Consider the following 72,089-nt stretch of genomic DNA (forward strand, 5'->3'; position numbering starts at 1 on the left):
ATAGCGCTATATATTATATCCAGGTACATGGATTCTACTGAATGCTGACTAGTTTGAATACAGCACGTTATTTTTATGCTCATTTGCAGAAATCTTTCCCAAACACTTGATTTAATACTTTTCCTTTTGAATGTATATTGGTCTATTGGGAATATAATTAGATTCATTTTTCAGGATTGTGTTACTTAAGCAGGTTAAGAATTTTTAGTTTTCTCTGTAATACTAAGTCTCAAGTCTTAAGATGGGCAACTTTAAAGCATTCCATCACGGTTTTAGCAAAAACACAAAATTTTGAGGAATAATCATGCCATAGTCATCATAATTGTTTAAATTCCTAGCTCATGCTGTTAATGCACAAAATTCTACAAGACGCTAAACTGAAGACAAAGTTGCCTAAGAGCAATTTTAAGTGAAGTCTTTTAATGAGGGACACTGCAACACAACTTTAAATAAACTCACAAAACCCTGAAGTGCAATAAATGCTTTTTATTGTATGCTCATTTCAATGAGTAACATTTAGAAATAATAATCCCACGTAACAGTGACAATCTTATTTTACAGCGTATACATCATTTACAATCACATGACACAATTTTAGATTTCCAAATTTAATATTCTGAAGTTAAGAAAGATAAAAAAAAATATTCTCAAGGAACTGATTCTTATCTGGTGCAAAAACAGAAAGGTGAACATTATTTAAAACACAAAGCCACAATATAGCATGAAGTAAAATTACATTTTAATTATGTTTAACAGCTGAGTGTAAACATGAAGCAACTAAAACTTAAAAGTACACATCATATGCATTACATTTATGAACAGGATTTTCATTAAATTTCCCTAAACCTGCTTTTTATTTTAAGCGCCATGTTGATTTGCAGCATGCTAACATAAAGCATTGTTAAAGGGATGCATATTTTAAATTTATACACTGTAAACTGAATATCCACCTCCAAGCTCTATTGGCAGCATAGTGTTTTGTTAAATACCGCATAAATACTGCCTCATATTGAAAATGCATGTTAATAATATGGTATATAGATTTTAAAAATCAAAATTTTCAATAATGGCGTAAAATTGCACCTTTAAACATTAGAGCAAGTAAGACTAGAACAATCATACTTGCTATGACTGTCCTAAAGAAAGCCTCTAAACATAATATTTAAGAAAACTGTGTTCTCTCAATTTAATCTTTAGATCATTAAGAAATATAGTGCTAACTTTGCAACATTACTGTTGCATCCATTTTAGAAAGCCACGTTTGACTCAAATATACTTCTGTCATATATGCCACACTTAACAACAATCAACTTGAACATCAAAAAAAGGGGAACTTTAATCTTTAGACTTCAGTACAGAATGCTATATTTTAAACATCCTATCCTGTGTTAAAATCTTAGCAGCTCTGAAATTCTTTTAAATAGTATTGAATTAATCTAACCTGTTTTCCAGTGAAATTTCTATTGATGAATACACAAAACTTTTGCCATTTCTGGAATTCAATTTCCAGGTACCATATAAAGGCTCAATGACTAAGTGACTAATGGATGACTGCATTTTATTTTCCCCACTCCATTTCTAAAACGGCATAAAAGTGACACTTGCTTGAGATAGCAAAGCATTGCTAAACTCCTCAATTAGATATGATCTTTTCAGAAACATCTGTCTCTAGTATGATCAGCCAAATAAAGTGGTTGCCTTTGCTCTTCCCCTCTGTAGCTGAATTATGATTATAATACTATTAAATAGAAAATAAGGTTTTCTGCAACCATTCTATGGTGCTCCTTAAATTCTTTAACTAATTTCAAAGGGCTATGAGATCCCCTCTCAATTCAAATATCTTAACATCTTTAATAAAAAGAATGTAAATTTACGATTTAATATCAAGCTTTGTAACCAGGTGAAACAGTTCATGAAATTATCTTCCCATGTAGCATGTCATATTTTCTAAATAGCTTCTTTCTTTATATTGATCTTATTACATAAGAGCCTCCTTGTGGTGCCTCATAATATGCTGATTTTTTTCTGATGGTCTTCGGAATCCCTTCTTGCAGAATTCACACCTGTGTGGATAGTCTTTTGTATGTATTGATATCACATGTCGTTTAAAGCCAGATGCATCTGTAGTGCTGTATTCACAATACTCACATTGGTAAATCTTCCTTCCAGTGTGAGTCTTCATATGCTTTTTGAGCTCATTTTGTTGTCTGAACCCTCTTTTGCACCTTTTACACTTCAATGACTGATCCTTAGTATGAACTGAAAGGATATGACCACTAAGAATAAATGGATCTGATGTTTTAAAGTCACAGTGCCTACACTGATGAATCTTCCTACCCTTATGGATATCACTATGCTTTTTGAGCTCAGAAGGACGATGGAAACCTTTATCACAGACCTCACATTTGTGAGGAAAATCCTTAGTGTGGACAGATATGATGTGCCGCTTAAGGTCACTTGAGTTGGTGCTCTTATGGTCACAATGAGGACACTGGTGTGTCTTATGTCCTTGAAACAAATCCAGATGGCGTTGAAGTTCCCTCTCATCACCAAATGCTTGGGGACAATGCTCACATTTATATGGCAAATTGTTACCATGCTTAGACTTAATGTGAGTTTTCAAATTTGATTGATCTGCACACCTGAAGACACAATACTGACATTGATATGGCTTCTCACCAGTATGGGTTCTCATATGCTTCTTGAGTTCAGAAGGATGTCGAAAGCCCTTCCCACACTCAACACAAACATGAGGAAAGTTCTTGCTGTGAACAGCCAGTAAATGTCGGTTTAACAGTCCTTGTTCTGCAGTTTCATAGTCGCAGTATTTGCACTTGTGCATCTTCGGCTCCTTGTCTCTTAATATAAGTTTATTTGAACTCAATGGACTAGCCTCTCTGTACCTTCGTGTGTATTCCGTAAATTCATGGGTTTTGTCAACTTTGTTTATAAGCTTATGGCTTTCTAAGTGGTTATGGAAACTCACTTTCTTGTTAGTTGTAAAGTCACAATCTGTACACTGATATTTTTTTCTCATCAAATGATCAGGATGATTCTTCATGTGTCTTTTCAAGAATCCCCTGGATTTAAACTTTTTTGTGCAAATATGGCAAGGGTATACCGTCAGGGGCTGTCCATCAGGGCCTATTATAACAGCTAGATTAAAAAAAAAACCAAACAAACAGTGAATTTGTGAAATTTGGCCAGACTGTTTTAAACAGTTTTACCACAAAGGCAGCAAAATTAGCTGACATTCACAATGTGAGAACTATACTAGTAGACTAAAATCCCGTAAGATAAAATGCACATTGAAAGCAATTTATAATAAAGTAGCTCGCTAAAAAGTAATGAACAGCACTCTACTATAGACTATTCACCTGCCAAAATGCTATATCACATGCTCTTTGTAAACTAGAAATAGGCACCCTTTATTGTTAAACCAACCTGAAAATTCTCTTTAAAAACATCATTTGGGTAAAAAGCAAACAAGCACAGTTTTATTAAGTACCAATAGAACATTTAAAAAAACCCAACTATTTAGATCAAACACAAGTAGGTACATGGGAGTAGGACTAACTACACTACAAACAACTGGCATATTCTTGGGTTACAAAAAATACTACTGCATTTCAAGTAATTATAATATTCATCGAGTAATGTATTAGTATTTTACCTGTTTGCCACTGCCTCATTTCTCCCCTTCTCCTCTTCTTAGCTTTTTGTTTAAGTACTTTATTTGTATTAATGTTATCACAAATTTGAAGGTATTGTGCTGCTGTACTACTTCTGTTTTCTAAGGTTGAGTCCAAAGTATTTCCTGGAAAAAAAAATCGATACACCATTAAACTTACATATATTTATACTTTTTTGGTTTTGGTTAGATGAATTAGAGAAGACATGGCATTCAGTTGCCATTGCAGTACTAAATTTCACAAAGTACACCCATCTTCTCCTTCTCTCTCTTTTATACTCTTACACACATATGTGTATATGCAAATACTTTAAATACGATACCATGTGAAAGTAACTTTAAAATATCCCAATTTATTCATCCTAAAGGAACAAACTGATAAGGTGAATGAAACATAAGAAACTGAATTTTATGACCCTAAACAAAATCTTGACATCAGATCAATTTCTCATTGATGAAGGCTGATGAAATTAAAGAGATTTAGCAAAGAAATTTACACATGTCAATTATCCAGTACAATCATGGTAACTGTAATACATGACAAACAACAGATTTCTTGTATTTATGCTTTAGAATAGTTTACTTAATGTAAAAAGTATTAAGATTGATTTTTTTAAGTGTTAAGATAAATGTGGCAGGAAATCTACTGCAATTTCAGTGGAATCAGTGTATATGGAATAAAGTACTTAATAAAATCTCAGTTCTCACAGTCTCTCGTGTTATGCAATTTAGTTTAAAAATGTAGCCCTAAGAAACTGTTTAGCTTAAATGCTATGATATATATGCCTCTCATTAATTCCCCTGAAATCTACAGTTAGAGAGTCAAATACCTCCTAAAGATAGAAACAAAATAGACACTTTATCATAAGAAAAAGTCTCCTTGTGTAAGAAAATAAAAAGAACTATCAACCATGGAATAAATAACACTATATGAAGTGTATTAAAACTAAAAAAAAAATTTACACTGACACATGAGCTTTATGTAACAACTATATAAATCTACTGGTTGCCATAGAAATTAAAAAAAAAGAGTTCCATCCCAAGGAAGACATTAACGAGTGGTTGATATCATGGGCAACTTTTACTTTCATGTCAGAATAATTTCTATTTTATAATTTTTTCCATAGTAACTTTTTTATGGCCCATGTAGTAAGTGGCCTGATATATGTATCTTGAGGTAAATCTATTTTTTTTAATTTTTATTTTTTGGCCATGCCGTGTGGCAAATGGGATCTTAGTTCCCCAACCAGGGATCAAGCCTGTGCCCCCTGCAGTGGAAGGGCAGAGTCTTAACCACTGGACCACCAGGGAAATCCCGAGGTAAATCTAAAATGAACTGCATTCACAGAATAACACACGCTATGTCTCTATATAATTTAATCAGTTTCCCAAAGAGGTAAACTCTTCTAACTAACTAGATATGACCAGGCAAGTAAGAGTCTAACAAATGGGTCTGTACACACAAACTAAGAACTCTGTATCTACCAAGCAGTACACAAAACCAGCTACTTAACTTACATCTCACATATAATGCTCTCTCACCTGATGACTGACAATCTTCATACCTTCGAGAAACTCTTCTTTCATCTCCTTAAAAAAAAAAGAATAATTAAAAACTGATAGACTGAGTATAATGATTACTAGTAGATCACATCTTAATCTACAAAATCTTACTTTGATCACCGTTCCTTGGATTAAACTTTTTTTTTGTTGTTGAGTTCTTCCACTCCCATAGATTAGATAATATCACACACTGAAAATAAGGGCTGCTGTCAGCATCCTTCAAACTACTAACATCTAGGACAACCTTACTTTTCAAATAAAACCTGGGTAGATATTTCTGCAGAATACCCTCAAAATTGAAGATGCTCAATAAATGACTGTTGAATGAATGAAACTTTGGAAAAACCAAGTAAAGATAAATTAATGCATTTGAACAACAAAATTTTTCAAAGTAAAGAGTATACCTGGACCATCTTGTAAATTAAGTAAGAATGAGATAAAATAGATAGGGAAAAAATAACTTGATAAATTTACCTTTCATTATGTACTTCCTAGAAGAGCACACCTGGATTTCTGTTCCTTTTCAAAACCCCAATATCTTATTATTTGTGGTGTTAAAACATAAAATAAGTTTTTCCAAAAGGGGAAGGATCAATTTTCAAAGGATATTCCTATTTTAGGAAAATAAAACTTTTTATGGCACTCACTTATACATGTAGGATTTAAAATAAATCCTACTGAAAAACAAAATGCATTAAGCAAGGTTCATTGTAAATAACACAAGATATGTGGTACAAAAATTATGTAAGTAACTAGAGATGAATCAGTCCACAGCAAAACATTTTATAGTATTAGCCAACTCATGGGGGGAATTAGCACAGCATATTTAATGACCTAAAGACTGATCAAATAGATATGTTATGTACTTATCAGGTGAAAAAATGCCAGTGTCCTACCATATGTCGCAGCCCAGACAACAGGGACAATTGTTTTATTAACATCAGAGTCCTCAAGCTGAGTCTCAGGGAGAGAAGTTCCTTCCTCTTCCCCTACAATGACTTCCATGTAAACTTCATCTGCTATTTCAGCGCAACCTAAATTTTAGAAATAATTGCTTGTTTATAACCCCAAGTATTTAATAGATGGGTAAAAATTTCCAAACGATTATCTTTCAACTTTCAAGATTTCAATTTGGTTAATTTAAAAATTACATTAGGCACTTCGCAGGCTGGTGCCACTAGGAGACAGTAATTTATCAAAGTTCTTATCCTCCTCTGAAAACCTAGTCCTACGAAAATGACTTTTAGATTATATGAAATGTGCGCTTGAAATATATTGACTGATTTCACAGTCCATTGGGCATTAGGAATTCATAAGAAGAGCTGTATTGCATAATTCTGCCTGATAGTTCCTCAGAACTCAGAAGGCGTTTCCCATAGAATCAGTACTAGAAAGTGGTCCATGCTATTCCACATGTAAATTAAACGCAGTACTGTACATGCAATGAAAAATTGTCAAAAATACTAGTAATTGAAAAATAATTAACAATGAAAGTAAAACCATAATGTATGGTTATAATATAAAATGCTGGTGGCTCAAGGCTATGTGGACACCCATTAAGAGGCAGGATTTTCAGAGACCCTACTGAAGACAAAAGCATTAAGTGAGACATTTAAAAAAACATAGTATTAGTGTAAAAGAATTTAAACCTAGAAGGTCAGTAGGTATATTTTATGTGGAATAATCCATTTGGATTTAACATGTTAAGTAGAAAATTGGCTTGAATTTACTCTTTTCATTTGATTCACATACTGGGATTTTCTACTATTTTTTTTTTCTTTTTTTTGGCCGCACCGCGAGATGCGGCATGCGGAACTTCCCCAACCAGGGCTCGAACCCACGCCCCCTGCAGTGGACGCATGGAGTCTTAACCACTGGACCACTAGGGAAGTCCCTACTCACTACTGAAAAACGTGGGAAAAAAGTATCTCTCTTCTCCTAGGTTTCCCTTCTTTCAATTAACCAGAAGGAAACATTGGTCTAAGTTTTGCACATCCCTATGGAATTCTGGCATCAGCTAACCTAACCTTCAGTCTCCTGACCAATGAGTAAAAAAGAAAAGAAAGAATCTAGAGACCAAATAGAAATTAATTATTTTTCTCTCTAACCAAATCCTCTAGACACATTTGTTTTGACATTTTCAGCTGTGGTATATTATTCATGTTTGTTTGGGATTGGAATTCAGCTCCCTATGACTTCTAGGGGAGGAAATCTGAGGAGTGGGGATCATAGTGCAGTATAGGTAAAGCTAACTATTGTCAAGGTAATGCACTGAAGTAGAGGCTCTTGCTCTTCTAGGGCAAAGCAGTTTTTGTCTCAGCATGGCAAGAAGACAGAAAAAGCCTGAGGGAAGGGCTGCATTCCTACACTGAGGTGAGGAGAAAGTAGGAAGAAAGTAAAACGTCTTCATAAGGAAATGTGTACCATGGCAGGAAAGGAAATGTGAGGAGCTTTTTACACCCTGTGGTACTCAGCCGCAAGAAACCTTAAACAGCAACTACTTGGAGACCAGCAACGGCATAATAAGTAAAAATCCTGGTGGCTTGACTTGGAAGAATACTTACTCAGCTATTCTCTCAGTGGCAGAAGGAAAACAACCAGCTAGCCCTTCTACTGCTAAATTCAGAGAAAGGTCAACAGTGCTCACTGCCATGTACAAAGATCACTGACAGCAGAGTTAGGCAGACATGAGTTCAAATCCTATCTTCCTCGTTTAATACTGGAATGACCTTGGGCAACTGCTTAATTTCCTTGAGCACTTTCTCCTTCCATAAAACAGGGCTAATACCACCTACCTCAGAGATGAATTATGAGAATTAAATGAGATAATATATATGCAACATATTCAATAACACACACAAAGTAGATTCTCAGTAATTCCCTATATATTTGTAGGCTCTCCTAAAGTCAGGAACCATATTTTGCTGATATCTGTATCCCTAGTATCTCAGACACAGTATTTTATGTTTGCTCACTTGAACAATACATGCATGCACGGATAGTCAAAAGACGCTTTTCCTTTAAATTAATTATAGCAAAGGTTCAGACTTATTTTATTGAACTTTGTTCCTATGTAGTGCTTGAATATGAGATTTTTTTTTAAGAATGCATGATGACTACTGATATGTCACTACAGTGCCTTTTTTTCTTACTGATATCATCTTCTTGAGAAGAATCTTTAACTGCCATGTAAACCATCTTCTCCCGCTGCATTCGGCTCTGGTCAAGCACTCCAGCTACAGAATGCCCATTGGTGTACTCACTCTCTGTGACAATTTCCGTTCCACCTTAAAAGTTAAAACATGTATCAAAATCAGTAAGTATCAGGGAATAATTCCCTAAATTAATAAGAAGGATACATAAAAATATTTTCCTTTAGAAAAATATTCCCCCTCAAGTATTCCAACATAAATTTCTAAGTGTGAAGAGAATTTTCTTATAAATTGCACTTTAAATTTTCAGTCATCACTAAGAAATAACAACAAATGTTAACACTTACATTACACTTGTATATGCCAAGCACTATTTAAGTTTTTTACATGTATTTACCCATTTAAGCCTCACAATAGTATTATAAGGTAGTTACTACCATTATGGCCATTTTATGGATGAGGAAACTGAGGCAGAAGAAGGTTAAGTAATTCACCAAAGGTCACTCAGCTAAATGGAAGAACTAGGATTAAAATCCAAAGCACCCTGCCTCTAGCCTTCCCTTAAATACTCATAATTTCTTACTCTAAACCAAATCCCCTCCACTCATATATTTTGAAATTTCAACTGGAATCTTCTACTCAAGTTTAAAAATATTTAAGATGACTTATTCTCTATCCCTGTTTTATATTTATGTATAATTTTTAAATATTCCATCCCCAAAGAAACCTTTTATAAGACTTGCACTTTGAAGGCAATATTAGAACTTAATCTCCAGAAAAGAGAAGTTCTAATTTCTAACCATTATAGCAATAAATTAAAATTATTATTTGTACCTATTTCAACGTCATCTTCAGCCTCAGCTTTAAATATATACACTTTTATTACTTCTGAACCAAATCCATCTTCTTTAACATCTTCTTGTGAACCATCACTACTGATTTTTAATGGTGTGTTCCCCATATGCTCTAATTTTTCCCCAACATCATCCACTGTAAAATATAAACGGGAAACTGTTTCAGTCAAAAAGTACCATTGACATTTAGTGGGTGTTAAGTATTAGTGCAATATGAAATAATGTGTTAACCACCTACCCACTATATTCAATTAATGACCTATTATGCAACCATTAAAAGTGGTATATTTCATGAAAAAAGTATACAAGACAGATATACTACATGGTCATAATTATATAAAAGACATAATCACAGATTTCAATTTATGTATATGAAATACTCTTAACCATACAGCTTTAATTAAAGTGGTTTGGGAAGATTAAATAATCTTCCATTATGTTCAACATTTTAAGCTAAATCCTAACACCAAAATTAATAACAAAAATTAGAACATAAAATATATAGTACTCATGAAATAAGCTGACAAACAATTCCCAAATTAAATAGCAGTATATCTAAAACCAATTAACATATGAAATCTAGTATTTAAAAAAAGAGAAAACAGAAAACACCTGATTTTATAAAAAGGGCTTTTCAGAAATCATAAAAATAAAATCTTAGTAAATACTTTTAACTCCTGTTGAGTCAATGGAAGGCTACTTAAAATCAGAAATTTTGTATACTTCCAGGTTTACCATTGTATGATTTGCTTCAAATCATATATAAAATAAAGCAACAATGATTACTTACATTTTAAGTAGATTTAAAAATTTGATTCTTTAAGAATATCATTTAGTTTCAAGTGAATACTGTGCATAAACTATGCAATGAATACATTATATTCATAAAGTTTGCTCTTTGGACATAAATATTAAACAATATACTCCCCCAAAGATTATATGCCTACCATTTTTTATTTCAATGCTTGTCCTGTCCCCATAAAAACTGAAATGTAACCCTAACTGAAAATCTGCTCCTCCCTACTATATGTATCATAGTATCATATATGAAACAAAATCATGAAGCCTTGACTATAGCTAAACAACTCCAGAGCTACTGAAAACAGAATAAAGTGACATTAAAAAGTTTTTTAACTCAGTACTCTTAAAATAGGAATTTCAGTAAGATCTAAGTGGGTCAAAGTCTAGATTTTCTCTACCTCAGTTTCAAATTTGATACATGCAAATTCAAAAATATTCCTTTGGCCTTTCAAAATGGTGAAAACACATTTCAGAAATTCTTCTTACAATGTAAAACTACTTTAACTTTGTGATTAAATATAAATGATTCCACACTATTTAAGAATTCAAATAGTTTATTGTCTATGAAAGAGAGTACCTAAATGATCAAAATAAACAGAAAAAAAATTTTCATTCCATCATAAACCCTAATTTTGTTAGTACTTTTTTGGCAAATATTTTTTTCACATTGGGACAGATTAAAATGAAAGAAAAAAAGATGAGGAGGAATCTGATATTACTGATTTTTAACAGCCTCTCTTTTAAAATACGTTGAATAAAACAATGAGATCATTAAAAAAATTAAGAGGCAAGTTAAGTCTTCAGAAAAAAAGTACTTTCTCATTCTTGGAAATAAAGATATAGGATATAAAACACTCAAAAAGTGTCCAAAATATGAATTTCTTAGGTTGGACTAACAGTAAATTAATGAAAAAAAAATACTGTCATCTGATAAATACTACTTTATTACACTTCAATGGTTTAAAGTAATCAGAGTTCCTCCTGGGATAAACTGAATTAAAACTGTAATTCACAAAACTAAAGCTCATGAAATGAAATAGACATTTGTTTGGTCATTTCTCAAAAGTTTTGTACCATAATTTTTGCTTTAAGTATTGAAATTACTGGTGCTATTCTGATTCCACTTATACCTTTCCTCGAGGTCCACAGTTTAATGTATCCATTATTTTCTACTTAATTAGATTCCTCAGAATGAACAATTTTGAAATGTATTGAGTAATTAAACTTGATCTGTATTTTAAGTTCATAGAAGATGATAAAGTTATTAAATATGTTAGTGTACAGTTTTAAGAGATAAACCATCAACTTCACCAAGATTTATTCTATATCCTTTGTTATAGAAAGTACAAAGTTAACAAAGATTTAACAGGCAATCAACAGATTTTAGAAATAGATCCTCAAAGACTCTTCTTTACACAGATAATACTCAAAATACCCAAAATTCAAGCTTAACCTTTTGTTATAAGGCTTAAAACATTCAAGTCCCACGGTGTTGTTTCCCAACACACATGACATCCTAGCCAGTAATAAGTGGGTAATATTATATACAACGCAGAATTCTACTGGTGCTAAATATAACATTAAAACAGTAAGGTGCAGGGGGTAGGATGAATTGGGAGATTGGGATTGACATATATACACTACTATGTATAAAATAGATAACTAATGAGAACCTACTGTATAGCACAGGGAACTCTACTCAGTGCTCTGTGGTGACCTAAATGGGAAGGAAATCTAAAAAAGAGGGGATATAGGTATACATATAACTGATTCACTCTACTGTATAACAGAAACTAACACAACATTGTAAAGCAACTATACTCCAATAAAAATTTTTAAAAATCCCCAAAAAACAGTAAGGTGCATTATTTGCCCACCCTACAAAGTTTGCTATCATTCAATATTCTTCTATAGCCCATTGGTACAATTTGATTAAAATTTCATTTTAGCAAAATCTACAGTATAATATTCCTTTTAGAAACTAAGTAGGCGTTTTACCGTACCCCTTTCATGTTACATCTACCAAAATTATATGGTGAATATGACATCAGTATAGACTACAGCTGACCCTTGAACAATGCAGGGCTTAGGGGCACTGACTCTTCACATAGTCGAAAATCCATGTATACCTTTACAGTTGCCCCTCTGTATCCATAGTTCCACATCTGCGGACTGAATTAACCTCAGATTATGTAATACTGTATTATATATTTATTGAAAAATATCTTCGTATTAGTGGACCCACACAGTTCAAACCTGTGTTGTTCAAGGGTCAACTCTATATTGATGTACCACAGGGATGGGGTGAGGCAATGTGTAATGGATCCGTATTATGCAATGATGAAACAAACAAAAATTAGTAATATTTAAATTACAAAGGTGTTCCACTCCCAGGTGTATATATCCAAGACATCTGAAAACCTATGTGCACAAAAACTTGTACATGAATGTTCAGAGCAGCATTATTCAAAACAGCCAAAAAGTGGAAACAACCTAAATGTCCATCGACTGATGAACTGATAAATAAACTGTATATTCATATAATGAAATATTACTCATTAATAAAAAGGAATGAAGGACTGATGCATGCTACAACATGGATGATCCTTGAAAGCATTATACTAAGAGAAAAAAGCCAGACACAAAAGGCCATATATTATATGATTCCATTTACATGAAATGTTGACAACCGGCAAATCTATAGAGAAAGAATTTGGATTAGTGGTTGCCTGAGGGGTGAGTGGAGTGTCAGGTTTGATTGCTCAAGGGTATGGGGGTTTCTTTTGGGGGGAAGAAAAAATTCTAGAATTGAGTATGGTGATGGTGATACAATTCTGTGAATATATGAAAAACCACTGAATTGCACACCTTTAATGAGTGAATTGTATGGCATGTGAATTATATCTCAACAAAGATATTATACTAAAAAAAATACAAAGGTATTAACTTTTCTCTTTTACCCCTGAAATTGGTGAAGTTTCATGGCCTTTCCCATAATGACCCTACCAATATATTTTGCTTTATACAAAATTATTTTCCTGGAAGAAATAAAAATTGATTTTATAGGTAAAAAAATAATTTGAATGCATTATATAGGTTCATTAGTTAAAGGAACCTCCCTTCCCTGGTGAAGCTTTTCATAAAGAAAATCATCACCCATAAATGTTTTGAGGGTGTTAGGTATTTTTAAAGAAAAGCACACCTGGGATAATTTTAGACAGATACAATTATCCTATATTAATTTCCAAGTTACTTAGCACAGGTGGAAGAGCCTAACCAACTGCTAAGATAAAGAAATTGTGACATTTGGTCTGAAAGTGGAAAAAACTCAGATGCACCTCAGAGACTGAGAGAAGACAAACTCCCTACCACAAAAACTCAGCTGCTGATAAGATTTCCTTACAGGAATAGTTAGGGATTTAGGAACAAGATAACAGTCCGTTTTAAGTCCTCAATTTTATCCCTTGAGTAGTTTGAAGATATCTTGGAAAAAAAAAAAAACAGAGGACTTTTAAAATTACCATTGAGACATTTCAAGGCAATTTATTTTCTAACTCCTGAAAGATTCAATGGTCAACAGAAACCAAGAGGTAAAAAAATGAATTAAAGATTAAGCGATGAAGAAAAAAAAAGGAAAAACTAAATAAAATAAAATAAATGAAAATGGTTAAAAAGAGTAACTAGTCCCAATTTGAATATTCTAACCATTATAAAAAGTTAGGGAACTGGGTGGCAAGAGAATGAATGATATAAAAATATTTAATTTTTGTATATTATATTTTCTAAAATAAAAAAAATTATTTAAGTTTTAAAGGGATTTTTTTCTATAAAAGAATGTCTTCAAATTTTATAAAGAATAGACCCACTTCTTCCTCATGCTCCATCAATAACTTATCATGAGATTTTTATTATTGTTGCTGTTCAGGCAAACTTACCACTTAAAATGAGAATAAGATATTTCTATCTTCCTCATTCAGATAGAATGTCTTAAGGACATCGTAAAGCAGTCTGAAATAAATATTTTAAAGTATTTTTGCATAGACTATACAGACACATATAAAGACAACAGAAAACAAACACAGGCAGAACTGTAGGACACAATCTGAGTTGATTATTTACTTTTCAAGTATTTAATTCAAAAAAACTAATCACACATTTCTTAACATACTATGCTTAAACTCTTAAGCAAAACTGGACAACTCCAGTACCTGTCATATTAAAAAGAAAGCAGTGGTTGCATGAAATAAACTTCCCATTTTGAAATATATATATTTACCATTAAAATATTGTGTCACTTAATGTACTTTTTGAACCTTCCAAATCTGTGTTTTTGTTCTAAGATATTAATAAATTGCATTATTTTACTCCATGGGTATAATTTTTCATAAATTAAAAACATGAACAAATTCAAAAAAGCATCTCAACAACACAGCTTTGAAAAAAAAATATTTTTCAAAAAGATCAATCCCATGACTTTTATTGAATAGATCCCCATCCCAGAAAACCTGTCCGTGTTATACATAAATCAGTTTCTACCAAGTAATTATGGACTTTAAGTTTCACTTACAAGATATCATTAAGTAGTCTTCAGAAGTGCTCTTGACATCATCATCATCATCTTCATCATCATCATCATCATCATCATCTTCAGTTTTAATAGTAACTGTAGAACCAGGAACACTGCCAGCTGCTTGAATCACAGTTTCTGTATCTGAATTAGTTACAAGAACCTCCTCTGATACCATTGTGGGAGAGTCAACTCCTGAAACACAATCTTGGACCACATGTTCTAAGTGTCCATCAGGACCAGTAACAAGGTCAGCCACAAAAACCTGCTCAGGAACTCTAACAGTTTCTGTAATTAGCTCAGATGTCAAGATGTGATCACCATCATCTTCCTCTAAATCTTCTTCAATAGCAACATCAGCCTCAAGTACAGCTTCAGGAACAATTACACCTTCTGTTACTACATCAGTCTCGGTGATGATATCAGGCCCATGGACAACTTCAGCTGCGAGGCCATGATCAAGAGTTATCCCATCATCTGTGACAACATCAGAAACTAATACAGCCTCAGGAACTGAAACAACAATATGGTCTCCATCGATATGTGCAGTACCAGCCATTCCAGCGACTACAATACAAACAATTATCCAAAAAAAGTAATTTTATTAATTAAAAGTACTGTATGTATATATCAGATGACATAAAATAGTTTTAAAATATGAAACAGTTCTGGGCAAACTATCATTTTAAAGAACCACTGACAGGGCCTCCCTGGTGGCGCAAGTGGTTGAGAGTCCGCCTGCCGATGCAGGGGATACGGGTTCGTGCCCCGGTCTGGGAGGATCCCATATGCCGCGGAGCGGCTGGGCCCGTGAGCCATGGCCGCTGAGCCTGCGCGTCCGGAGCCTGCGCGTCCGGAGCCTGTGCTCCGCGACAGGGGAGGCCACAACAGTGAGAGGCCCGCATACCGCAAAAAAAAAAAAAAAAAAAAAAAAAAAAAAGAACCACTGACAATTTAACTGTAATAAAAATGATCACCAACCAGAAACTGGGGTGGAGGTGGGTGAAAACGATGTTAGTAAAATCTAAATTAAGACCTTAAAATTAATGTATTTTATTTTCAAGTAAAAAAAAAGCTACAATGAGATATCACTACACACCAATTAGAATAACTAAAATAAAAAAACAATAACACCACAGGTTGGTGAGGATGCAGAGAAACTGGATCTTTCATACGTGATGGCAGCAGCCACTCTGGAAAATAATTTGCCCAGTTTCTTATAAAAAACATGCACTTACCAATACAACCTAACAGTTGTACTCTGTGGCATTTCTCCCACAGATATTAAAATATGTTTACACAAAAAGCTGTACATAAATATCCATAACAGTGCATAGTAGCTGTTATTCCTAGTAGCAAAAATCAAAAACAAAAATACAACAACTCAAATGTCCTTTAGCAGGTAAATGGTTGGTTAAGCCAACTCTGGCACATCCTTACTATGGAATATTACTCAGCAATAAAGAAAGGGACAAATTATTGTTACATTCAACAAGCTGAATCAACTGCTAGAAAATTATGCTGCATGAAAAAAGTCAATTACCAAAGGTTACTGTACTGTATAATGTATAAATGGAATCTTTTATATAACATTCTCAAAATTCTAAAACTATAGAGCTGGAGAACAGATTAGCAGTTGCCAAGGGTGGGTGTGTGTGTGACTATTTTGGCTTAGCATATATATGGTGATGGAACCATTCTGTATCTTCATTGTGGTGGTGTCTACATAAATCTATATATGAAATAAAACTGCATAGAACTATATACACTCTCACACACACAAATGGTGAAAACTGAATGAGATCTATAGTCCCATTAACAGTAATGTACCAATGTTAATTTCCTGCTTTTGATACTGTACTACAGTTATTATAAAGATGTCACCATTGGAGGAAGATGAGTAAAGGCTATACAGGACCCTATATACTATTTTTTCTACTTCCTGTGAGTCTAGCATTTCAAAAGATTAAAATTAAAATAAAAAGGACACACAAACATAAAAGGCTGCTAATATGTTAAATTGAGTTAATAAAATATGACAAGCTTAATACATTAGAAAATATGTATTATAGACATAAAAGTCCCTGAACTTCTTTATTTTACAAGAATTACTATATTCAAAAATGGAAAGCATCCTTTAACATCTGATTTGAGGAGAAAAAAAACTCATTTTTGACAAAGATTTGGTTCATTTAAAAAACATATATACAAACTCTAAATTGCATTAAATTCTACATTAGTAAATCTTCAGGGATAAAGTTTTAAATAACGTTTTTCTTGAGCAGCACGGTAAACACCAACTCCTACCCCCCCTTGTAAATACTGTAAGAGTGTAAAATTCCTTCATGAGTAATTCTGTTACATTCTCTCTGAGGTGGTATAGTAAACAAATTAACAGAGTTTGTGGGCCAGTTACAACAAAATTACCTACATGAAATAATCCAGTACAAAGCCTTTTCTACATAATGATCACTTTCTATACAGTAATACCTGAAAGAGTACCATTTGTTATACACTGTTCACTATTATTAACCAATTCATTATGGAAGTTTGTTAGCAAGTTAGGATGGAGACCAGTAAACACTACTAATACCCTAACACATCAAAAAATAAGGTGAGAAGGGAAAAGCTGCCTTTCAGGATTCTCTTCCTTTCAACCCTTCTGTAGCCTTCTCACTATTCTCAAACCCTCACCTAAACCACCATATTACCCAAAAGGACACTGCCTCAACCTTGAAAATCTGGTAGACAAAGGGAGTATGTATAGAACAAGTACTTTCTATTCACTTATTAGTCCACTGGCCATTTTTGGAGACAGGGAGAAGGTGAGGGTTCAAATTTAGTATTCAACCAGACTGGAAATGTGGTTTTTAGCAGGGAAAAATTAAATGTTAACTCTATAAAATTCACAGTATTGCAATTCTATGTATATGAACAATGAAATTAGTATTTTATAAAATCTTTTCATAAGTTAGACTTAAAATATGGGAAATCCCATTTATTTTATTTGCTGGAGAGTAGTTTGGTTCCTGAGAGTAGACACTAGGGAAGGATGGAAGGATAGAATAATGCTAGTGTTGGTTTGGGTTCAGATTAACCTGTTTGGGAGGATTCTAAGAAGAAGGAATAAGTGTTTTTCAGTTTACCTAGTCTTAACTCTAGCAGGAACTTACAGGTCAAAATAAATCAGATCTAAACCAAAAAAATCCAAACATCCTTGTTTGCTCTGAACTAAATAATTTAAGGATCTTAGACCAAGAATTGATGGGTTCCTCACAGGGTACTGGCAGATTACTCAGACCAAGATCCAAGATGTCTTTTATTAAATTTTGTTCTTTCCTCTTATCAACTCATCTGTTAGATTTCACTGAATTTCTGAACAAAGTCACTTATTTTAGCTATACTCTAGCTATATTTATTCAGTACTATGCACCAAGCAACCTAATACTTTTATATATATTATATCATTTAAGCCTCAGAACTGTGTAATAAGGTGAGTGTTATTATCCCCATTTTAAATATGAACAAACTACGGTTTAGAGAGATTAAATAACCTAGCCCAGACAGGAATAAAGACGCAGACCTACTAGAGAATGGACTTGAGGATATGGGGAGGGGGAAGGGTAAGCTGTGACAAAGTGAGAGAGTGGCATGGACATATATACACTACCAAACTTAAAATAGATAGCTAGTGGGAAGCAGCCACATATCACAGACAGGGAGATCAGCTCCGTGCTTTGTGCCTACCTAGAGGGGTGGGATAGGGAGGGTGGGAGTGAGGGAGGCGCAAGAGGGAAGAGATATAGAGGTATATGTATATGTATAACTGATTCACTTTGTTATAAAGCAGAAACTAACACACCATTGTAAAGCAATTATACTCCAATAAAGATGTTAAAAAATAATAAATAAATAAATAAATAAATAAATAACCTGGCCCAAGGTTCAAGCTGAGAACTGAACTCATTGTTTTACTCCAGACTGGCTTTTTTTTTTAAACTTGCCTAAATGCGGAGAATAGAAGTTACTTATTCTAGAGACTATTTTTTAAGGAATTTATAGGGCTAATCAAGTGAGTGACTACTAAAGGAAGAGTTTGAAAGAGAAAGAATAAGAAGACCTACCATAGAGTCACTCATTTAAAATTTAAGGCATTTAGTAAGCAGCATTAAAGGGCATTAGACTTTATCTCACTAGGTAGCAAATTATAAATGATATGAAGACATTTTAAAACGTGTGAAATCAATTAGATAACCAGATAACAGTAAGAAACAAGTCATTATTTCAAGCATTTCCCTTTTCACTAAAGTTATTTAATTTAAATGTGAATACCTGGACTTTCACCAGAAGGACAGCATAAAATTTGGTATTTGTTGGGTCCGTCTTGGGCCACCATCTAAGGTTTTTTGCTACTTAAGTCCCAAAGCAATATGGACTTTTTTCAGCAATAAAATCTTGAACAAAAGTTAAATTCAATGGCACAGATTCCAAGGGCAACTATTACACTGAGACACGCACAAGTTATTACGTAAAGCATACTATTGTAAAATTTAAACTCTAAAGTATCCTTCAAAAGAAACTGGTCCAATAAATTTCTGAATTAAATTAATAGTTCAGATTCTTTTTTTTTTACATCTTTATTGGAGTATAATTACTTTACAATGGTGTGTTAGTTTCTGCTTTATAACAAAGTGAATCAGTTATACACATACATATGTTTCCATACCTCTTCCCTCTTGCATCGCCTTCCCTCCCACACTCCCTATCCCACCCCTCTAGGTGGTCACAAAGCACTGAGCTGATCTCCCTGTGCTATGTGGCTGCTTCCCACTAGCTATCTATCTTACGTTTGGTAGTGTATATATGTCCATGCCACTCTCTCACTTTGTCACAGCTTACCCTTCCCCCTCCCCATATCCTCAAGACCATTCTCTAGTAGGTCTGTGTCTTTATTCCCGTCTTACCCCTAAGTCCTTCATGACATTTTTTTTCTTAGATTCCATACATATGTGTTAGCATATGGTATTTGTCTTTCTCTTTCTGACTTACTTCACTCTGTATGACAGACTCTAGGTCCATCCACCTCGTTACAAATAGCTCAATTTCGTTTCTTTTTATGGCTGAGTAATATTCCATTGTATATATTTGCCACATCATCTTTATACATTCATCTGATGATGGACACTTAGGTTGTTTCCATCTCCTGGCTATTGTAAATAGAGCTGCAATGAACATTTTGGTACATGACTCTTTTTGAATTATGGTTTTCTCAGGGTATATGCCCAGTAGTGGGATTGCTGGGTCATATGGTAGTTCTATTTGTAGTTTTTGAAGGAACCTCCATACTGTTCTCCATAGTGGCTGTACCAATTCACATTCCCACCAGCAGTGCAAGAGTGTTCCCTTTTCTCCACACCCTGTCCAGCATTTATTGTCTCTAAATTCTTAATATAGTAGCCATTTCATACTAACCAAAAACCTTACGGAATTTAGAGATCCTGAACCACACAGTGTGTTTACTTGACTAGCTCTACCTATGTATGCTAAATTCTTATATTTCACAAGTATAATTAATTTATGGCGTTGCAGATATCTCTGTTTTGATGTTAGCAAAAATTTAAAGAGAATGTATCTAATTTCTAATCAATTTTTAGAATTTGGAAAGCTTAGTATTAGATATAATAAGGGATTAATTAAACCTCAAGACATTGAGGTGGAAGAGCAGAAAGAAAGGTAAGAGGAACACCAAGCAAATATTCACCAATAGACATTTGGGGAATGACAGCACCAATCAGACAGCACCAATCAGACATTTTTTTTCACTCTTTGAAACGAATTATGTTTTACTTGCTAATGGGCAACTTCTTCAGGAGTGAGGGGGGTTCTGGCACTTTACCAGACGCTATAGGGTAGGTAATATTTTGTATTAAATGGAGAAAATACTGCCTTTCTTCCATTTAAAAATATCTTATTTTAAAAAATTAAAGTTGAAATTTCAACCAAAACTTAATTTATCACACTGAATTTCAAGTGTTCTAGAATTTGAAAAACTATCTCTAGCAAAGAATTCACAAAATTCTTTGTGAAATCTCTTATGCTTCAGCCTTTTGTCCTTCTTCTAGAGTTTATTCCTATACTTTTTTTTCACATAAAATCACTTCTAAGTCATCCATAATCAACACAACTCACTTCTGACTCTTTCAGCAGAATAAATCCATAATTCCTTTCTATTTCATCAACTACACAGTCATCTCGATTCCCACCATATTAAATTTTAATCTATGCATTGCACCTTTACAATCAGACAGAAATGTCAAGGAATCAGAGAACTGGGGAGGACATTAAATGTTTTCTAGTCCAACCCCTTCATAAAAGTGAAATATGTGATTTGCCCATTTACACAAATAATTTAATAGGACTGCTAAGACTAGAATCTAGTTCTTCTGGCTGTCATTACTGTGGGCTTTACAACAGGAGACAAAATAACATATTCAACCATATTATCTGAAAACAGTAGGAGCATTTTCTTAATTGAGTAAAGTATCACATGTTGTAACCCCCCTTTCCTAATTTCTTCTTTAACAATTCCACAGTATCTCATGTTTCTGTTTACTTTTTGTCCCAATTTACCATTTATCTTTTCTACTCTCACTCTGATCTTTTCTTTGATTCTTACCACCCTATCCCCGCCTCTTACACTTCAGATACCTCTCTCTTCTATCATTCAGACTAAACCTGTCCAAATTCAGTTTCTTTTTGACTGTCAAGCAAGTCTTATCATCTTCATCAAAATGACTACTGTTAAGAGGCTACTGAAAAACTTGGCTACAAAAGTAGGGATTTTTTTTCAAAAAAAAAAAGAAAAAGGTAATGCTATTATTAACAACTTTCTGAGGATATGGCATCAGAATATAATTAATCACCTAGTGCAAGATATTCCTCTATCATATATAAGCATCTAACTAACTTCTTTGAAATGACTGAAGTGCTTCCTTTTCCAGCTTTATTAAATATGCAACTGAAAATGTATTTTATATTTTAATATTTCCTACACATGAGAACTGATGCAGGTATTTATGCAAACTGAGTTTTTCATTCCCAATGACATATTACTGCTATATTCCAAGTTTCCTTACCTCAACCTTCCCACAAAATTATAAGAATGATTTTATCTAGAGTACTGACACATAGCTTTACTTTAAGAAAATAAGCTCTACAAATGTATTTTCCTGGCAAAAGAACAAGTTTTCATTGTAATTTCTCCTCTTCCCCAATACAGTTTTGATATTTAGTATATTCTGACTCTTAAAAAAGAAAGAAAAAATATAACAAAGAAAATGCTTTACCAAAATCCTGCATAATCATGGTATGTGCCATTCTAGGGTCTGATGTGTGCAATCCAAGACTTCCACCACCTGAATCCATACTTAGCACAGTTCATTCACAAATCTCTGTAAAATAAATGGTTTTTAAAATAGTTTAAATACATTTAGGCCAAAGTCAGTTGCTTTGAGAAAATAATGCAATTGAAAATGTGCCTCTCAACCAGGTGTGCAAATCTCATTACAAAGGAAAACAAAACAAACAAACAAAAACCTTGATTAGATGCTTTATGTGACAACCATAAATAAAAGAAGGATCAAATGGAAGTAAACCAAAGATAATGGAGAATAAGCACAGTAAGGGTAATGAGCCATAGGGAAGTGAAAGAAGCAAGCAAAAGAACAAAATTGTAGCACTGAGTTTCCACTTAAAATATAGGTTATTAAATAAGAAGAAAAAAGAGAACAAGATGACAACAGACAATAGTTGGGATATTTATACATTACTAGAGGACTCAGGTGTCTAGTATTAGTGAATTTCATCCAGTGGCTCTCATCCATTTCTTCCAGACCCAGCTCAGCTCTGCAGCGTAGTTCTGCAGATAAACGTGTGTTTCACCTCTGGCTCCCGGGGTTCTACTTATAATGTAAAATGTTCTATCCCAGTTTCCCTGGAGTTCTTTGAGCCAGTAAGGACGTCTGGCCTTATTCTACTATATTCTCTTGTCTCACAGTTTTGAGGACTCATGAAACATGACTGCTTCCTAAATATAGTGGAGATAAGATCAATCACATACATACATTTAGTAAATTGGTTCTTTCAGAATATCTTTTACTTGTAATTGTATGACTAATTTTTTTCATTAATGATTAATAAAGTCACCCTAGCCTCATGCTAGTTTTGAAAGCAAGGGCTCAACCTATTTCATTTCAAATGACTTATCCTATATTTAAGATCACCAGATCGTATGGAACCTAAAGTCAGGTTATGCAACTCAACGTATTTCTTACAACTACATGTATACTTCACTTTCAAACATAAGATTCTAAGTAAATCAACCAAAAAGTCTGTCAATTTTATAAAACATTTCCTCATTTTTAGTTAGGAATGTTTAATAAATTGGGCTATACCACACAAAAGATGAGGATGCATCATTAAGTTTTAGAAACTTTTAGAAAGCTGCCATGTAAGACAACTTAATCTATCCTTAAGTACCAGAAATCACTAAGATTTTTTCCCTTGTCTCAAAATTTGATAGGTGTAAAAGAGGCAGGAAAGTCTCACAGAGTAATCTTTATTAACATTTGAGTCATGTATATCAAAATCTTACAGCAGTAGGTTAATTTTCTGTATATTAAAATGATTCAAACAAAATTACTTCATGTGTGAGCAAAATTACAAATTTTTAGAAACTCTTATCTATATTTCGCTATCTTTTTTCAAATATCACATTATTTTCTGCCTTCAAAATGAAGTCAAGAGGGGCCAAGAGAGTTCACAATAAGTTACCCGGGGCTTCAGAGAGATAAATTAAAATGCCATAAGGACTTATTTTTAACATTTAAAACAGTGTACTATTTCAAATTTAATTAGAGTAATTGCTTTCTTTATCACATAACTAATAGAACAATTACAGATGTCTTTAAAATGTTTTAAACACTTAATTTTGTTTAATTATTAAAGATAAAACATTAAGTAATTTGTTAATCACCTTAATATGAGTATCCTGAAGAAACTGTTGATATTCTTACATATTGTAAAATAAAATCTGCAGCACTTTCTTTTTGTTATTCTTCCTTCTGAACTATGTTACTTTCTTTGGAAAAACGTTCTTTTTACCTATTGTAAAAATACATTCATAATTAGATATTTTAAAACATTTTAAACCAAATCTCTTACACAACTTAAGACTTTTTCTTTACACTTTAATGCGCAGGGTGAGATTAGGAAGGGTTCATATGCTCAAAACTGCTAATCTAAAAAGCAACCGAAGGAATTGCAACAGAAACAACTACCTAAAATGACATAAGCAACGTTGTTTCACTTAGAATTCGACCACTTGATTAAACCAAAATCTTCCCTAAAGCATATTTTAATAATCACTAGCAATACCTCATTTTGGAAAGTGAAAGAGAACCAACCAAGGGCAAGCGTTACCCTTGCCAAATTCATACAGAAAAATCTGCACTAGTGCTCAATGAAGTGTAAAAATTTTAACACACAGTGCAACTATTACGGGAAGTATCACACTGTAAGAATACCAAATAAATAAATTGGAGCACCTTTTTCCCATATAGGAAGTTTCAATAAGATCAATAATGAATGAGGTATGAGAACAGCAGTGAGTTAACGATTCAACAACAAATAGGTAGCTAGGCTTCTCAGTCTTCTCAAGAGTGTATCTCCCACCCTTATTGAATGGAGGTAACCACCAAGTACTCTTCAAGTAAACATCTTTCCATAAATATGTGGGGAGCAGAAATCACAAAACAAAAATCAAAACAAGACAACCCCCACACACACATTTTACTCTCATTCGTCTCCTCTTCTCCTCTAAACATAGTTCACTCAGGACCTAGCTTCTCAATAATGTAAATAGGGTGAAGAACAGGAGAGAAATCCTAAGGCGGCAGAGCAAGAGAATGTGAAAGTAGTATTAGCAGAGATAGGAGACAAAGGAGCCCTGGCAAGTAGCAGTATTGCAGCTTTGGACGCAACCCTCTTCCCGCAGAAGTCTCCCTTTCCCATGATCATGCCAAGTTTCAATCATTTTGAGCAGAATGCACACATGTGCCCTCCCATATATTACCCATCTGCCTGGATCTTCAACCAAACAAGAGAACCTTTGCAGTGGAAAGTCAAGAGAGCGAAGAGACAAGAATACCCTTTCCCCTCCTCCCGCACTTGGTGCAGCGGTCGCCACCGCTGCTACCCACGCCGTGCTGCCCAACCCCTCATCCTCCTCCTGCTACCTCTGCCCCGCTACACGGGAGACGGCGGCTGGGAACCAAAATGGTGGTGTTTTAACGGAGGCGACAGTTGCCGCACACCGCCCCCCACCCCCACCCCAGGCTCTGACGGCTCCCTAGCCCCTAAAATGCCCGATTCAGTGCCACCTTCTCGCAAACGCCGCCATCCCTCGCGCGTTCCAAGGTTACCATCCGCGGCAGGCGGGGGGCGGGGGCGAAGTAGGGGCAGTGCAACCTAGAGGAATATTGCGGGGGGGGGGTCGCCGAGAGAAAATGCCAGGGGGCCGCCGCATTCTTCACTTCACTGTTTTGTTTTCCGCCATTTTCCCGTCACCCTAAGCCACCGACGGCCTCCACGACGGCTCTCGCCCCCGGGGGCTCTGGCCTTGGGGATGAACGTATCGGCTGAGGGGGAAGTAATTCTCTCAATTCCTCCAGCCACCCGCTGCTGCTGAGGAGAAACACTGTCTGTCCGAGGGGGAGGGAACGCTTAGGGACTAGACGCCACTTCCATTGTTCCCTTCGTCCTACACTACACGCTGGGTGGGAGCCTCTCCTCAACTCACTCTAACGACACTGAGCGCAGCGGACCCGAGTCCCTCTACTTTCTCCTCAGGAGTCTCCTTACCTGCAGCCGCCACCGCCAGTTGGCTTCTGACCGCGCTCCGGATTTCTGCGGGGGGCGGCAGCTGTGGATCCGTAAGCTCCTCACATTCGGGTTTCCGAGGTTCCGCAGCTCGAGCCAATCACAAGCTACTCTGCGTCTGGGAGGCGCGCCGCCTAGTCCTCCTTTATATCGCGGCTGACTTGCTGAGGTTGCATTACGTCACGCTCCCCTTGCTGCAGGGTAGGGGGCCGAGGGGGAGCGCGCACGCGCGCGCGGTCGATCCAGAAGCCCGCGCTGGGTTTCTGCCTGGAGACCCCGCGGAATTGCAAGCCGGGGCTGTGTTACTGGCCGAGACCCAGTGCGCAAGCCTCGATCTTGGCGCGACCCTGAGGAGTTTCCGTGGGAAGATTTTCTGTTTTCCAGGTTTCTCAAAGGAGAGGAAGAGGGGGAGGGGGAGAATTAATATCTGAATGGCCACTCACTGAACCTCTCATAGATGTTGGATGCTGTTAAGAAAAAATCGGCCCTACCCTCGAGGATTTGACCAATTAGGCTGACCAGAGTGATAAGAGGTTTACCTCCCCCAAATGAAACCCTTGTGTGTTTTGCAGTTTCCCTCCTTCATTTCTTTTATATTTCCTAATGGTAGACATTTCGATGAAGAAAGTAAAGTGAAGAAAAGCATAGAAGGGAAAGGTGGACAAAGGACCTAAACGAAGTGAATATTAAATATCTTGAATGTGTCACTTTCAGCTTGTGTCTGGACAAAATGGGAGAACAGTGAGAAATTCAGTGGTGAAGGGTGGGGAAAAGAGTGATGCAATGTGACTAAAAGGTTGCATTTGCAAAGGACCTTATGTTCTGGAAATTTAGCTTTAGTACTATGAACATTTGGAATGAATAGCAGAGTTTAAGGAGGGAAAGGGTACGATCCTTAAAAAAAAGAAAAAGAAAAAGTAACATTACCTTTGCCTAAATAATTTGAATATTTTACAAATAAAACGTTATTTTTCTCCATCAGCTAGATAATTTCTCCATGTCTGTATAACCTAATATACCACTAAAGGTTTTGAGAAAAGTAAAAGAGACACAGTGTGAAAGCCCTGGCACAGTATCTGGCTTATAGAAGACCGGGAGTCTGCAAACTGTCTACGTACAGAGCCAAGTAGTAAATATTTTAGGCTTTGAGGGCTATAGGGTCTCTGTCACAACTATTCAATCTGCAGCTGTGGCCCCAGTGCAGACATAAACAGTATGTACACAAATGAGCATGGCTGTGCTCCGTAGAACTTTATTTATGGACACTGACATTTGAATTTTGTCATTTTAAAGTGTCTTGAAAAATTATTTTTCTTTGAATGTTTAAAAACTATTTAAAATGTAAAAAACATTCTTAGTCTCAGGCCATTAAAAATACAGGCAGCCATCCAGATTTGGCCTGTGCACCATAGTTTGCTGACCCCTGTAGGTATTATTTGTTTACACTTTTATTTTCCCTCCTAGATGAAGAAAGGTATTTTTATGAGTATATTCCCATCCATGCTGTTTTTCTACATTGGATACCCTGGCAAATACTATTTGAAAGGTCTTCTCCCAGTGACAATTCCAATAGGAGACATGGAAAAATCTGAGAAAGATGTGGGGTTTCTACATTAAAAACTTTTGTGAACAGTACATTGTGGTAGATAATTTTTAAAACATGAAGATCATCCTTGCTCTCCTCTCTTTCTCCAAACATCTCTTCCATCAAAATGTCCTGAGACTTCTACTTCTTTAATATCTGTGGAATTCATCCAATTTTTTCCATTCCTAATATCATTACCCTGTTTGGGTTCACATCCCTTCTTACCTGGATTACTGCAACACCTTCCTAACTTGTTCATCTATCTGGTCCATTTGCCATCAAATCCTGAAATAAAAAATCACCAGATCAGAAAAATATCTCAAATCAAGCTTCCTGACTTCAATTTCATTTCAGTTGAGGCCCTCAGCAAATAGGTCTGTGCAATAGCCTCCTAACTCATTTCTCGGCTACAAGTCTCTCTTTACTCCACTTGATATCTTTTACTGTGTAGAGTCTACACCACCACAAAGATCACGTTGCATAACAAAACAAACAAAACTGATATCTCATTCCCCTGCTTAAACATTACTGTCAACTCCCACTGGAAGTCAAGGATGATATTCAGGAAAGGAGAGAAGGAGACTTGTAGGACTCCCAGCTGGACAACCATGTGGAACGATCCAACATACATCTTTTAGATATTTGGTCAATATTTATTTGAAGGGTAAATTAAATACTATGTTAAGGATGGCTGTTTGTGCTATTATTTTAAATAGTAAGTGTTGCTTTTATAGTCATGCTTCAGCGGTTTGCAGTTTCACATTAGCCCCAAGACCAATATTAGTTAGGTGCTATAAACTCTTTGTAGTTTGTAGTTGCTTTGTTTTGTAGCTTGCTCACTTCACTCCCTCTACTTCTCTTGGTAGTCTTGGCTAACTAATAGTGTTTTGTTATGGTACATTTAGAAGCCACATGTTGCTGTCTCTCCTTCCTCATGTACTTCCAAAGTCACAGTTTGTCATCAGATACATTACCTTTAACTTCAACCTGTTCTCTGAAAACTCTTAGACTTCTTTCTTTAATCAGCACCTGGCCGTCTCCCAAGGAAATAATCTAAAATAAATTAACATAAGCATATTCAGAATCATCAGGAAGACTGCTTTGTAACTGAACACTGTCATACATTATCAACACTCACATTTATTTTTGTATTTACAAGCACATCAACACCAGAGAGTACCACTTAAATTATTTTGGGTTGATACGAAATGAAGGAGTCAGACTTTGTAAATTGTATGGTCCGGTCATATACCAGGTGTGCTGTACATAGTACAATTTCTTGGTAGCTGGAATAAAGTGGTGGGGCAAGTGAGTCATCCCATAGTATACAATAAGATAAGCTATGTTCAATATTCTATTGTGGAGCCACATTCATGTTATGAAATGTAATTTACTTTCAGCAAAACAATATATTGCATAGCATTAATGCTGTTAATTTATTAGTTTTGTTGTTTATTGCTTTGGTTTTCTAATTGTATAAGCACCGTAAGCCTACGATATTTATTTATACATAGCTCTACAGTGATTTATGTTTAAGTAATATTATAATAAAGCTAGCTTAAATCAACATTGACTACAAATATTTTTCCTTTAGTCTATGATAAAAATATACAAAATGATGCACAAGAAGTTCTCTAAATACTATTCCACAGAAAAAGTATGAGGACTTACTGGGGGTAATAGCTAATTCTAGGTTTGAGATAGGAAATAAACAAGATGAAATTGTGTTATATTGTGTCAATGAGCAAGACAACCATCAAAGACAGTGGGATCATGTCAAAAGTACACAAGAGCAAGAGGGGCTGGAAAAAGTTGCTGCTGAAGGCGGCCTGGCTTTAGGAAGACCAGCTTTAACTACATGTTGAAAATTTTATCTCATAAAACAAAAACCTAGGTCGGAGGGATCTAAGGGCAGACTCTGGGAGGGCAAAAGCAAAGAGTACATTCCAGAAATTCTGATGCCAGGGTCCTTGTCCCCAAGGTAAACCACAGCGACCCCCTGCCTCTGCAGGAGACCCTCCAACACTAGCAGCTGTGTGGCTGACAAAGTCTTGGTGCTCTGGCCAGGTGTCAGGCCTGTGCCTCTGAGGTGGGAGAACCGAGTTCAGGACACTGGTCCACCAGAGACCTCCAGGTTCCACATAATATCAAATGGGGAGCTTTCCAAGAGACCTCCATCTCAACACTAAGACCCAGCTCCACTCAGTGACCAGCAAGCTACAGTGCTGGACACCTTATGCCAAACAACTAACAAGACAGGAACACAACTTCACTCATTAGCAGAGAGGCTGCCTAAAATCATAATAAGGTGACAGACACCCCATACCACAGGATGTGGTCCTGCCCACCAGAAACACAAGATCCAACCTCATCTCCCAAAACACAGGCACTAGTCCCATCTACCAGAAAGCCTACACAACCCACTGAACAAACCTTAGCCACTGGGGGCAGACATCAAAAACCACAGGAATGACAAGCCTGCAGCATGCAAAAAGGAGACCCCAAACCAGTAAGTTAAGCAAAACAAGAAGACAGAGAAAAACACAGCAGATGAAGGAGCAAGGTAAAAACCCACCAGACCAAACAAATGAAAAGGAAATAGGCAGTCTACCTGAAAAAGAATTCAGAGTAATGATAAGAAAGATGATCCAAAATCTTGTGAATACAATGGAGAAAATACAAGAAACATTTAACAAAGACCTAGAAGAATTAAAGAGCAAAAAATCAATGATGAAGAACACAATAAATGAAATTCAAAATTCTCTGGAAGGAATCAATAGCACAATAACTGAGGCAGAAGAATGGGTACGTAACCTGAAAGATAAAATAGTGGAAATAACCACCACAGAGCAGAATAAAGAAAAAAGAATGAAAAGAATTGAGGACCGTCTCAGACTTCTGGGACAACATTAAGCACACCAACATGAGAATTATAGGGATCCGAGAAGAAGAGAGAAAGAAAGGGACTAGGAAATATTTGAAGAGATTATAGTTGAAAACCTCCCTAATATGGGAAAGGAAATAGTCAAGTCCAGGAAGCACAGAGAGTCTCATACAGGATAAATCCAAGGAGAAACACGACAAGACACATATTAATCACACTATCAAAAATTAAATACAAAGAAAAAAATATTAAAAGCACCAAGGGAAGAGCAACAAATAATATACAAGGGCATCCCCATAAGGTTAACAGCTGATCTTTCATCAGAAACTCTGCAAGCAAGAAGGGAGTGGCAGGACATATTTCAAGTGATGAAAGGGAAAAATCTACAACCAAGATTACTCTACCCAGAAAGGATCTCATTCAGATTCGATGGAGAAATCAAAACATTTACAGACAAGCAAAAGCTAAGAGAATTCAGCACCACCAAACCAGAGTTACAAGAAATGCTAAAGGAACTTCTCTAGGCAGGAAATCCAAGAGGAGGAAAAGACCTACAGTAACAAACCCAAAACAATTTAGAAAATGGTAATAGGAACATACAAATCGATAACTAACTTAAATGTAAGTGGATTAAATGATCCAACCAAAAGACATGGACTGGCTGAATGGATACAAAAACAAGACCTGAATATATGTTGTCTACAAGAGACCCACTTCAGACCTAGGGACACATACAGACTGAAAGTGAGGGGATGGAAAAAGATATTCTATGCAAATGGAAACCAAAAGAAAGCTGGAGTAGCAATTATCATATCAGACAACGTAGACTTTAAAATAAAGATTATTACAAGAGACAAAGAAGGACACTTCATAATCATCAAGGGATCAACCCAAGAAGACGGTATAACAATTGTAAATGTTTATGCATCCAACATAGGAGCACCTCAATACTTAAGGCAAATGTTAACAGCCATAATAGGGGAAATCGACAGTAACACAACCATAGTAGGGAACTTTAACACCCCACTTTCACCAATGGACAGGTCATCCAAAATGAAAATAAATAAGGAAACACAAGATTTAAATGATACATTCCACAAGATGGACTTAATTGATATTTATCAGACACTCCACCCAAAGACAACAGAATAAACTTTCTTCTCAAGTGCCCATGGCACAATTTCCAGGATAGATCATATCTTGGGTCACAAATCAAACCGTGGTAAATTTAAGAAAATTGAAATTGCATCAAGTATCTTTTCCAACCATAATCATGTGAGACTAGTTATCAAAAACAGGAAAAAAATCTGTAAAAAATAAAAATACGTGGAGGCTAAACAGTACACTACTAAATAACCAAGAGGTCACTGAAGAAATGAAAGAGGAAATCAAAAAATACCTACAAATAAATGACAATGAAAACACGACAACCCCAAACCTATGGGATGCAGCAAAAGCAGTTCTAAGAGGGAAGTTTATAGCAATAAAATCCTACCTCAAGACACAATAAGCATCTCAAATAAACAACCTAATCTTACACCTAAACAACCTAATCTCTAAGGCAATTAGAGAAAGAAGAACAAAAAATCCCCAAAGTTAGCAGAAGGAAAGAAATAAAAACATTCAGATCAGAAATAAAAGAAAAAGAAATGAAGGAAACAAGAGCAAAGATCAATAAAACTAAAAGCTGGTTCTTTGAGATAAAAATAATTGATAAACTATTAGCAAGACTCAACAAGAAAAAAAGGGAGAAGACTCAAATCAATAGAGTTAGAAGTGAAAAAGGAGAAGTAAAAACTGACACTTCAGAAATACAAAGCATCATGAGAGATTACTACAAGCAACTATATGCCAGTAAAATGGACGACCTGGAAGAAATGGACAAATTCTTAGAAATGCACAACCTTCCGAGACTAACTGGGAAGAAAGAGAAAATATAAACACACCAACCACAAGCGCTGAAATTGGGACTGTGATTAAAAATCTTCCAACAAACAAAAGCCCAGGACCAGATGGTGTCACAGACGAATTCTATTAAACATTTAGAGAAGAGCTAACACCTATCCTTCACAAACTCTTCCAAAATATAGCAGAGGGAGGAACACTCCCAAACTCATTCTATGAGGCCACCATCACCCTGATACCAAAACAAGGCAAAGATGTCACAAAGAAAGAAAACCATAGGCCAACATCACTGAGGAACACAGATGCAAAACTCCTCAACAAAATACTAGCAAACAGAATCCAACAGCACATTAAAAGGATCATACACCATGATCAAGTGTGGTTTGTCCCAGGAATGCAAGGATTCTTCAATATATGCAAATCAAGCAATGTGATACAGCATATTAACAAGTTGAAGGAGAAAAACCACATGATCATCTCAATACATGTAGAAAAAGCTTTTGACAAACTTCAACACCATTTATGATAAAACTTTCCAGAAAGTAGGCACAGAGGGAACTTACCTCAAAATAATAAAGGCCATATATGACAAACCCACAGCCAACATCATTCTCAATGTTGAAAAACTGAAACCATTTCCCCTAAGATCAGGGACAAGACAAGGTTTTCCATTCTCACCACTCTTATTCAACCTAGTTTTGGAAGTTTTAGCCACAGCAATCAGAGAATAAAAAGAAATAAAAGGAATCCAAATCGGAAAAGATGTAAAGCTGTCACTGTTTGCAGATGACACAATACTATACATAGTGAATCCTAAAGATTCTACCGGAAAACTACTAGAGCCAATCAGTGAATTTCGTAAAGTAGCAGGACACAAAATTAATGCACAGAAATCTCTTGCATTCCTTTACACTAATGATGAAAAATATGAAAGTGAAATTAAGAAAACACTCCTATTTACCATTACAAGTAATAGAAGAAAATATCTAGGAATAAACCTACCTAAGGAGACAAAAGACCTGTATGCAGAAAATTATAAGACACTGATGAAAGAAATTAAAGGTGATCCAAATAGATGGAGAGGTGTACCATGTTCTTGGATTGGAAGAACCAACATTTTGTAAATGACTATACTACCCAAAGCAATCTACAGATTCAGTGCAATCCCTAGCAAACTACCAATGGCATTTTCCACAGAACTAGAACAAAAAAATTCATAATTTGTATGGAAACACAAAAGACCCCGAATAGCCAAAGCAATACTGAGAAAGAAAAATGGAGCTGGAGGAATCAGGCTTCTGGTCTTCAGACTACATACAAAGGTACAGTCATCAAGACAGTATGGTACTGGCACAAAAACAGAAATATAGGTCAATGGAACAGCATAGAAAACCTGGTGATAAACCCACGCACATACGGTCACCTTATTTTTGATAAAGGGGGCAAGAATATACACTGGAGAAAAGACAGCCTCTTCAATAAGTGGTGCTGGGACAACTGGACAGCTACATGTAAAATAATGAAATTAGAACATTCCCTAATACCATATATAAAAATAAACTCAAAATGGATTAAAGACCTAAGTGTAAGGACAGACACTATCAAACTCTTAGAGGAAAACATAGGCAGAACACTCTATGACATACATCACAGCAAGATCTTTTTTGACCCACCTCCTAGGGAAATGGGAATAAAAACTGAAATAAACAAATGGGACCTATTGAAACTTAAAAGCTTTTGCACAGCAGAGGGAAACATAAACAAGACGAAAAGACAGCCCTCAGAATGGGAGAAAATATTTTAAATGAAGCAACTGACAAGGCTTAATCTCCAAAATTTACAAGCAGCTCATGCAACTCAATATCAAGAAAACAGAAAACCCAATCCAAAAATGGGCAGAAGACCTAAAGAGACATTTCTCCAATGAAGATATACAGATTGCCAACAAACACATGAAAGGATGCTCAACGTCACTAATCATTTGAGAAATGCAAATCAAAACTACAATGAGTTTTCACCTTACACCCGTCAGAATGGCCATCCTAAAAATTTCTTCAAACAATAAATGATGGAGAGGGTGTGGAGAAAAGGGAACCCTTTTGCACTGTTTTTGGGAATGTAAATTGATACAGCCACTATGGAAAACAGTATGAATGTTCCTGAAAAAACTAAAAATAAAGCTACCATACAACCCAGCAATCCCACTACTGGGCATATACCCAGAGAAAACTATAATTCAAAAAGAGTCATGTACCACAATGTTCATTGCAACTATTTACAATAGCCGGGACATGGAAGCAACCTAAGTGTCCATCGACAGATGAATGGATAAAGAAGGTGTGGAATGGACTTGAGGATATGGGGAGGGGGAAGGGTAAGCTGTGACAAAGCGAAAGAGAGGCATGGACATATATACACTACCAAACGTAGGGTCGATAGATAGTGGGAAGCATCCGCAGAGCACAGGGAGATCAGCTCGGTGCTTTGTGACTGCCTGGAGGGGAGGGATGGGGAGGGTGGGAGGGAGGGAGATGCATGAGGGAGGGGATGTGGGAACAGATGTATATGTATGACTGATTCACTTTGTTATAAAGCAGAAACTAATAAAAAAAATAGAAAAAAAAAAGAAGGTGTGGCACATGTATACAATGGAATATTACTCAGCCATAAAATGAAACGAAATTGAGTTGTCTGTAGTGAGGAGGATGGACCTAGAGTCTGTCATACAGAGTGAAGTAACTCAGAAAGAGAAAAACAAATACCATATGCTAACACATATATATGGAATCTAAAAAAAGAAAATTGTTCTGAAGAACCTACGGGCAGGACAGGAATAAAGACGCAGAGGTGGAGAATGGACTTGTGCACTCGGGGAAGGGAAGGGTAATCTGGGAAGAAGTGAGAGAGTGTCATGGACATATATACACTATCAAATATAAAATAGCTATTGGGAAGCAAACACATAGCACAGGGTGATCAGCTCTGTGCTTTGTGATCACCTAGAGGGGTGGGATAGAGAGGGTGGGAGGCAGGTGAAAGAGGGAGGTGATATGGGGATATATGTATACATAAAGCTGATTCACTTTGTTACACAGCAGAAACTAACACACCATTATAAAGCAATTATACTTCAATAAAGATTTTTTTAAAAAATACACAGGAGCGTCAAGAAATAATAGTAACTCCATGATTACTAAGTGATTGAAACACATTGAAAATGTAAAAAATCATGAGTTTATTAAGGATACTGGAGGAGAAATAGAGATCTCCCCCTTATGCCCACCAAAGATAAATCTCATTGCATACCATCTGAAATAAATAGAACATCATCTCCTTTCTCTGACAATTAACAAGTAAAAGAAAATAACTCAGTATTTTATTCTGCTTTTCCTGTACACACAATTTCAGTACAACCAAATAACTCTAGGTTGATGAGGGAAAGTTCTTTTTTTCACAAGATATATAATAACTATGAAATAAACATGGAAATAAATATAGAAATTCACCATTTTACAACCTTTAATGAAATAACAGATCCAGGCAGTAATAATCAGTGGGTGGAACATTAGATGAAGTTCTGATGGAAAACTTTATAAAGGAGTTCAGGCTGTCATCACCTGTACCCTCTAATCAGTTTCTCCCCATTCTCGCCGGCATTTGGTGTTATCACTATTTTTTATTTCAGCTGGTCTATTAGATGTGTAGTGATATCTCATTGCAGTGTTAATTTGCATTTGTCTGGTAGCTAATATTGTTAAACATCTTTCATCTCCTCATTTGTCATAATCTCTTTGGTGAAGTGTCTTTTCAAGTTTTTTGCCCATCTTTTAATGTGGTTGTTTCCTTATTGCTGAGTTTCATAGTTTTAAATATATATATTGTGGAAACAAGTCCTTTATCAGATTTATGAATTGCAGATATTTTCTCTCCATTGTCACCTGGTCTTTTCGTTTTCTCTCAGTGTCTTTGGCAGAGCAAAAGTTCTTAAGTTTGATGAAGTCCAATTTATCAACTTTTTCTTGTATAGATTGTACTTTGGTGTGAATTCTAAGAATTATTTTCCTAGTTTCAGCTCACAAGCATGTTCTCCTATGTGTTTTCCCAGAAGTTTTATTTTTGGGGCCTTACATTTATATCTATGATCTTTTTTGGGTTAGTTTTTGCATAAAGTGTGATATTTAAGTTGTGGTTCATTTTTACATATATCGATGAGTAAAGATTCCAACAACATTTGTTAAAAAGTCTATCCTTTCTCCAAAGAGATTTTACACATTTGTAAAAAAGTCAAATGACCATATTTATGTAGGTATATATCTGTCCTATTTATAAGGTTCCATATATCTGTGTATATCTATCCCTTCACAACACAGACCTGATTACTTTAGCTTTTTTAGTATGTCCTAAAGTTGGGTAGTGTAATTTTTCCAACTTTTTCTTTTTCAAAATGGTATTAGCTATTCTCCTTTATTTTAATATCACCGTGTCTATATCTATAAAAAAAACTTGCTGGGATTTTGATTGATATTTGTGAATCTGTAGATCTCTGAGGAAAATAGACATCTTTATTTTGTCAATTCTTCTAATTCATATAACACAGTATGTTCGTTTCTTTAGATCTTCTTGGGTTATTTCATCAGCGTTTTGTATTTTTCAGAATTCAGCTTCTGTACATGTTTTGTTAGATATACACCTAAGTATTTCATTTTGGGGGAACTGTTGTTTCTTTTTTAAAATTTGGTTTCCAATTGTTAGTTTTGTTTAGCTTTAAGCACTTTGATTATAATGTGACTGGACTTGGATTTCTTTGGGTTTGTCCTGTTTGGGGTCCACTCAACTTTGGGACATTTTCAGCCATTATTTCTTTGAATACTCTTTCAGCACCATCATCTTTTTCTAGTCCTTTGAGACTTGGATTATATAAATTTTAAACACTTTGTTGTTGTCCCACAGGTTCCTAAGGCTTTGTTCATTTTTTTCAATCTTTTTTTTTCTTTTTGTCGTTAAGACTGGATAATTTCTACTGGTCTAACATCAAGTTCACTGACTCCTTTCCCTGTCATCTCTATTCTGCTATTGAATCTAGAAACTGAGTTTTTCGTGGGTTTGTAATTGTTTTGGTTATTGTATTCTTTAGTTCTAAAATTTCCATTTGGTTCTCCTTTGTATATTCTATTTATTTAATGATACTTTATTTTAATATTTGATTCAGGAGTGTTATGATTGTTTATTTGAACATTTTTGTCAAAGACGCTTTCAAGTCCTTGTTAGATAATTCCAACATCTTCTTCATCTCATCATTAGCACATGTTGATTGTCTTTTCCCAGGTACATTGAGATTTTCATGGATCTTCATATGCTGAATACTTTGGTTTGTGTCCTGTACATTTTGAGTAATACATTGAGACTCTGAGTCTTGTTTATATCTTATGGAGTATGTTGACATTTTTGTTTTAACAAAGACTGGTTTTGGTTAGGTCAATGAAGAATGAAGAAAATGAGAAAGAGAAAAAAATGGTGTTTTACCTTACTCTCTTTGAGCTTTAGGAATTCTCTTTTTCTCTCTCAAGCTAGAACTAGTGGATTTCTCATGGCTCTCTATCTCTGCACTCCCAGTTCTCACTTTTGGGTTTCAAGTTATATCAATTTCAGGCCAGCGAATACTGGAGGGGGTAAAAAAGTGTAAACTTAATCACTGGTTCACTGGTACTTTGATTTCTGATTTTCTTCCCTGATCCTCCTGTTGTTGTTTACTTTTCAGAGTTCTCAAACAGCTTTCTGTGCAGTCTGTCCACGTTTTATATTTTAATTCAGTAGGAGATAAAGGGAAGCATGTGTTTATCTTACCTGGAAGCAGAAACTTGAAAGTAAACTTTTCAATTGTTTGAAATTTATTCAAAAATAATTTTTAAAAATTTTACCAAAAATGCAGGAATGGTCAACTGTATCAATATCAAATGTTCTTGACAGACACTTTGAGTATGATAACAGCTAATATTTGATGATTGGATTGAGCAATATGAGAGTTATTGGTGATCTTGACCAAACGTCTTTTGGAGAGTGGTGAGAACAAAAGCCTAGTTAGAATGGGTTCAAGAGAGAATTAGATAAGAAAAAGTAAATATAATGACTAAGGACAACTCTTGGATTACTAACTTAAGGCTTTATCAACCTGAGGCATAGAGGCTTAGTATTAGTCATTCATTCAGTCAAGCAGTTATTCACGCATTCATTCACCTATTTATTCAATAAAGATTTAGTACCAGGCACTTCTAGACACTGGCAATAGAGATATGAACAAGACAGTCTCTGCCTTCATGGAGCTTACATGCTTCTAAAGATCTAATATTTAAGCCAAATAAGAAGTGAACTCATATGAACCACTTACCACTTTAGAGACTAAGGACAAAATTTTAAAACTCTGTGCCTCATTTGTAAGCTGCAGATTTAAACAGTACTTTACCTCATACGGTTGTGAGAATTGATGTGAGAACTGAAAGAGGGAATCCTTATAAATGCAGTCCAATGCTTGGTACACAGTAAAAGCTCAATAAATATTACTGTTTTTTTATTAATCTTGTTATCATCTTTACTAACAGAACAATTTGAATATGTCCCTTTCCTACATTCTCTGGGAATCTGAAATGATTTATTCAAGGCTAAATATCTGTGAGTGGCCATACACTTGCTTAAACTTTGTCTTTGTGCTTTAGAATAGTCCAGTGGTATTCTGGTAAACAGGCTGAGGGAAGATGGGAACATTGAATTATAGTATTCTTGATTTCTGTGGTGTAAATACTCCCACCATGGGTAATTTTAAACTACTAATGTGACATTATTGAATGCGGCCTCGAAAGAGATGTACTAAAAATGGCTTTAGTGAGTCAATACATATAGCTCTAGCACATCATTGAAATACTCCTGTGATTTCCTGAATATCTATATAGGAATCCATTTCACTTCAAACCAGGTAAAACTTAGGCAACTTGTAACCACTGAATTACTATTTTCCATAATGTTACCACCACTTTGGAAAACACTTTGGCAGTATCTACTAAAGCTGAACATATGCATACCCTGATACCTTACAATTCCCCTCCTAGGTATATACCCATCAAAAATGCATACATAAGGACAACAATAACAACAAAAATATGTCCAAGAACATTTATAGCAGCATTATTCTAAATAGCCAATAACTGGAAACAAACCAAATGTCATCAAGTCATTCACTCATTCAGTCATTCATATTCTTTGAGTGACTAATATGTGCCAGGCCCTTATCTAGTGTGTCTTTGCCTTTTGGAGCTTACATTCTAGTTGAGGAATACAGATAGTAAACAAAACAAACTAACAAACAAATACACACAAATTGTGAAAGCTTCTATGAAGGAAAAGGAGTGAGTATTCAGGTAAATAAAGCTTCTCTGAGAAAGTGATATTTAGGCTGAAACTTAAAGTTTGAGAACAGTTTAGTCAGAAGGAGAGTTGGAGAAAGAGCAACACCCAGAGAGAACTGCATATGTGAAGGCCTTGAGACCAGAAAAATCTTTATGCACTTAAGAAATTGAAAGAAGGCCAACGTGGCTGTATCATGGTGGGTGAGGGGGAGAGCAATGCAAGATGAATTTGAAAGCATGCAGATCTCAGATCATTCAGGGCCCTGTAATGAGTTTGTATTTTATTTTATTCACAATGACAAGTCATTGAAAGAACCTAGTGATTCAACTTTCTAAGTATTTTTTTTATATTCTCCATCCATATTCCAGGTTGTCATCATCCCTCACCTGGGTTACTGCAATAATTTCCTAACACGTCTGCCCCCTTCCTTTAGTTTATCCTTTTCATGTCCATAAAAGAGATCTTTTAAAAATGCAAATCTGGGCTTCCCTGGTGACGTAGTGGTTGAGAGTCCGCCTGCCGATGCAGGGAACACGGGTTTGTGCCCCGGTCCGGGAAGATCCCACATGCCGTGGAGCGGCTAGGCCCGTGAGACATGACCGCTGAGCCTGCGCGTCCGGAGCCTGTGCTCCGTAAGGGGAGAGGCCACAACAGTGAGAGGCTGCGTACTGCAAAAAAAAAAAAAAAAAAAAAAGCAAATCTAATCACTCTGCTATCCTATTTAAATCTTTCAATGATTCCCATTTATTCTACAATATGAATTTCAACTCCTTAACCAGGCCTATAAAACTTAGTGCAAGACCACATCATGACTGTCATGAGCCCTAGGCACTTCTGCCTTCCTCCATAAGAATATACTAAAAATTATATTTTTTGACTGAGTTGTTATAAAGACTAATATAATTCAGGCTGGATTCATTATTGTATGTTCATTATTATTCCTCTTTTTCTTCTGATTTTAAAATAAGGTTAAAACATTTTCACAACTTTTATAGGTATCATGGGCCCTAGGCATGGTGCCTATTTTACTTAATGAATATGTCACCCCTGTTAGTGTGATATAGCACCATCATAACTCTCTATATTCATTCACTGATTAATTCAAAAAAATTTATTGAGTACCTACTGTATGCCAGACACTGTTCTAGGTACTGGGAGTACATCAGTTAACAAAAAAGACAAAAAGCCATGACTTCATATTGCTTTCATTCTATTGCGGAGGGAGAGGGACAAAAGGTGAACAAATGACTAAATAAAATGAGTAGTGTGATAAGCAGTGATGAAACAGGGAACAAGGAAAATGGTTCCGGGGATGGCCTGAAATTTAAAATAGGATATTCAGGGGAAACCTTACTGAGAATACATTATTTATGAAAACACCTGAAAGAGATGAGGGAGTGAGCTAGGTGGTTATCTGGGATAAAAACATTCCAAGTGATGGAACAGCAAATGTAAATGTCCTGAGACAGGGATTTGGCTAGTGTATCACTGAATAACTAGGAAGCCAGTGTGGTTGGAGTAAGAGAGAGAAAAATGGATCAGATCATGGGCCTTTTATCATTATAGCTTTGACTTTTTCTCTGAGGGAAATGGGAACCTAACAGAGGGTTTTGACTGTGGAAGTGACATGATTTAACATATGGTTTATCATCCTGGCTGCTGTGTTGAGAGTAGACTATAACATGCAAAGGATGAAGCAAGGAAACCATTTAGGAAGGAATTACAACAATCCAGATGAGAGATAATGATGGCTTTGACCATAGTGGTAGCAGTGTGTGGTGAGAAATTGTCAAATTCTAGATATATTTTTATTTTTATTTTATTATTATTATTATTATTATTATTATTATTTTTGCGGTATGCGGGCCTCTCACTGTTGTGGCTTCTCCCGTTGCGGAGCACAGGCTCCGGATGCGCAGGCTCAGCGGCCATGGCTCACGGGCCCAGCCGCTCCGCGGCATATGGGATCCTCCCAGACCGGGGCACGAACCTGTATCCCCTGCATCGGCAGGCGGACTCTCAACCACTGCGCCACCAGGGAGGCCCTAGATATATTTTTAAAGTAAACCTAATATGTTTCACTGATAGGTTGGGTATGGGGCTAAGAGAAAGATAAAAGTCAAGGAAGACTGCAAAGCTTTCAGCCTGAATAACTGAAAGGATGGAGTTGCTACCAAGTGAAGTGGAGACATCGATAGAAGGGAAGAATGCTTTTAGGGAGTTCAGTTGTAGACTGGTTAAGTTTGTGATGCCTGTTAAATATCCAAATGTAGTGTGGATTTTAGGGGAAAAGTCCAGGACAGAAATATAAAATTTAGAGATGATCAAGAAAGAGTAGAGATACAAAAGAGAAGGAATGAAATCTAGAGAAGTGAATTGTTTAGAAATCAGAAAAGTGAGAATTAACCAGCAAAGGAGACTGAGAAGGAGAGAGGAGCAAGGAAGGAGAAAACCAGTAGAGTAAGTTATTTTGGCTGCTAGGTGAAGAAACTGTTTTGAGAAGGGAGTGATAAACTGCATCAACTACTACTGAGAGTTCAAGTAAGGTGGGGACTGAGAATTGACCACTGGATTTAACAACATTGGGATTATTGGTGGCTTTCACAAGAGAAGTTCCAGTGGAGTGGTAAGAGTAAAAGCCTGGTTAGAATGGATTCCAGAGAGAATAGGATAGGAGGAGTTGGAAACTATGAATGTAGAAAACTCTTTTGAGGGGTTTTATTCTAAATGTAGCAGAAAAATGTGGCAATAGCTGGAGGGGTATGCAGGGTGCCTAAAGAGGACTTTTTTCTTTAATGTAAGAAGTTATAGCATGTTTATATGCTGATTGGGGCTGATCCAGCAGGGAGGGGAAATTAATAATGCAGGTGAGATAAAGGAGAATTACTGGAATGACATCTTTGAATAGCTGAGAGGGATGGGTCCTTCTTTGAATAGTGTACAAATGAAGTGGTCTGCCTTACCATGGGGTGTGGATAATGACAAGAGGGAAGCAGAATATGTGTGTACTGTTGCTAGTAAGTCAGCAGGAAGTTCTCTTCTGATTGCTTGTGGAAGATCTCTCTTTTAAAATATTCTTCATTTTGGAAAAGTTCAAACATATACTGAAGTAAAGAGAATGGGATAATGAAACTCTTGTTGTCATCACCCAGATTTAGCAACTGTCTCTTCATCACCTATCTTGCTTTTCCTGTAGGCCCACCTACACTCTCTCCCTTCCCCAGATTACTTTGAAGGAAATCCCATATGGCATATTATTACCATAAATGTTTCCATAGTAAGTACCATAAGAACCTTAAATATTTATGATTTATGAACCATAAATATTTCATTATATGTCTCTAAAAGACAATTCTTTTAAAACTTTAACCACATTACCACAATTAAAAGATTAATGGTAATTCCTTAGTAGCATTAAGTATCTATTCAGTGGTCAAAATACCCCAAATGACCTTTAGCAATGTTTTCTTGAAACAGGATCCAAACAAGCTCCATGAAATGCAATTGGCCAATGTGTGTCTTAAGTCCCTTTTAATCTATAGATTTTCTTTCCATCTATTTCCCTTGATTTGCTTGTTGAAAAACTGAATTATTTGTTTTACAGAATCTCCCACAGTCTAGATTTTTCTGTTTGCGTCCTCATGGTGACTTTTAACATGTCTTTCTGTTCTCTGTGATTTGCATTCTAGAGGCTTAATGAGATATGGGTTCAAGTTTTTGCAAGAATATTTCATAGATGGCATTGTATACTACCATCAGGAGGCATATAATGTCCAGATGTCTCTCTTGTTAAGAAGTTAGCAGCAATTGATGATTTTTGCTTAGATCTATTAATTCATTAGGGGTTGCTGGAATTAGCTGGAATATTTCTAAAATAAGAAACTTCCCCTCATTCCTGATAAGGTTACACTAGTACACAGTTGGAAGTTTTATTTTGATTGATTCAATTTCCTCAGTGAAATAGGAAGGGATGTCATCAACTAGAGTGAGGAGATAGAGGAGATACTGGAGATTTGATGAGGAGAAGGTATTAAATAGACATCTAGGAGAGTGGGAACAAGATTGGACTAAGGAAACTTAATATGATTGCCAGGTAATACTAAGAGCACAGATGGTTCATGATCAAGAATTTGACATAAGACCAGTAAGTGTAGTTGTGTGCTTTTCTCAAGCAAACTGCAGCTGCACAGGTGCAGGTAAAAGTAGGTAAAGAACTGGATTTAACCAGGATTGGGTTTTGGAAGATGAGTACAAGCAAGGAAAAGACAAGAATATTGAGGATATGTGCAAGGGAATGATTATAATGATGAACCATGGAATTTGAATTAGGTAAAGGGGGAAGTGAGGGCATGAGAATGATGTGGAACAGTGAAAAGCTGATAGGGTCAAAGGAGCGCATATCCTATAATGGCTGAATAATTAAAGAAGTCAAGAAGCTAAAAAAAAGAGTGTTCTACAGGGATAGGCAGTTTTGATCATATAATGTAAGGCTAAAAATTGAGTTATGAAGAGGGTAATGAATGACTAGGGCTAGGGAAAGACTACAGAAGTAAGTGGCTGAGGTGGAGTGAGGGACAAGATCACTGGAAGAGAGGAGATCAAGGAAAAAGAGGCCAAAGGATTGGAAAATTCATTAATATAGATATTGACATCATTAAGTATAATGATGGCTAGTGGGCCAGAAACTAAACTCCTCAAGGGATGAGTGGTATAACTCAATAAGGAAGGGTAGTAAAATATAAACTCCATATAGGCAGGGATTTTTCTCTATATTTTTTATCACTGTATCCTCAGGTCTTAGGATAATACCTGGCATATAGTAGGGTGTTCAATAAGTTATTATATGAATTAATAAGTGAATGAATGAATGACTTGAAATTCAAAGCTGAAGAGTGTTTAGGGAAGAGAGAGAGAGTAAATGAGTTGTAAGTAGAACATTTAACCCACCTCTAGGACCATTGATTTGAAGGGTATGGGAAAGGAAACAGCTGCCACTTGATAGGACTTGAGGGGAAGAAATGTCTTCATGGGAGAGGCAGAGTTCCTAGATGAAGAAGGTGAAAGGAATGTTCAGAAAAGAGGTTAAGGATATAGGGAATTTTTCTGGTGAAGGATTGTAAGTTCCAGTAGACATTGTAGAAGAAATTCAGGAGGGTGAGAAGAGTGGGGGAAAAGGACCAAAAGAGAATTTGTGAAGTTGTATGCAGATTAGGGATTTGGGATTTCTGGACTTCTTTAGGTGACTGAAGTAAGCAGAGATAAAGGGTGAAGTGAGATGATTCTAATGATTTCAAAGCAGATAGTGGTTGTGAGGCTGTGAGTGTTGGGGGTGACGGAGAGTGAGATGGGGATCCTGCAAGGAATACAGAGAGATATGAGGCCTATTCTTCATTTATGTAATGAAAAGGTGGAGACCAGGGAAGGAGGTATGTCTTTCTCCTAACTCTTGGAGAACAAGGAATGCTAGGGTTCTCTTTCAATTCTTATGTATCATAGTGTTGAATTCCAGGGATTCCTTTTGACTACTACCAAAGGTGAACATTTCAGGAAAAGTGATATCTCATGCATAAGCTCTTTATGCTTCACCCATATTTCACTTACTTGCAGCTCACTCAGTCTGGCATGCTGTCTCAGGTTTCTTTGCCTTCTAGTCTCTCTTCCTGGATTATCCCCTATATACATTCCCCATCTACCTGGAGTGCTCCTACTCATTTTTCAAGACTCAGTTGAGGCATCTATTTCAATACAAAGTCTTCACTTTTCCTCACATCCAAGGCAGATTTAAGTACTTTCTCCTGTTGTATTCCTTAGCACTCTATAAATATACCATCATGACATTAACTTTTTTTATTAGGATAGTGTAGATTCACATGTAGTTGTAAGACATAACACATAAATAATCAATATACCCTTTACCCAGTTTTCCCCAATGGTAACATCTTGCAAAACTATAGTACAATATAGCAACCAGGACACTGACATTAGTAGAGTTCATCAATCTTATTCAGATTTCCCCAGTTTTATTTGTATTCATGTGTGTGTGTGTGTGTGTGTGAATTTAGTTCTATGCACTGTTATCATATGTGTAGGTTCCTGTATCCACCACCACAGTCAGGGTACAGAATAATACCTTCACCACAAGGATCCCTCTTGTTGTTCTTTTATAACCACAGAAAACTCTATTCTACCTCCTGCAACCCAACCCTGGACAACCATGAACATACTCTCTATTTCTAAAATGTAGTCATTTCAAAAATGTTATAAAAATGTAATCATATAGTTTGGAAAATTTTGGGATTCGCATTTTTCACACATAATTCTTTGGGGATTCATCCAGGTTGTTGCATGTATCAGTAGCTCATTCTTTTTATTGCTGAACAGTAGTACATCATATGGATGTATCATGGTTTATCCATTCACCAATTGAAGGACATTTAGCTTTCCCCACCCCAGTTTTGGCTACTACAAATAAAGCTTCTATTCATGTATAGGTTTTGTGTGAAAATAAGTTTTCCTTTCTCTTGGATAAATACTCATGTGTGGAATTGCTAGATGTAGTGGAAGGACAAGTGAAGTCCATCTCCTCTTATCAGGAAGGCAAAAACTTTCCCAGAACCCTATCCCCATCATACTCCCCCTTCAATTTCATTGGCCAGAAATAGCTGCAAGGGATGCTGGAAAAAACAGGGGCAAACTTAGATGACCCAAACAAAACTGGGATTCTGTTAGCAAAGATGAAGGGGATATTGGTTATAAAATTAAAAATGCCTGCTAAAAAGTCAATGTTTGAGTACAAAAGAAACTGAATAGGAGAATGTGTATCATAGTAGTTATAGTGGGCTAAATGGTGACTCCCCCAAAACTATGTCCCTAACCCCTGGAACCTGTGAACATTACTTAAATGTCAAAATATGTGATTAAGTTAAGGATCTTTCTTGTCTGTTAAGAGACAGAAGAGGAGACAGAGAGATACACAGAGGAGAAGGTGATGTGAAGACTGAAGTGGAGATCGGCATGATGTGGTCACAAGCCAACAAAGCCATCAGAAGCTGGAAGAGGTAGGGAATGGATACTTCCCTAGAACTTCTGGTGGGAGATCAACAGTGCTGACACTTTGAATTCAGGGTTTTATATTCCAGATCTGTGAGAGAATTAATACCTACTGCTTTAAGTTGCCAAATTTGTGGTAATTTGTTATAGCAGCCACAAGAAACTAATACAGTAGTTAAGAGCACCGACATTAGAGTTACACCTGTGTTCAAAGCCTTCCTTAGCTACTTAGGACTATGACATTGGAGAAGTGACTTAAATTTTCTATGTTTAAGTTACCCCATTAATGAAGTGGTGACATAACATAAAAACATTGAGCGCTGTGGCTGACACACAGTAAGCACTTATTAGCTTTTAGCCATTAGTATTATTCATAGAGGTGAACCTACAGAGGAAAGCAAGAAAAACACTCGCATTCGTATATAATCCACCAATCTCAATCTCTCTCTCTCTTCCAGTGTTATCATTTGCATAAAGAATGCTTCAGGGTTTTCAAGATGACAGAGGAGTAGGAGGGCATGGAGTTCATCTCTCTCCACAAATGCATCAAGAATACATCTACAGATGGAACAATTCTCACAGAACACCAGCTGAACACTAGCAGAAGACCTTAGACACTGGAAAGGACAATAAAGATCCCCACATAACAGAGTAGGATGAAAGAAAGAAGGGAGAAAGAAGAGGAGAGGAAGCAGGAAGGGACCTGCAGAACTGGGGGGTGAGCTGAAGCAGAGGAGAGGTTCCCGCATTCAGGGAAACCCCATCACCAACAGGGAAATCAGTTGGGACAGAAGGGAAGCATCTGAGGCTGTCAGAGGAGGGTAAAATGACCTGTCTGTGGCAGACAGGACAGAGTGAGAACTACATAGACAGTCCGTGCCACGGCTCTGTGTGCCTCAGACTGGGACATGTATCCAATGGTGTGCATGTCCACTGCTGGCTGAGAGCTGTAGTGTGGGGATTGGAGAGCAAATCTAGGGGGAAAAATTCTGTTGGCTGTGAGGAGACAGACTGAAGGGACTGGGGGAGGAAATCTGCAACAAGGAATGCTTGTGGAGGAAACCCGGTCTGCCATGGAAGCAAGGTGTCACTGTTGAGTGACGCACAGGGCGTGGAGCCATCATTGCAGCCTCTCTCTCAGCACGTGCTGGCTCCTGCCCCCTGAGGCACCAGGAAAGGGCCCCACCAGGGCTGGCCCTTTCACGCCTGCCACCAGGCACTAAGAAAGACTCCCACTAGGGCTGGATCACTCGTTCCCGTGGCCGCTGGCTTACCCGTGCACCTGTCACCACTGAGGCTCCTGCGACCCAGGAAGCCATGCCACCTCCATGACCTGTCCTCACTGGGACCTACCTGAGTGCTCTAGGCCAGGCTCGGGAGCAGACTCCTGTGGATGGCAGAGGTGGGGCTAAAACCACAGCTGAGCCACAGTGGCGGGGTGACTAAAAAAGAGTAATGAAAATCTTTCTCTCAGCTGCACAAACCACAGATTAAATGCCCGAGATCTGCTTGATAGACCCTGCATCTATGGAATACCTGAATGGAAGAGTGTTCCCACAAATGAAACCAGTCTAGCTCTGGCAGCTGTGGACTTTTGGGGCAAGCACACATAAGAGTTGGGCCAGATCAGAGTCTGAGCTGTCCCCAGAGGGCCCACAGCAGAACCAGAGACCAACCTAGAGGCATTGGAGGGTCTCCTGGGGAGGCAGAGGTGGGCTGTGGCTCACAACAGGGGCAAGGACAGTGACAGCTGAGACCCCCAGGGAAATACTATTATTACTATTATTTTTATTATGTTTTGATTCATTTAGCTGTTGGTATTGTTTTGTTTTCTTAAATTATTTTTGTTTTTAATTTTTATTTTTATTTAGTTTTTCTGGGTTTTTTTTGGTTTGTTCGTTTTTTTTCTCTTTTAAATTAAAAAAATTAATATATTTTTATTGTTTTATATTTCTATTTTTACTTTGCTTTTTCATTCTGTTTTTTTCCTATTTTCTTTTCTTTGTTCTGTTTTGTTTTTATCTTTTATTAAATCGTTTTTCTTTGTTTTGTTTTCTTTGCTTTATTCTTCAGTTTGCATTCCACTTTAGTTTTGTTGTTTCCTTTGTGTTTTTGTTAGTTTTGTTTTTAATTGTTTGATTTCGTTTTGGGGTTCTTTTGTTTGTCTGGTTGCTCTTTTGTATTTTGTTTACTTTGTTTTTGTTTTTTTTCCTTTTTTTGGTGTTTGTGTGTGTTCCTTTGCTTTTGTTTGTTTGGTTTTGCTTTTACCATTTGTCTGGGGTTTTGTTTGTCTGTTTTCTTTTATTGCTGTTTGTTTGCTTCTGTCTTTGCTATTTGTCTTCAATTTTGTTTCTCTGTTTGCTTTCATTTGTTTTCTCCCCCCCCCAACTTTTTTCCATTTATTGCCATGATGTGCGGCTTGCAGGGTCTTGGTTCCCCAGCCTGGTGTTGAGCCTGAACTTCTGGGGTGGGGGTGCAAAGTCCAGTACGCTGGACCACCAGAGAATTTCTTGCCCCAGGGAATATTAATCAGAGAGAGCTCTCCCAGAGGTCTCCATCTCCAATCCAAGACCTGGCTCCACCCAACTGCCTGCAGTTCCAGTACTGGACACCTCATGACAAACAACAAGCAAGACAGGAACACAAAACCACCCATCAGCAGACAGGCTGCTTAAAGTCGTACCAAACTCACAGACACCCCAAAACACACCACCAGACATGTCCCTACCCATCAGAGGGACAAGATCCAACTCCACCCACCAGAGTTCAGGCAACAGTCCCTCCCACCAGGAAGCCTACACAAGCCAGTGGACCAACCTCACCCACTGGGGGCAGACACTAGAAGTGAGGGGAGTTATGACCCTGCAGCCTGTGGAAAGGAGAACTTGAACACAGCAAGTTAGAGAAAATTAGAAGAGAAATATGTTGCAGATGAAGGAGCAAGGTAAAACCCCACAAAACCAAATAAATGAAAAGGAAATAGGCAATCTACCTGAAAAAGAATTCAGAATAATTATAGTAAAGATGACGCCAAATCTCTGAACTAGAATGGAGGCACAGATTGAGAAAATGCAAGAAATGCTTAACAAGGACCTACAAGAACTAAAGAACAAATGAACAGTGATGAACAACACAATAACTGAAATTAAAGACACACTAGAAGGAATCAAAAGCAGAATAACTGAGGCAGAAGAATGGATAAGCCACCTGGAAGATAGAATGGTGGAAATAACTGCAATGGAACAGAAGAAAGGAAAAAGAATGAAAAGAAATGAGGACAGTCTCAGAGACATCTGGGACAATATTAAATGTACCAGCATTCAAATTATAGGGGTCCCAGAAGAAGAAGAGAAAGAGAAAGGGCCTGAGAAAATATTTCAAGAGATGAGAGTAGAATACTTCCCTTACCTGGGAAAATAATAGTCAATCAAGTCTAGGAAGGGCAGAGAGTCCTATACCACATATATCCAAGAAGAAACATGACAAGACATATATTAATCAAACAAAAAAATTAAACACAAAGAAAAAATATTAAAAGCAGCAAGGGAAAAGAAACAAGTAACATACAAGAGAATCCCCATAAGGTTATCAGCTGATTTTTCAGCACAATCTCTGCAGGTCAGAAGGAAGGGGCAAGATATATTAAAAGTGATGAAAGGGAAAAACCTACAACCAAGATTACTCTACAAGCAAGGGTCTCATTCAGATTTGATAGCAAAATCAAGAGCTTTCCAGACAAGCAAAATCTAAGAGAATTCAGCACCACCAATCCAGCTTTACAACAAATGCTGAAGGAACTTCTGTAGACAGGAAACATAGGAGAAGAAAAACACCTACAAGAACAAACACACAACAATTAAGAAAATGGCAATAGAAGCATACATATCAATAATTAGCCTAAATGTAAATGGATTAAGTGCTCCAGACAAAAGATACAGACTGGCTGAATGGATACAAAAACAAGTACGGTATATATGCTGTCTACAAGAGACCCACTTCAGACCTAAGGACACATACAGACTGAAAGTGAGGGGATGGAAAAAGATATTCCATGCAAATGGAAATCAAAAGAAAACAGGAGTAGCAATTCTTATATCAGAGAAAATAGACTTTAAAATAAAGACTATTACAAGAGACACAGAAGGACACTACATAATGTTCAAGGGACCAATCCAAGAAGAAGATATAACAACTGTAAATATTTATGCACCCAACATAGAAGCAGCTCAATACATAAGGCAAATACTAACAGCCATAAAAGGGGAAATCAACAGTAACACAATAATAGAGGGGACTTTAACACCCTACTTACACAAATGGACTGGTCATCCAGATAAGAAATTAGTAAGGAAACAAGGCTTAAATGACACATTAGACAACATAGACTTAACTGATGTTTACAAGACATTCCATCCAAAAGTAGCAGAATACACTTTCTTCTCAAGTGCACATGGAACATTCTTCAGGATTGATCACATCTTGGGTCTCAAATCAAACCTTGGTAAATTTAAGAAAATTGAAATCGTATCAAGCATCTTTCCTGTCCACAACACTATGAAATTAGAAATCAATTACAGGAAAAAAAACTGTAAAAAGACACAAAACTTGAAGGCTAAACAATATGCTATTAAATAACCAAGAAATCACTGAAGAAATCAAAGGGGAATTCAAAAAATACCTAGAAACAAATCACAATGAAAACATGATGACACAAAACCTATGGGATGCAGCAAAAGCAGTACTAAGTGGGAAGATTATAGCAATAAAATCATACTTCAAGAAACAAGAACAACCTCAAATGAACAACATAACCTTACACCTAAAGTAACCAGAGAAAGGAGAACAAAAAAACCCCAAAGTTAGTGGAAGGAAAGAAATCATCAGACAAAGATATCACAAAAAAGAAAATTACACGCCAATAACACTGATGAACATAGATGCAAAAATCCTCAACAAAATACTAGCAAACTGAATCCAACAACACATCAAAAGGGTCATACACCATGATCAAATGGGATTTATCCCAGGGATGCAAGGATTCTTCAACATACACCAAAAAATCAATGTGATACACCATATTAAAATTTGAAGGATAAAAACCATATGAAATACTCAATAGATGCAGAAAAAGCTTTTGACAAAATTCAACACACATTTATGATAAAAAAAACTCTCCAGAAAGAGGGCTTAGAGGGAACCTACCTCAATATAATAAAGACCATACATGATACACCCACAGCAAACATCATTCTCAGTGGTGAAAAATTGAAAGCATTTCCGCTAAGATCCAGAACAAGACAAGGTTTCCCAATCTTACCACTATTATTCAACATAGTTTTGGAAGTCCTAACCACTGCACTCAGAGAAGAAAAAGAAATAGAAGGAATCTAAATCAGAAAAGAAGTAAAGCTGTCACTGTTGGCAGATGACATGATACTATACATAGAGAATTCTAAAGATGTTACCAGAAAACTACTAGAGCTAATCAATGAATTTGGTAAAGTAGCAGGATACAAAAGTAATGCACAGAAATCCCTTGCATTCCTATACACTAATGAAGAAAAATCTGAAAGAGAAATTAAGGAAACTCTCCCATTTACCATTGCAACAAAAAGGATAAGATACCTAGGAATAAACCTACCTAAGGAGACAAAACACCTGTATGCAGAAAACTAAAAGATACTGATGAAAGAAATCAAAGATGACACAAACAGATGGAGAGATATACCATGTTCTTGGATTGGAAGAAGCAATTTTGTGAAAATGACTATACTACCCAAAGCAATCTACAGATTCAATGCAATCCCTAGCAAACTATCAATGGCATTTTCCACAAAACTAGAACAAAATTTTCACAATTTGTATGGAAACACAGAAGACCCCGTATAGCCAAAGCAATCTTGAGAAAGAACAACGGAGCTGGAGGAATCATGCTCTCTGACTTCAGACTATACTACAAAGCTACAGTCATCAAGACAGTGTGGTACTGGCACAAAAACAGAAATATAGATCAATGTAACAGCATAGTAAGCCCAGAGATAAACCCACGCACATATGGTCACCTTATCTTTGATAAAGGACGCAAGAATATACAATGGAGAAAAGACAGCCTCTTCAATAAGTGGTGCTCAGAAAACTGGACTGCTACATGTAAAAGAATGAAAGTAGAGCACTCCTTAACACCATATACAAAAGTGAACTCAAAGTGGATTAAAGACCTAAATGTAAGGCCAGATATTATAAACTCTTAGCGGAAAACACGGGCAGAATACTTCTTGACATAAATCGCAGCAAGATCTTTTTTGACCCACCTCCTAGAGTAATGAAAATACAAACAAAAATAAACAAATGGGACCTAATGAAACTTAAGAGCTTTTTCACATCAAAGGAAACCATAAACCAGATGAAAAGACAGCCCTCAGTATGGGAGAAAGTATTTTCAAAAGAAGCAACTGACAAAGATTAATCTCCAAAATATGCAAACAGCTCATGCAGCTCAATATCAAAAGAATAAACAACCCAATCAAAAAATGGGCAGAAGAGCTAAATAGACATTTCTGCAAAGAAGACATTCAGATGTCCAAGAGATACATGAAAAGCTGCTCAACACCACTAATTATTAGAGAAATGCAAATCAAAACTGCAAAGAGGGATCACCTCACAGTGGTCAGAATGGCCATCATCACAAAATCTACAAACAATAAAGGCTGGAGAGGGTGTGGAGAAAAGGGAACCCTCTTGCACTGTTGGTGGGAATGTAAATTGAGACTACCACTATGGAGAACGGTATAGAGTTTCCTTAAAAAACTAAAAATAGAACTACCATATGACCCAGCAACCCCACTCCTGGGCATATACCCAGAGAAAACCACAATTCAAAAAGACACATGCACCCCCATATTCACTGCAGCACTATTTACAATAGCCAGGACTTGGAAACAACCTAAATGTCCATCAACAGAGGAATGGATAAAGAAGGTGTGGTACCTATATACATGGAATATTACTCAGCCATAAAAGGAAACGAAATTGGGTCATTTGTAGAGATGTGGATGGACCTAGAGACTGTCATACAGAGTGAAGTAAGTCAGAAAGAGAAAACCAAATATCATATATTAATGCATATATGTGAATTATAAAAAAAGGTTATAGATGAACTTATTTGCAAAGAAGAAATAGAGACACAGATATAGAGAATAAACATATGGATACCAAGGGGGAAGGGAGCATGGGATTAATTAGGAGATTGTGATTGACATATACACACTACCATATATAAAATAGGTAACTAATGTGAACCTACTGTATAGCACAGGGAACTCTAGTCAGTGATCTGCGGTGACCTAAATGGGAAGGAAATCCAAAAAAGAGGAGATATATGTATACATATAGCTGATTCACTTTGCTGTACAGTAGAAACTAACACAACATTGTAAAGCAGCTCTACTCCATTAAAAATTATAGAAAAATAATGCTTTATTTTCATTTTGTAATCTGAAAACATTAGGCAGTATACTCCCAACTATGATTCATGCCTGCATTTATCCTCTATTCCCAGAGACATAAAAGTGTACAATGTCTTCTTCATTCCTATACTTAAGAATATATCCTTATACTCTCAGTCTAAATACGTAGTTTTGAAAGTTGACAGAGAAAATATCCTAAGGTTAATGTAGTGACAGATCTGATTATCTGTTCAGCTAAGGCTCTGGGCATTGAAATACTATCCTACAAATACTACATCTACCAAGGGAGTTCCTCAATATCAGTAACGATTTCACCAGTGAGAATTAGTTTTGTTTCAAGGAGCCTTAGGCAAGAAAGTAATTTAATATATAGTATAATGCTTCATTTTAATTATGTGATTCAAAAACAGATAATATACATGTTTTATAGCTGATTTCAAATGGATGTACCTTATCATATACTAAACTGTTAAAATGTGGGGTTCCCATCAGAAAGCTGAACATATTCTCCAGTCCTGTGTTTGGAAAATAAACACACTATTGACAGATGTCAGCTTTCTTAAAAGGAAAACGATTCTGTGAATTGCAGGCTTCTGACTAACACACATTTTGACTCTCATTTGGGGACCATAACTGGACCTTTATCTTACCTAACACAGAAAGGAAATCCTGGTAAGTTTATCAGGACTTCAGAGTTTCAAGAACTTTTTGAAAAGAGGAAACATGCTCTGATTTCATTACTAATGTTGAAAGCTCCAGTCTTTTCAAATCCATTCATAATGGCCTACTACAAAATTGGATGCAGCTTTGTTTTAGGAACATGAAAATATAAAGCATCTTGTAATATATTTCAATAGAATGTTATTGCTAAACGAAGGAAAATTGTTTTATTTCTAGAAATATAATCTAGTAATTTTGCAGGGCATAAATTTTTGTGTGTGTGTGTGTGTGTGTGATACACGGGCCTCTCACTGTTGTGGACTCTCCCGTTGCGGAGCACAGGCTCCGGATGCGCAGGCTCAGCGGCAATGGCTCATGGGCCCAGCCGCTCCGCAGCATGTAGGATCTTCCTGGACTGGGGCACGAACCCGTGTCCCCTGCATTAGCAGGTGGACTCTCAACCACTGCACCACCAGGGAAGCCCTGCAGGACATAATTTTTAAGTAAGAATTATCCTTTTGAACTCGTCCCTAATCCCTGACAAAGATATTTGCTATGATGGCCTTTATCTAGGATTATCCCTGCTCCTCTAGTCCGTTACTTTAGACAGTCACTCCTAATTTTGTGTCTATAGATTCAAGTCTGCAACTATGTTGAAAACTGTTCTGAGTGACCCTGGTCAGGAGGCATGTAGGAAGCTCCTCCTGAAAAGGTGTTTGGCACAGCATCAAGTGTCTCTTTTGTTGCTGATGCCCTGTGCATATCACTCAGATCCATAATTAGAAAGCAGCTTTTTGTGGCCCTGATTTTTTGGTCTAGGATTTTTGTTTCCCAGTCAGTAAGCCTGGGGAACTGATCTCTGCTAATTGTCCTCCTAGATCTGATCCACTTTCTGGACATATTGTGGTTCATCCTGCAGGATTTGGATGATGCAACTTAATGGCTGGAAGGGAACTGAGAGGTCATCTAGTCTAAATTCTTCATTTTATAGGGGAGGAAACTAAAAACTTGACCTCCTTTTTTCTCTCTGGCCCTTTCATACCTGCCTGTTTCTCTTGGTCTTAGATGCCCTCCTTGAAATTCACTTTTCTGATTTACTCAAAATATTATCCCTCTTCCAGTCTAATAAAACTCCCAGCCAGGCACTCACTCAATCCTACCAAGTCTCTAAATTACAAGTGTCATAACACAAACTTTGTGGGCAAGGACATGGGATAATTTCTAAGATAAAATATTTTTATTGTGACAGTATCTCAACCACATGATATGAAGGCACAGACCATGAATGTGTACTACCTAGACCAATCACAATTAAATATACAATGTGCTCAAAACAAATATTAAGGTAAAAGCTTAACAGTAGAGGAAAAATAAAAAAAAATTTCCTCTGAAACTCTTAAAAATCCCAGAAGGGATGAATATTCCTTCAGAAAGCAGCATGAATAACTTTGTATATGAGGCTATAACATTGTAGCCATTTCAAGGATAGCTAAAACAAGAGCCATTTTGTATAAACCTAAAAATAATCTTTGCTAGAGACTTTCAGTTAGTAAAGTAATATTAAGTGGACTCTTTTATTCCTTAAAAGTACAGAAAAAAAATATTCTCTCCTAATTGAGGAGAACCTATTCATAGGGGTACTTACTTTCCTACACTGCTATCTGTGTTACTTTTTGTTTCTCTCTTTTAGTCATGAGGAGTAAAGGATATACAGACTTATAATCGTTTCTTGACAGTGTCAGAAAGGCAAACTAAAATCATCCTTGTCTCTAGCAGGAAGCAATTAAAAAACAAATTGCTGGGCTTCCCTGGTGGTGCAGTGGTTGAGAGTCCGCCTGCCGATGCAGGGGACACGGGTTCGTGCCCTGGTCCAGGAAGATCCCACATGCTGTGGAGTGGCTAGGCCCATGAGCCATGGCCGCTGAGCCTGCATGTCCGGAGCCTGTGCTCCATAACGGGAGAGGCTACAACAGTGAGAGGCCCGTGTACCACAAAAACAAACAAACAAACAATCCAAAAACAAACAACAAAAAAATTGCTTGTGTCACTGTGAGGTAGATGTAACAGTCAACAAAACAGACCTGATTGTAATTTCATAATTAAAGTAGTTAAATCAGGCAATCCAGGTGGCATACACCAAGGGAATAGACAGAATTGGAAAGAGTAAATTTCATATACGTGTGTGTGTAAAAAGTTTGGAAAAGTCAGATAAGGAAGGTATAATCAAGCACATACTGAAAGCTGAAACGTGATATTTGTTCCTTAAAGTGTCAAAAGCATAGAAGATAAGTCACTTGCTCAACGTCCCATATCTAATAAGTGGAGAGGCTAGGATTTTAATAGAGAGGCTGACTACAGAGTTGTCTAGGCTATTAACCACTATACTGTATTATCTCTAGTATATAAACCATGCCTTTGACTATCCTGGGTCCTTTCCTGCTCTGACTCTAGCACTTATAGTAGAAGCTTCTGACAATTTGGCAGCTCTTCAGTGCATACAAAAAAAATCTCAACTTCACAGACTATATTCTTATGCCCGCCTCATCATGAAGAAACCAATGTTCAACATCCAATATATGTTTTTGTTTAGAACTATAGGAGCCAGGTAGAATCTGCTCTTATGTGGTATTAAGCACCTAAAGGAGTACTACTACACAAACAACCTGAAGCCCATTGCTATTCAGGATTTATGTGGCATATCATACAAAACATTCAACCACCCAGGAACACTTTCAGGGACAGCCTCTAAGTTAGGCTGTGGCCACATCTTCCACAGAAGAAGCATCTGAATGCCAGGGACTTATTTCTGATTAGGTTATCAAGGTAGAGGAAACTACATGTTTGAAGGCCCTCAAAAAGAAACTGAAAGTCCAGTGAGACCAGAGCAGAGAGCCAGAGGGAATGTGGTATATGAAGAAACTGGAAAGAATATAATTCAGTTGGTACAGACTTTGGAATCAGGTTGGTTATGTTTGAATCCCATCTCTGATACTAATTGTGTGACCTTGGGAAAACTACTAAACTACTTAAAGCCTCAATTTCTGTATTTTTAAAATGGGAAAAATAATATTACCTACCTCATAGGGACTTTGTGAGGACTCCATAAGATAATGCATATAAAGTATTTTGCACTTACATCATAATAAGTATTCTATAAATATTAAACACTAACACACACTTGATCGATATAGATGTATATATAGATAGATGGTAAGAAAGAGAGACAGAGACCATAGGTCTTAGAGTCTTTGAGGACCTTGTAAATTATGGTAAGAAATTGAAGCTTTATTCTAGGGTAAGTGATAGATATTAAAGGTTTTTAAAAAATCTTTATTGGAGTATAATGGTTTTACAATGGTGCGCTCGTTTCTGCTTTATAACAAAGTGAATCACCTATACATATATCTCCATATCTACTCCCACTTGCATGACCCTCCCACCCTCCCTGTCCCACCCTTCTAGGTGGTCACAAAGCACTGACCTGATCTCCCTGTGCTATGTGGCTGCTTCCCACTAGATACCTATTTTACATTTGGCAGTGTACATATGTCCACGCCACTCTCTCACATCGTCCAGCTTACCCATCCGCCTCTCTGTGTCCTCAAGTCCATTCTCTACGTCAGCATCTTTATGCCTGTCTTGCCCCTAGGTTCTTCAGAAGCAATTTTATTTTTTAGATTCCATATATATGCATCAGCATACGATATTTGTTTTTCTCTTTCTAACTTACTTCACTCTGTATGACAGACACTAGGTCCATCCATCTTACTACAAATAACTCAATTTCATTTCTTTTTATGGCTGAGTAATACTCCATTGTATATATGTGCCACATCTTCTTAATTCCTTCATATGTCAATGGACACTTAGGTTGCTTCCATGTCTTGACTATTGTAAATAGAGCTGCAGTGAACATTGTGGTACATGACTCTTTTGGAATTATGTTTTTTTCAGGGTATATGCCCAGTAGTGAGAGTGCAAGGTTGTATGGCAGTTCTATTTTTAGTTTTTTAAGGAAACAATACCATTCTCCATACTGGCTAAATCAATTTACATTCCCACCAACAGGGCAAGAGGGTTCCCTTTTCTCCACACCCTCTCCAGCATGTATTGTTTGTAGATTTTTTTGATAATGGCCTTTCTGACAGGTGTGAGGTGATACCTCATTGTAGTTTTGATTTGCATTTCTCTAATGATTAGTGCTCTTGAGCGTTCCTTCATGTGTTTGTTGGCAATCTGTATACCTTCTTTGGAGAAATGTCTATTTAGGTCTTCTACCCATTTTTGGATTGGGTTTTCTGTTTTCTTGATATTGAGCTGCATGAGCTGCTTGTAAATATTGGAGATTAATCCTTTGTCAGTTGCTTCACCCGCAAATATTTTCTCCCATTCTGAGGGTTATCTTTTCATCTTGTTTATGGTTTCCTTTGCTGTGCAAAAGCTTTTACGAGTCATTAGGCCCCATTTGTTTATTTTTGTTTTTATTTCCATTTCTCTAGGAGGTGGGTCAAAGAGGATCTTCCGTGTGATGTATGTCATAGAGTGTTCTGCCTATGATTTCCTCTAAGACTTTTATACTGTCTGGCCTTACACTTAGTTGTTTAATCTATTTTGAGTTCATTTTTGTGTATGGTGTTAGGGAGGGTTCTAATTTTATTCTTTTACATGTAGCCGTCCAGTTTTCCCAGCACCATTTATTGAAAAGGCTGACTTTTCTCCATTGTATATTCTTGTCTCTTTTATCAAAAATAAGGTCACCATTTGCGTGTGGGTTTATCTCTGGGTTTTCTATCCTGTTCCACTGATCTATATTTCTGTTCTTGTGCCAGTACCATACTGTCATGATGACAGTAGCTTTGTAATATAGTCTGAAGTCTGGGAGCCTGATTCCTCCAGCTCCATTTTTCTTTCTCAAGATTGCTTTGGCTATACGGGGTCTTTTCTGTTTCCATACAAATTGTGAAATTGTTTGTTCTAGTTTTGTGGAAAATGCCATTGATAGTTTGCTAGGGATTGCATTGAATCTGTAGATTGCTTTGGGTAGTATAGTCATTTTCACAAAATTGCTTCTTCCAATCCAAGAACATGGTATATCTCTCCATCTGTTTGTATCATCTTTAATTTCTTTCATCAGTGTCTTATAGTTTTCTACATACAGGTTTTTGTCTCCTTAGATAGGTTTATTCCTAAGTATTTTATTCCTTTTGTTTCAGTGGTAAATGGGAGTGTTTCCTTAATTTCTCTTTCAGATTTTTCATTACTGTAAAGGAAAGCAAGAAATTTCTGTGCATTATTTTTTTATCCTGCTACTTTACCAAGTTCATTGATTAGCTCTAGTAGTTTTCTGGTAGAATCTTTAGGATACTCTATGTATAGTATCATGTCTTCTGCAAACAGTGACAGCTTTACTTCTTCTTTTCTGATTTGGATTCCTTTTATTTCTTTTTCTTTTATCATTGCTGTGGCTAAAACTTCCCAAACAATGTTGAATAATAGTGGTGAGAGTGGGCAACCAAGTCTTGTTCCTGATCTCAGTGAAAACGGTTTCAGTCTTTCTCAACTGAGAATGATGTTGACTGTGTGTTTGTCATATATGGCCTTTATTATGTTGAGGTAAGTTCCCTCTATGCCTGCTTCCTGGAGGGTTTTTATCACAAATTGTGTTGAATTTTGTCAAAAGCTTTTTCTGCATCTATTGATATGATCATATGGTTTTTATCCTTCAATTTGTTAATATGGTGTATCTCATTGATTGATTTGCATATATCAAAGAATCTTTGCATTCCTGAGATAAACCCCACTTGATCATGGTATATGATCCTTTTAAGGTGTTGTTGGATTCTATTTGCTAGTATTGTGTTGAGGATTTTTGCATCTGTGTTCATCAGTGATATTGGTCTGTAGAATTCTTTCTTTGTGACATCTTTGTCTGGTTTTGGTATCAGGGTGATGGTGGCCTCATAGAATGAGTTTGGGAGTGTTCCGCCCTCTGCTATATTTAGGAAGACTTTGAGAAGGATAGGTGTTAGCTCGTCTCTAAATGCTTGATAGAATTCACCTGTGAAGCCACCTGGTCCTGGGCTTTTGTTTGTTGGAAGATTTTTAATCACAGTTTCAATTTCAGTGCTATGATTGTTCTGTTTATATTTTCTATTTTTTCCTGGTTCAGTCTGAAAGGTTGTGCTTTTTTAAGAATTTGTCCATTTCTTCCAGGTTGTCCAATTTATTGGCATATATTTGTTTGTAGTAATCTCACATGATCCTTTGTACTTCTGCAGTGTCACTTGTTACTTCTCCTTTTTCATTTCTAATCCTATTGATTTGAGTCTCCTCCCTTTTTTTCTTGATGAGTCTGGCTAATGGTTTATCAGTATTTTTACCTTCTCAAAGAACCAGATTTTAGTTTTATTGATCTTTGCTATTGTTTCCTTCATTTTCTTTTCTTTTATTTCTGATCTGATATTTATGATTTCTTTCCTTCCACTAACTTTGTTTCTTTTTTGTTGTTTCTCTAATTGCTTTAGGTATAAGGTTAGGTTGTTTATTTCAGATGTTTCTTGTTTCTTGAGGTAGGATTTTATTGCTATATACTTGCCTCTTAGAAGTGCTTTTGCTGGATCCCATAGATTTTGGGTCGTCGTGTTTTCATTGTCATTTGTTTCTAGGTATTTCTTGATTTCCTCTTTGATTTCTTCAGTGATCTCTTGGGTATTTAGTAGTGTATTGTTTAGACTCCATGTGTTTTCATTTTTTACAGATTTTTTCCTGTTATTGATACTTAGTATCATAGTGTTGTGATCATAAAAGATACTTGGTACAATTTCAATTTTCTTAAATTTACCAAGGCTTGATTTGTGACCCAAGATATCATCTATCCTGGAAAATTTGCCATGAGAACTTGAGGAGAATGTGTATTCTCTTGTTTTTGAATGGAATGTCCTATCAACATCAATTAAGTTTATCTTGTTTAATGTATCATTTAAAGCTTGTGTTTCCTTGTTTATTTTCATTTTGGATTATCTGTCCATTGGTTAAAGTCGGTTGATAAACTTCCCTACTATGTTTGTGTTACTCTCGATTTCCACATTATGGCTGTTACCATTTGCCTTGTGTTTTGAGGTGCTCCTGTGTTGGCTGCATAAATATTTACAATTGTTATATCTTCTTCTTGGATTGATCCCTTGATCATTATGTAGTGTCCTTCTTTGTCTGTTGTAATAGTCTTTAAAGTCTATTTTGTCTGATAGGAGACTTGCTACTCCAGCTTTCTTTTGATTTCCATTTGCTTGGAATATCTTTTTCCATACCCTCACTTTAAGTTTGTATGTGTCCCTAGGTCTGAAGTGGGTCTCTTGTAGACAGGATATATACGGGTCTTGTTTTTGTATTCATTCAGCCCATCTGTCTTTTGTTTGGAGCATTTAATACATTTACTTTTAAGGTAATTATCAATACGTATGTTCCTATTACCATTTTCTTAATTGTTTTGGGTTTGTTATTGTAGGTCTTTTCCTTCTCTTGTGTTTTCTGCAGAGAGAAGTTCCTTTAGCATTTCTTGTAAAGCTGGTTTTGTGGTGCTGAACTCTCACAGCTTTTGCTTGTCTGTAAACGTTTTAATTGCTCCATCAAATCTGAATGAGATCCTTGCTGGGTAGAGTAATCTTGATTGTAGGTTTTTCCCTTTCATCACTTTAAATATGTCCTTCCACTCCCTTCTGGCTTGCAGAATTTCTGCTGAAAGATCAGGTGTTAGCTTTATGGGGATTCCCTTGTATGTTATTTGTTGTTTTTCCCTTGCTGCTTTTAATATATTTTCTTTGTATTTAATTTTTGATAGTATGATTAATATGTGTCTTGGCGTGTTTCTCCTTGGATTTATCCTGTATGGGACTCTCTGGGCTTCCTGGACTTGATTGACTATTTCTTTTCCCATATTAAGGAAGTTTTCAACTATAATCTCTTCAAATATTTTCTCAGTCCCTTTCTTTTTCTCTTCTTCTTCTGGAACCCCTATAATTCTCATGTTGGTGCATTTAATGTTGCCCCAGATGTCTCTGAGACTGTCCTCAAATCTCTTCATTCTTTTTTATTTATTCTTCTCTGCAGTATTTATTTCCACTCTTTTATCTTCCAGGTCACTTATCCATTCTTCTGCCTCAGTTGTTGTGCTATTGATTCCTTCTAGAGAATTTTTTATTTCATTTACTGTGTTGTGCATCATTGTTTGTTTGCTCTTTAATTCTTCTAGGCCCTTGTTAAACGTTTCTTGTATTTTCTCCATTGTATTTGCAAGATTTTGGATCATCTTTACAATCATTACTCTGAATTCTTTTTCAGGTAGACTGCCTATTTCCTCTTCATTTGTTTGGTCTGGTGGATTTTTACCTTGCTCCTTCATCTGCTGTGTTTTTCTCTGTCTTCTCATTTTGCTTAACTTACTGTGTTTGGGGTCTCCTTTTTGCAGGCTGCAGCTTTGTAGTTCCCATTGTTTTTGATGTCTGCCCCCAGTGGTTAAGGTTGGTTCAGTGGGCTGTGTAGGCTTCCTTTTGGAGGGGACTGGTGCCTGTGTTCTAGTGGATGAGGCTGGATCTTGTCTTTCTGGTTGGCAGGACTATGTCCAGTGGTGGTTTTGAGGTGTCTGTGACCTTATTATGATTTTAGGCAGCCTCTCTGCTAATGGGTGGGGTTGTTTCCCTGTTTTGCTAGCTGTTTGGTATAGAGTGTCCAGCACTGTAGCTTGCTGGGTTTTGAGTGGAGCTGAGTCTTACAGTTGGGATGGAGATATCTGGGAGAGCTTTTCCTGCTTGATATTACCTGGAGCCAGGAAGTCTATGGTGAACCAGTGTCCTGAACTCGGCTCTCCCACGTCAGAGGCATAGGCCTGACACCCGACTGGAGCACCAACACATTGACAGCCACACAGCTCAGCATAAAAGGGGGAAAGAAGAAAGTAAGAAAGAAAGAAAAAAAGAAAGAAAGAAAGAAAGAAAGAAGAAAGTAAAATTAAGTTATTAAAAATTAAAAAATAATTTTTAAAACTAAAAGAAAATTATAAAGTAATAAAAAAAGAAAGAAGAAAGAAACTGAACCAAAAGACAAGTCCACCAATGATAACAAGCACTAAAAACTATACCAAAAAAAAAAAAAGAAACAACTGACAGAACCCTAGGCCAAAAAGAAACATACATATACACACTCACAAAAAGAGAAAAAGGAAAAAATATATATATTTATCATTGCTCCCAAAATCCACTCCCTCAAGTTTGGGATGATTCATTGTCTATTCAGGTATTCCAGAGATGCAGGGTACATCAAGTTGATTGTGAGATTTAATCCGCTGCTCTTGAGGCTGCTGGGAGAGATTTCTCTTTGTCTTCTTTTTTTGCACAACTCCTAGAGTTCAGCTTTGGATTTGCCCCGGCGTCTGCATGTACGTCACCTGAGGGCATCTGTTCTTTACTCAGACAGGACGGGATTAAAGTAGCAGCTGATTAGAGGGCTCTGGCTCACTCAGTCCTGGCGGAGGGAGGGGTGAAGAATATGGTGCCAGCCTCTGGCGGCAGAGGCCAGGGTGACATTGCACCAGCCTGAGGTGCTGTGTATTCTCCAGCGGAAGTTGTCCCTGGATCATGTGACCCTGACAGTGGCGGGCTGCACAGGCTCCTGGGAGGGGTGATGTGGAGAGTGACCTGTGCTTCCACACCGGCTTCTTGGTGGTTGCATCAGCAGTCTTTGCATCCCATGCCCGTCTCTGGTGTCCGTGCTGATAGCCACGTCTCACACCCATCTCTGGATCTCGTTTAGGTGGTGCTCTGAATCCCCTCTCTTCGCACACCCTGAAACAGTGGCCTCTTGGCTCTTAGGCAGGTCCAGTCTTTTCCTGGACTCTCTCCCAGCTAAGTGTAGCTCAATAGCCCACTTCAGGCTGTGCTCATGCAGCCAACTGCAGTCCTCTCCCTGGGATATGATGTCCCAAGCCCGAGCCTCAGCTCCCAGCCCCCATCCACCCTGGTGGGTGAGCACACAAGCCTCTCTGGCTGGTGAGTGCTGGTCAGCACTGATCCTCTGTTCAGGAATCTCTCTGCTTTGCCCTCTGCATCCCTGTTGCTGTGCTCCCCTCCATGGCTCTGAACCTTCCCCCACCCCACCCCCATCTCCACCAATGAAGGGGCTTCTTAGTGTGTGGAAACCTTTCCTCCTTCACAGCTCCCTCCCAGAGGTGCAGGTCCCATCCCTATCCTTTTGTCTCTGTTTTTTTTCTCTTTTTCTTGTGCCCTATCCTGGTACATGGGGAGTTTCTTGTCTTTTGGGAAGTGTGAGGTTTTCTGTCAGCGTTCAGTAGGTATTTTTTGTGTGTGGTATGTGGGCCTCTCACTGTTGTGGCCTCTCCCGTTGCAGAGCACAGGCTCCGGACGTGCAGGCTCAGCAGCCATGGCTCACGGACCCAGCTGCTCCACGGCAAGTGGGATCTTCTCAGACTGGGGCATGAACCCGTGTCCCCTGCACTGGCAGGTGGACTCTCAACCACTGAGCCACCAGGGAAGGCCCAATAGGTGTTTTGTAGGAGTTGTTCCACATGTAGATGTGTTTCTGAAGTATTTGTGGGGAAGATGGTGATTTCCATGTCTTACTATTCCTCCATCTTGAAGGTCTCCTCTCTCATTTTTTTTTTACTTGGTTTATTATCATCTAAAGGGCCTTCCTCTGCAGGAATACTGTTCTTCACTTCACTGCTTGGGAGAAGAGGGAGCGATATTGAAAGCTTTAAGAAGAGAAGTAACATTAGATTTGTATTTTTTATTGAAATATAAATGAAGTAAAATATGTTGATTTCAGGTGTATTACATAATGACTTCATGTTTGCATACATCATGAAATGATCGCTATGATAAGTCTTTGTATTTGTCCCCATATAAAGTTTTTACAATATTTTTGACAATATTACTTATGCTGCATATTACAGCATAATGTGACCTATTTATTATATGACTGGAGGTTTGTACCTCTTAATCCCCTTCATCTATTTTGCCTACCTCCCATCACCCACCCTTCTGGCAACCACCCATTTGCTCTCTGTATCTATTAGTCTATTTTCACTTTGTTTTCTTTTTTAAATTCCACATATTCAGTGGATCATGGGGTATTTGTCTTTCTCTGTCTGACTTATCTCACTTAGCATAATAACCTCCAGATGCATCCACATTTTTGCAAATGGCAAGATTTCATTTTATATTTGGCTGAGTAATAATCAATTGTGCATATATATATGTATATATATACACACACACATACATACAATATCACGTTTCTTTATCCATTCCTCTATCATTGGATACTTAGGTGGATTCCATATCTTGGCTATTGTAAATAATGCTGTAATGAATATTTGAGTTCATATGTCTTTTCAAATTATTGTTTTTGCTTTATTGTTATAAATACCCAGAAGTGAACTTGCTGGATCATGTGGCAGTTCTATTTTTATTTTTTGAGGAAACTCCATACTGTTTTCCATAATGGCTGCACGAATTTTCAATCCCACCAACAGTGCATAAGGGTTCCCTTTTTCCACAGCCTCACCAACACTTGTTTATTTTTCTTTAACAAATTTAATCAGTTATACATATACATATGTTCCCATATCCACTGCCTTTTGCGTCTCCCTCCCACCTTCCCTATCCCACTCCTCCAGGTGGTCACAAAGCACCGAGCTGATCTCCCTGTGCTATGCGGCTGCTTCCCACTAGCTATCTACCTTAAGTTTGGTAGTGTATATATGTCCATGCCGCTCTTTTGCTTTGTCACAGCTTACCCTTCCCCCCCATATCCTCAAGTCCATTCTCTAATAGGTCTGTGTCTTTATTCCTGTCTTACTCCTATGTTCTTCATGACATTTTTTTCTTAAATTCCATATATATGTGTCAGCATACAGTATTTGTCTTTCTCTTTCTGACTTACTTCACTCTGTATGACAGACTCTAGGTCCATCCACCTCATTACAAATAGCTCAATTTCATTTCTTTTTATGGTTGAGTAATATTCCATTGTAAATATGTGCCACCTCTTCTTTATCCATTCATCTGATGATGGACACTTAGGTTGTTTCCATCTCTGGGCTATTGTAAATAGGGCTGCTATGAACATTTTGGTACATGTCTCTTTTTGAATTATGGTTTTCTCAGGGTATATGCACAGTAGTGGGATTGCTGGGTCATATGGTAGTTCTATTTGTAGTTTTTTAAGGAACCTCCATACCGTTCTCCATAGTGGCTGTACCAATTCACATTCCCACCAGCAGTGCAAGAGTGTTCCCTTTTTTCCACACCCTCTCCAGAATTTATTGTTTCTAGATTTTTTGATGATAGCCATTCTGACTGGTGTGAGATGATATCTCATTGTAGTTTTGATTTGCATTTCTCTAATGAGTAAAGATGTTGAGCATCCTTTCATGTGCTTGTTGGCAGTCTGTATATCTTCTGTGGAGAAATGTCTATTTAGGTCTTCTGCCCATTTTTGGATTGGGTTGTTTGTTTTTTTGTTATTGAGCTGCATGAGCTGCTTATAAATTTTGGAGATTAATCCTTTGTCAGTTGCTTCATTTGCAAATATTTTCTCCCATTCTGAGGGTTGTCTTTTGGTCTTGTTTATGCTTTCCTCTGCTGTGCAAAAGCTTTTAAGTTTCATTAGGTTCCATTTGTTTATTTTTGTTTTTATTTCCATTTTTCTAGGAGGTGGGTCAAAAAGGATCTTGCTGTGATTTATGTCATAGAGTGTTCTGCCTATGTTTTCCTCTAAGAGTTTGATAGTGTCTGGCCTTACATTTAGGTCTTTAAAGGATTTTGAGCTTATTTTTGTGTATGGTGTTAGGGAGTGATCTAATCTCATATTTTTACATGTCCCTGTCCAGTTTTCCCAGCACCACTTATTGAAGAGGCTGTCGTTTCTCCACTGTACATTCCTGCCTCTTTTATCAAAGATAAGTTGGCCATATGTGCGTGGGTTTATCTCTGGGCTTTCTATCCTGTTCCATTGACCTATATTTCTGTTTTTGTGCCAGTACCATACTGTCTTGATTTCTGTAGCTTTGTAGTATAGTCTGAAGTCAGGGGGCCTGATTCCTCCCGCTCCATTTTTCATTCTCAAGATTGCTTTGGCTATTCGGGGTCTTTTGTGTTTCCTTAAAAATTGTGAATTTTTTTTGTTCTAGTTCTGTGAAAAATGCCAGTGGTAGTTTGATAGGGATTGCATTGAATCTGTAGATTGCTTTGGGTAGTAGAATCATTTTCACAATGTTGATTCTTCCAATCCAAGAACATGGTACATCTCTCCATCTATTTGTATCATCTTTAATTTCTTTCATCAGTGTCTTATAATTTTCTGCATACAACACTTGTTATTTGTTGTCTTTTGGATGATAGGCATTCTGACAGATGTGAGGTGTTATTTATTGTAGTTTTGATTTGCATTTCTCTAATATCAAGTTCTCTTTCTGATAGCTCATTGTTAGTGTATAGAAATGCAACAAATTTTTTTACATTAATTTTGTATCCTGTAACTTTACTGTATTCATTTAGTTCTAATAGTTTTTTCATTGTATTTTTAGGATTTTCTATATATGGTATCATGTCATCTGCAGAGTGACAGTTTTCCTTCTTCCTTTCCAGTTTGAATTCTTTTTATTTCTTTTTTCTTGTCTGGTTGCTGTGGCTAGGACTACCAATGCAATGTTAAATAAAAGTGGCAAGAGTGGGCATCCTTGCCCTGTTCCTGATGTTAGAGGAAATGCTTTCAGCTTTTTACCCTTGAGTATGTTAGCTATGGGATTGTCATATATGGTCTTTATTATATTGAGGTATGTGCCCCTTATAACCACTTTGTTGAGAGGTGTTTTTTTTTTGGTTTTGTTTTTTTTTTTTGTTTTTTACCATATATGGATGTTAAATCTTGTGAGATGCTTTTTTCTTCATCTATTGAGATGATCATATGATTTTTTTAACATCTTTATTGGGGTATAATTGCTTTACAATGGTGTCTTAGTTTCTTCTTTATAACAAAGTGAATCAGTTATACATATACATATGTTCCCATATCTCTTCTCTCTTGCATCTCCCTCCCTCCCACACTCCCTATCCCACCCCTCTACGTGGTCACAAAGAACCGAGCTGATATCCCTGTGCTATGTGGCTGCTTCCCACTAGCTATCTATTTTACATTTGGTAGTGTATATATGTCCATGCCACTCTTTCACTTCATCCCAGCTTACCATTCCCCCTCTCCGTACCCTCAAGTCCATTCTCTAGTAGGTCTGCATCTTTATTCCTGTCTTGACCTTAGGTTCTTCATGAAGATCATATGATTTTTATTCTTCAGTTTGTTGATGTGGTCTATCACACTGTTTTATTTGCAGATATTGAACTATCCTTGCATCCCTGGGATAAATCCCGCTTAATCATGGTGTGTGATCTTTTTAATATATTGTTGAATTTGGTTTGCAAATATTTTATTGAAAATTTTTGCATCTATGTTCATCCATGATATTGGACTATAATTTTCTTCTTTTGTAGTTTCTTTGTGATGTATCTTAAATTCGGGGGGGGACAATTGCTCTCTTACCATAATATTAGTTTTAGTGGAGAAATTGATTTTAGGTACTCTAAACAAGAACTAACCTCACTGTAACTTAGACTAGAAGACCTCTACATTCTCTTCCTCCCACTGCATCCACAGGCTCTGAACAGCTTCTACATTCAACACTAGAGATCATGGAATTTGCAAAACTTTCCCAACTTTGGAACAATCATATGAATCCCTTCTCTCCAGTTGTTCGATAACAATTTAGCTGGAGAAACAGCTAAGCCAGTCCCCCATCAACCCATCTCCATCTGCCTTTCTGTGAGGGAAAAACGGTGCTGCATGGGTTAGATTTATATTGGAGGAATGTGACAGACACTTCTGGATGCCATTCCAATACCCATTTTCTCCTTTCCTCTTGCCACAAAACTTTATTGTGATCAAAGTCTTGAATTATATAATAGTAAGAATAATGCCCTTCCCCCAAAGATGTCCATGTCATAATCCATAGAAGTTGTGAATGTTACCTTAAATGGTAAAGGGGAATTTAAGTTGTAGATGTAACAAAGGTTGCTAATCATCTAATGTCAAGATAGAGAGATTACCCTGGATTTATCTGGGTGGATCCAATGTAATTCTTAAAAGTGGAAGAGGAAGGCAGAAGAGGTATTTGGAGTGATGCAATGTGAGAAGGACTCAACCCACCATTGCTGACTTTGATGGGGACGATAAGCAAAGAGATGTGAGCAGTTTAGAAGCTGAAAAAGGCAAGGGAACAGATTCTACCCTAGAGCAGGAGCAATACAGCCATGTCGATACCTTAATTTTAGCCCAGTGAGAGTCATGTTCAGACTTTGACCTACAGAATTGTAAGACAGTAAATTAGTGTTATAAAGCAACTAAGTTCTTGGTGATTTGTTACAGTGGCCATGGGGAACTAATATGAGCAACTAGATGGATGAACTCACTTTTAGAAATATTGAGTTTTCAATGCTTTTGAGATATCCAAGTTCACAATGACATTAATCTGCTGCTATCCTCCCAGCTCTTTCATTCTCTTACCCCTCACCCAGTCTGCTCATTGGCCTGTTGATCTGTTAACAACCTACCTCATTGAATAGTCCCAACATCCTTTCAATCATAATAGCTTCTTCCTCCCATCCATGACATCTCATGAGACTCCATGTCCTGTCAGTTTACTAAGAATTTGCTTCAATCTGCCTTTCTTCTCAATCTTTTTCTCTCACTGCTACAGTGATAGGATTCCTTATCTCTACCTTTTAACTGGTCGCTCTGCCTCTCATCTTGTCTCCTTTATTTAAAAAAAACACATTTATTTATTTATTTGGCTGTTCCGGGTCTTAGTTGTGGCATGCAGGATCTTCATTGCGGCATGCAGGATCTTTAGTTGTGTCATGTGGGATCTAGTTCCCTAACCAGGGATCAAACCTGGGCCTCCTGCATTGGGAACATGGAGTCTTAACCACTGGACCACCAGGGAAGTCCCTCATCTCCTTTAAATCCATCATCCATATAGCCATCAAAGTGATCAATCTAAACATAAAATCTGATTATGATTATTTAAAACCCTTCAAAGTATCCCCATAACCAATAAAATTTAGTCTAAACTCCTTAACAAGACATATGAGACCCTCCATGACCTAGTTTTTGGCTACCATCTCAGCCTCATCTTTTATCTTACACCCTTGCTCACTTTCACAAGCCAGCAGTACTTGAAGTTCCCTGTATACTCCATGTTGTTTTTCATTTCTCCACTTTTTGCTTTCCCTCTGTCTCAAAAACTCTCTCCCAACCTCACTTCATAAAGCTAACTCTCACTCACCTTTAATGACAGCTTAGGCATCACCTTCTTTTATGGCCTTCTTCTTCCTTCACAATTATCATCACGCTTCTCCCTAGGCTTGGTTAATTGTTCTTTGAGCTCCTACTTCGTTGTATACATTTTTATCATTGTATTGATAACATTGGATAATAATAAGTGGTTTTTGTTTCTGTCTTTTCTACCAGTCTGAGCTCCAGGAACTATCTCAGATTCATCTTTGTACCTTTGCAACTAACCAGTGCTTGGCACATAGTTGGTGTGAAATAAATGCCTTTTAAAGAAAGGAGGGATGAAGGAAGAGAAGTAGGAATAAGGGAAGAAAGGAAAAGGGGAAGGAGCAAGCCAGATCTTGTGATCATTCCACAACACCACTCAGTTACAGAAATCATTTAGCAATTCTTAGTTTAAGGAATTAATTTATAATGAAATCACACATTTCAAATAAAATTCATTATTATATGCTGATGCTTTGGTGTAATTCCATAGATTTATCCAGTAACTAAAAAGTATTCAATATTCTCTATAAGCAATTTGCAACCAACCTTCTATGCATTTCACTGAGTACTTCATAAAGATACATGTCACAAATCAATAAACAAGTGTTATGCTGAATTTTGGAGATAACAAGTATTTGCCATCCCTGCTGGTTAAAGAAGTTGGATATTGGAAGTGAAAGTTTCACTCTGTGGTCATAGAAGGAAGGGTTGGGGGAAGGAAAAGTTAAAAATATAAAGAGATAACAATTGATGGCATTAATACAGAAAGAAATGTAAAGTATAATTTATAGCATAGGTAACTCATACCCATAGTTTTCTAAAAATATTCCAAGTATGCTTTGAAAATGATCAAATTATATATATATATATATATATATATATATATATATATATATATATATATATACAGATTTTTTTCTGCCAGAAACGTTTATTAGTTGCATTTTGTCTGCACACGTCCTATCTTATAAGGGATTTCTGGCTCTTCAGAACTTGGGTATCCAATTTGTTGTTTCTCTCTTTGAGTGTAGCTTGACTTTGGAACTCTTGGTGTGGCCAAACTCTGCAAGGAAGTTAAAAATATCAAACATAATTAAATGATATTTAATAAAATTTATATTCTTGTTTAGATATGTTGTGTATTAGAAAATTGTGCATATAATATCTG

The 72,089-nt window shown here is 36.8% G+C and overlaps 1 protein-coding gene across 6 annotated transcripts; it reads right to left on the reverse strand.

Moving 5' to 3' along the window:
- Nucleotides 1-797: 797 nt before the first annotated feature.
- Nucleotides 798-25,662, reverse strand: ZNF711 (zinc finger protein 711). Of its 6 annotated transcripts, none has more exons than XM_060086651.1 (11): nucleotides 25,549-25,662; nucleotides 23,663-23,790; nucleotides 22,453-22,546; nucleotides 21,975-22,079; nucleotides 14,629-15,195; nucleotides 9,241-9,396; nucleotides 8,407-8,541; nucleotides 6,151-6,288; nucleotides 5,234-5,281; nucleotides 3,674-3,817; nucleotides 798-3,156 (listed from the first exon to the last, which is right to left on the reverse strand). In XM_060086651.1, the coding sequence occupies exons 4-11, from the start codon at nucleotides 22,051-22,053 to the stop codon at nucleotides 1,979-1,981; spliced, it is 2,445 nt and encodes an 814-aa protein (XP_059942634.1). In that variant the 5' UTR covers nucleotides 22,054-22,079; nucleotides 22,453-22,546; nucleotides 23,663-23,790; nucleotides 25,549-25,662; the 3' UTR covers nucleotides 798-1,978. The 6 variants fall into 6 exon arrangements, with proteins under 6 accessions (XP_059942634.1, XP_059942633.1, XP_059942632.1 ...); XM_060086650.1 differs by having other exon boundaries at nucleotides 22,458-22,714; XM_060086649.1 differs by having other exon boundaries at nucleotides 22,453-22,714.
- Between the last annotated feature and the right edge of the window lie 46,427 nt (nucleotides 25,663-72,089).

Source organism: Mesoplodon densirostris, chromosome X, assembly GCF_025265405.1.
Source record: "Mesoplodon densirostris isolate mMesDen1 chromosome X, mMesDen1 primary haplotype, whole genome shotgun sequence".
NCBI lineage: Eukaryota > Metazoa > Chordata > Mammalia > Artiodactyla > Ziphiidae > Mesoplodon > Mesoplodon densirostris.

Bases quoted from the DNA above. Each gene is read 5' to 3' on its own strand.
- ZNF711 (XM_060086652.1), bottom strand. From the start codon at position 22,053: ATGGATTCAGGTGGTGGAAGTCTTGGATTGCACACATCAGACCCTAGA. The intron at 9,397-14,628 runs GTAAGTGAAACT...TATATTTTACAG, and splicing joins AGACTACTTAATGATATCTT to TGGATGATGTTGGGGAAAAA. The intron at 3,818-5,233 runs GTGAGAGAGCAT...TTTTTTTTCCAG, and splicing joins TGAAGATTGTCAGTCATCAG to GAAATACTTTGGACTCAACC.